This window comes from Eucalyptus grandis, chromosome 6 (assembly GCF_016545825.1).
Source record: "Eucalyptus grandis isolate ANBG69807.140 chromosome 6, ASM1654582v1, whole genome shotgun sequence".
Lineage (NCBI taxonomy): Eukaryota > Viridiplantae > Streptophyta > Magnoliopsida > Myrtales > Myrtaceae > Eucalyptus > Eucalyptus grandis.
In genome coordinates this window covers 56,922,203-56,980,457 of record NC_052617.1, presented here as the reverse complement: position 1 = coordinate 56,980,457, position 58,255 = coordinate 56,922,203, and the positions used below count along the sequence as shown (strand labels likewise).

Genomic DNA, 58,255 nt, shown 5'->3' with positions numbered 1-58,255 from the left:
GGAATCAAGGTCGATTGAGTGTTGGAAACAAAAGCATGAAGGGACCCTAGAATGATTTTTTGTTGCTATCCATGCTTCATTCTGCATCCAAGTGGAGTCGCGACGAATCTAGACCCCCCAAGAACAAAGATCATTGCCGTCGGAAGATTAGAGAAGAAGTGATGTGATTTCAATGGGGTTTATACATCCATGACTTTTGTCATCTTGATCATGGCCGTCGGAAGATAAAGGGAAGAAATGATGTGATTTTAATGGGGTGTACATCTACGACTTTATCATCTTGATGTGATCCACGTTTATCAAAAGACGGCACTTCTATAGGGGATTACAAACACTTCTTTACAAACACTTCTATCTATGTACTCCAAATATATAAAAAAAAAAAAACTTCGGGTTTGGGTATAATTAGTAATTACTTTGTGAAATAGTGCTAAATATATATTTCAAAAGAAAAAAGGTATTCGTTTCTTTAGTGGATAACAAACACGGACATCCTTTACCCAAAAAAAAAGACAAACACGGACATGATCCACGTGTAAACTAAAGCACAAATAATATGAGCAATGAGTAGATGTTTAATCGATGTAAATATTGTTTCATTTAGAGAAGGAAGAAGACATAATTCCCAAAAAAAAAGAAAAAGGAAAAAGAAATAATGAATACCTTTCCATATGTTTATACACGTTTCATAACAGTAAACAATAAAGTTTTTAACAAATCATAACACGATAGAAAAAGTTCCTTAGCATTAAACTTGTGAATCACGCTCTTGGTCGAGAGGAGTGCTTTGCGTAGACGACATTATTCACTAGCCACCCAACTTAAATATCTAATTAAGCTCTGTCACATCATTTATACTAGTAAAAAAAAAAATCATTAAGAATTATTTATATCCGTGACATTATATTAGTCAATAATATTAAAGACCACGCCATTGCACTGCTACTTTGTTTTTTTTTGGGTCTGGCATTGCACTACTTTAAGAGAATGATAGTGGCTCCTTAAATTACTTTTTTTTTTTTTTTTTCCGGAAGGGGGCTATTTTAGAGATGATTGTTTTAAGCTATCTTTCCTACAGACATATAACATCCATACGAGTGACTGATGCTTACTAAATGGGCTTTAATAATATGCGGAGACCCCGCCAACTCCAAAATGGACGACGGAAATGAAATAATTATATTTTGTGGATTGTTCTTACCTTTAGACATGACAGATATCTGGTGGAGACTTATTGATGTATTGGATCTTTGAGGTGGATCTTATTGTCAATAATGCCAGCTAAAACGTCACCATTTCTTATGAAAATAAATCTAGATGCATGCTAAAGTCCTAGAGAACAGTCCTATTCTTCCGTAAAAAGAAGGCGCACATTCCCTTTCCTGCAAAAGTATCAACCCTAGCTTAGGCTAGCCCTCACCAATCACCGGCACAAGCCATGGAAGGATAAAAAGAAAAAGAAAATTAAAAAATTTATTAAAAAAATTAATGTTAGTGCCCGCCATACACATAAGATGTTGGCAATTTCCAACCTAAATTGACCAGATAGACTCAATTGGTAAGACGTGAAAAGATTTAAGATCACATTGATTTAATTGAAATGTTTGGAATTAAATTGATATTAATACAATAAGTTTAGAATTTTTTTAATACTTTTTCCCTTTTCCATGTTGACAGATTTCAATGAGTAACAAAAAGAAATGATTATTTTTGCTCAAATAACTTCTTGGTAACTCATAGACACTTTTGTGAAATTATTAATATTTTATTATAGTTTGAAAATTACCATTTTTGTAGTGACTTACTGATTTCTATGTGGATTAATTATAAATGATTTTTACTTACTCAAGCTCCATTTATTCTGAGGAAAATGAATGATTTGAAAACTATTTTTCTGAAAATAATCACTTATACGGCTTGAAATAATTTTTCAATGAAAAATATATTCATCATCCGCAAAAATGTTTAAATATAAATGGTCGTTGATAATAAAAACAATTTTCAGTGACTAATTATTTTAAACAATATAAGTAATTATTTTTACAAAAGTGTTTTCCAAATAATTCATTTTCCTCAAAACAAGCGGAGCCTTGCTCTTAAATGAAATCACCAACCTAAATTAAACCAATTTAGCGACATTTCTCATTTTACATTATGAACTAGTTTTGGACCGACAACTTTCATTTTATTTAATTACAAAAGATTAATTGTTTCTTCGAAGTTAGCAACTTTTTCTATTGAATGATCAACCTTTACTTATTGGTTAGCAATCCATTATATTTACTAACTCTTTTCAAATGTTGCCACCTAAACTAGTGTAACTCATAGACTTTTCTCCATTTAAATGGAATTCAATTACCAACTTTCATTTGAGTTACATATCCATTTTAAAAAAAAAAAAAAAAAAATTGTATTGCTTACGAACGTTGTTTGCATCTCTTCATAATGCTTAATTTACTAATTCTTTTTAGAAATTACCATGTTTCTTTACCTTAAATGAACAACTTTTTTTTCTGGTTATCTTTTACCCTTTTTTATTTGCTTTTCTTCATAACACCTTATATTTACCGCCTCTTCTATGAAATTACTTGAATTTAAATGATTTACCAATTTTAAATGATCAACTAATTCTAAGCTGCTAACTCTCATTTAAGTTAGTCATCAATGTTTATCTAATTTTGTGTCTTCTACCAACTTTTGGAATTGGGTTACTTAATCAAATAAAGTTGGTAAGTCACTGACATATGAGGTTGATAATTTCATAAAATGGTCAGTAAATTTTAAGTTATTGGTAACAAAGGTACATAAAATATAAGAGAAGTTTTTTTTTTCTGTCAAGGTAAAAAAAAGTTGGTATTTTAGGAAAAAATTGATTATCTAGTTATTAATGCAATATTAGTTTATTATTTAGTCATAGAAAAGGGGGTTGGTAATAGCTTTCATTAGTGAGGAAAAAAGAGTTTTTTTTCTTTTTCTTTTTGTGGTTGGGCGCCCCGCCCGGGTGGGGTGGGGGTGTTGTCAAAGGGGAACAAAATGATAGCTAGCCGAAGAAACAAGGTAAAATCCTCAAGCAATAGCTTCCTCGAGGATCAGGATTAGGGAAGTCAGAAGTCAATCAATCTGTCTCCTCTTTACGTCTTTTTATAAATACCACAATGATTGGTTTGACCATGCAATAGATTACAAGATAAGGATGATCTTCATGGTAAAGAAAACTCATCAAGTGTTTTATATATATATAAAACACTTGATGCACGAACATCTATGATTTATTTATATGATATCATGATAATAAAATTTGGCAGCGTCCGTACTTTAAGGAATTTTCTTGGATGTTACCAAAGCCCGCTACTTTAGACCAGCACAAAACTCAATTCAGAATTTCTAATGAACAAAAGTGATATAATACAAGTGTTATGTCATCAATCACTTCGAAGAAAGTTTTTATCAAAGCTTCCTGAATGACTTAGTCTCTGTGTCCTTGTTTTGTTTCACGCATGATGCCGGATGGCACTCAAAATGACCCCTCGGTGTTTTGCCAGAACATTACATTAGTTCGTTATTCATTGACGAGGCATATGTAGTTCGGGGTCGGATGATTGATATCTGGCGAAGTTCAGTGATGAAGATGTGCCATGGATATGGGAAACCAAAACAGGAGTACCCAGAAGTAGAGTATCTCTCTTTTGGAGGCGGATTCTACTTGTGTCGTGGGCTGAAGCAAATGGGGTTGGGCCAGAACGGGCTCCTAGACCCAGTTTACTACGTTGAGATTCAAGCTCCGGAGCAAAATCTTGGAGGGATCTGCAGTGTTCTTCTTAGCCAGAACCGTGGTCATGCGTATGAAGAGATGCAAAAGGCCCGGAACTCCCACTCTGTGACATCGAGGCTGATCTACCTGTCATAGAGTCGTTTGGATTCTGCGGCACCCTCAGGGCTACCACCTCTGAGCAAGCTTTCCCCACAGTGCGTGTTCGACTACTGGGGCCTTCAGATCCAATGGAAGCTGGGTCTCAGGCTGCACAGCTTGTTTCTGACATTCGCAAGAGGAAGGGCATGAAAGGGTTGATGACCCCTCCCTCCGAGTACGAGGACAAGCTGTGATTTGCATTCTCCTGCAACTGTTAGAACCAACATGATCAACAAGGACGGGTGCATTGCTCTACACCTTAGTTTCATCAGTGCTTTATTTTTTCTTTGTGATGTCCCATCGGCATACGGTTAGAATTAGTTTTTTTCAAGTGTCTTTCCGGGTATCGAGTTACTCATTTTGATCCACTCTGCATTTCTTTTTGCTGTCATCTTCAGGGAAATTTGCATCTCCCAGGCTGCTTTTCAAGTTTCCAATTTTTTTCTCCCCCTTCCCTTCCTGATTTCTGTTTACCAAACATTGCCAAGAGCAGATTTTCATGTAAGTGCAGTCTGAAGCAATTCTTTTTACAAGTTTTGAAGTTGAGGATGATCCACGAGGAGAAAACGGAGAAACTGCAAACCGTGCTTGCCTGGGAACTTTTGTGCTCTGCTACTGTCGCGCAGTCCAGTAACGCGCTGGCATTTGAAGATGGATTGTTCTGTTTGCTTGACAGTAAACAATTTGCAGTGATTTTGCCAAGTGACATGCCCGGCTGCATCAATGCAGGGTCCTTCGGTCATTTCACAAAGAGACCAATGCAATTATGATAATCTTCTGCTCGGATCCTTTTCATGACGATTACTGATTAACATTTGATAAAGAGTATAGGAATTACACTGGTAACCTTTGGGATGCTGAATACTAATTTTCTAGCCAATTGATAGCTAAATCTCCTACAAATGGAATGGATTAAAGACCTTAAAAGTATTGGGTCCTGAAATGAGTACTGTCTACTGCAGAAGTAAAGCTTCAGACTGAAATGTACGCAAACATGAATGTAAAGCTATGAGCTGTCACTTTCAATAGACTCCGCAGTAATTGTATGTACTCTTGATCAGTCCTTCCCCTTCTTAAGAAAGCATGAACTAGTGAACATGGTTCTTCAGTTGGTTTCATCCTCTGATTCACGACGAGTTGTATCTATCTGCTATATATGTAAGTCATGACAGCCAGTCACCTAAAGCTGTCCACAGATGCGTATTCACAGTAGTTTTCGGTTGAAAATACTTCACTGAAAAGACAAGCAATCTGCAGCAAAAGCTGGAGATTGTTCCTTTAAAAATATGTTAAGTTTGAGCGAAGAACATCACAGGCATGCATGATTGATTGGCTTTGTGATATGTTACATGAGATATCTACCAACTCATTTTTACATTTATAAGCTCAACTAGGTCGACGGAAGTATGGTTCTATTGTACTTAAATACTCTGATATCTTCTTCATGTGTATTCAAAATGTTTGACGTCCTAGGCCTAAATCAGGCGCCATTTTTATTGGCTCTTTCACAGGTCAACGATCAAATGCATATGTTTTGCCTTGCATAATATGTTAAATGCAGAAGTGGCCAGTGAAGTTGTAAGCATGATTTTAGATTCATTTCTTTTTTCTAAAATCATGGTATGATTTATAGTTCAAGCAGAGCCTATTTCACCTTGAAATAATTCTTGAGGCTTGGCTGTATGGGGTAGGTGGTGCGCCAACAGCTGATGCACTGTCTTGGTCTTGAGCATTCACTATTATTATTGAAGTTAGATGGTGCATTAGAATTCGATAGAACCTTTTGTCCATCTATATTGGCTTTCATGTACCCAAGCAACAGGGAAGTACTTATATTTCGATTAGAATCTGAATTGCCTTTTTTTCAGGAAGGAATGTGCTCGATAAGAGGTGTTTGGTCAAGATCAAAAATTTCTTGGCAATCTTTGACAGAAACTGTCAAATTTTAGAGAATTAATATAGCAGGTACCTTCCCAAGTCCTGCATTCCAGCGACTGTTGTTTCTCATAAGGGCATTCTGTTTTTTCCTTTCTTTACACCAACAAAATTAAGTTATTGCTGACTGTATCAGTCTTTTGTTTCAAAGGCTTCACCTAATTACGCTGTTACATGGATAAATTATCATTTTAAATGTGAAAAACTTTTTAACTGTATTTCTCACCTGATTTGTGGCAATCTTAATGGTGCAGAATGGCTTTGATGGTAAGCTCGTTTTTAATTATGATTGTTCTATGGCATAGCACTAAATGTCAGTAACCTCTGCTGATGCATCTGTACGCGTAAGTAACTTCCTCATAGCATATGATCAGTCCTTTTTCTCCTTTGCATAATAAGTGTGTAGAAGAAAAACACGAATTATGTAATTCGTGTTTTTCTTCTACACTCGTGCTGATTTAGCTAAGTAGCATAGCCTGTTTCATAATGCACAGAAGTTTGGCCGTGTCATGGCAAATCTTTGACATGGCAAAACTTTTCGAGTCACGTGGCATACGCTTTCAGTGGTGACAGATCTGTTGGCAATTGAAATGATATCATTTTAGAATGTCAAGTTTCCACATTACAATTCTAAAATATTGCAAATCAAGAGCTGTCATTTTGTTGATGGGTTTTCTATTGGAGGAATTCAACTGGACATTTGCCGCCGTGGTGGAAATTCAACTCTTGATTTCTTCAAACATTTGTCATCTCTGCTGGATTACGCACCCGAACTTCTTTGATGATGAGATTTCAAGCAAGGTATTCATTGAACCTTGTTCGACAGTGACTTGAAATAGTTGAAGTCCTGTTTTTCCATTTTTACTCAATCGATTTGTCTTGTTTTGCAGAAATTCAAAGTTCGCACTTCATTGCACTCAGACGCCATCTGCTGTTAGACTAAGGATTCACATCTACAAATGATAGTTGAAGTACAGAACTCGCATGTTTCCTACATGTTTTTGTCTCTTTCTCATCATTTGGCTGTAAACAGAGCTGAGTGGGAATATTTTCAGCCAAGGATTCCAACAAAAAATGCGATTTGATTTGACACGACTTGTACTGGGTCACATGATTTTGGTATTGATGTTGTTCATGTCAGCTGGCCTCGCACTTTTGGTTTCATGTTTGATGTGGAGGCAAATTGTCATCATTCCTACTTTTTTCTTTTTGTATTGCTTTATCACCTTATGGAGCTTTAAGGCCGGATACTGAAATGACATTGCGAGGTGCCTTTTTAGCTTTTACTGCACCAGTTTAAACTACAAGGATATAGAAGTGGCAAAAGGTTCTTCTCTAGGAAACTTACTCTGGAGATGGTTTCATAGCGATCTGGTGCGGTGAATAATCCATTTCAAAGCTTTGAACTGGCCAGGGAGAGATCAGCAATCTTCAGTGACTTTAGGAATATGTTAGGTTGGAGTGAAGAGCATCACAAGCATGTAGGATTGATGGTCCGGCGGTACATTGCGTGAGATTGCTATTAACTCATCTAAACATTTATGAGTTCAACTAGATCGACAAGAGTATGGCTTTATTGTGCCTAAATACCTTCATATCTTCTTCACGTGTTTTCGACAATGTTTGTCGTCCTATGGTCTAATTATTGGCTTTGACACATGTCAACGATCACATGGATGCGTTTCCCCTCAATTAACACGTTAATAAATGTGAAAAGGGGCCGGTGAAGTCAAAAGTTGGAATCGTGATTTAATAAAGTCGATATCGATTTAATTTGTATCTCCTAAAATCATGGAATCGTTTAGAGTTCACTCGAAGCCTATTTGGCCTCGAAATATTTCTCATGGCTTGATTGAGTGGGGTAGGTGGTGCAATAACATCTGATGCACCCTCCTAGTCTTGACTCTTGAGCATTCACTATTATTTTTGAACTTAGATGGGTGTATTAAAAATTTGATAGAGACCCTTTTGTCCATCTATACTTGCCTTTCCTTGGCATGCATGTGCTCAATAATAGGAGGTGTTTGGTCAAAGATTGAACCCACTTGTACACCATTATAGGGCGCGCATGATAAAAATTTCATTTCTCTATTTCTCTGTTTCTCTGTTCCCCGAAACAGGTTTAAAACATAAATCCGTTTGGTAACGCAATTTGATTTTTTATTTCTAACATATTTCTATTCCAGAAATATATTTGAACAAGAAATCAAAAGCTAAAATTTTTAACTTCTCAATTTCTATAATCAATTTCTGGCTAGAAATCTATTTCTGTTCCAGAAATTTTATCATACGCACCCTGAACTTCCTAGAAATTTCGATCCAACCTTTGTACTTCAAAGTGATCTCGTGTCTGACTGCTCCTTCGACCATTAAGTAAAAAGCGATGGAAAGCTAGATGCGTTTGCCACTCAAGACTCAATTCCCTTGAAGAAATACCAATTTTAGGTTGAACTCCGATTTTATTTTGAACTTTTTCTTTACGTCTCATGAAATAGCATTAACTTTAGACCGGGTCTCAATTTTAATCCGAAGCTTTTTGTTTCATTAAAAAAAAAAAAAAAAAACAACTTTATATCGGTCCCAATTTTGACATGAGCCCTTTTTTTTGTCATAAAAAACATCAACTTTTTAGTTGCCATCCAAATCTGAACCCATCAAATTTCTATTTGATGTTGTCATTAAAGATCCAACATATCATCTCTCTCTCTCTCGACAAGGAATGACACGTCGGGTTTTTAATGACATCAATAAATGGAAACTTGATGAATATCAAATTTGAATACTAAGTAAAAGTTTGTGCTTTTTTATAAGATGAAAAAAAAAGTTGGGGTCAAGATTGGAACTCGGGATAAAGTTGATGTTTTCTATAAATAAATAAAAATTAAGGCATGAAATAGAATCCGACATAAAATTAGAGCTTTTAATGAAATAAAAAAGGCTAAAATTGAGATTTAACCTAGGTACTAGAAATTTTAAAAATTATGACAAAAGTATAATTAAGTCTTAAAATTTTCAAAAAGTATAATCAAGTCATAAAACCTTACAAAGAGTACAATCGAATTTTAAAATTTACAAAATGTACAATTAATAGAATGACTTAATTAGACCAATTTGATAAGTTTTAGAAATTGATAACATATTTTGAAAGTTTTAAGACTAAAATGCATTTTCGTGATAAATTTTAAAATTTGATTGCGATTCTTTAAAGTTTTAGGACTTTTAATAGATTTATCCCATACTTTTTAATAGAATCGGGGCCACCGATCTAATACTTCCATGCTTGGAAGTGACAGGCTGTTTCTATTTAACGGGTAGTTCTTGGAGTGACATAATGAGAATTGACAACAACGTACTATGGAAGTAGACAGATAAACTAAAATGAAGTTTTAGTTACCTTAAACTTAACAAAGTTAATTCACCACAGCACGTTTTATCTTCGTGGGTTCCTAATCTATTGCAGGCGAATCCATTAATAATCATGAGGATGATACAGGGGCATCTTTTGCAAAGACCTCTTTTCACACCACATGATTAGAAACCCTTTTAGTCAAACTAGACTTTTGCATCATCGCATTTATATCCACCGCCAATTTTCCACAGCATTGCAGACGGGTCCTTTCTTGCCTTAAAAACCATCCCTCTTTGCTGTATGCCTTTGCACTTTTCTTTTTCGCGAGGATCTGAGGAAGCACAATGGCAGCTACAAGCCAAAAACGGAGTGCTTTTGAACATTGTTCATCTTTCCATTTCTTCCCTCGTTGCCAAAATATACCCTATGATTTTCCACTTACCCTCCTGCTTTCTCCGACTATAGTGAAAGAAGTTATTCAATTGGGTAAAGCAATAGATGATTTTATTTTATTTTATTTTATTTTTTTGGTCGAAAGATGATTTAATTTAATAGCCAGAAAATAATAAGAGAGAAAGCGACGCATGCCGAGTGGAGTGGTTTGCATTTCTTTAGCTCATCATGACCAGTATATTTTAGTAGCTGTCTTAGCTTGAAGTTTCACCCGCAGACACAAATGAAAATTTTTAATTAGCAGATGACAAAGTTCGCTGCCTTTTCTCCGGACTCATCATGCACACAAGCTGAAGACAATAACATGACATATAATTTTTATTATCTTTGAGCTCTCATGATCTCTCGTCACAAATGCCTTTATCTGATTCAAGAAATCTGCTGACCCACTCCAAATTCAAGGAACTCTCGTTGGAGAAATCAAAGAACTCGTCCACGTCAAAATCGACGCTCGTCTTGGATTCTTCGCCTCCGTTAGATGAACTCTCCTCTCTCACTTCCACACTCACCCTTTCTGCTCCCCTCCTCCTCTGAGCTTCCTTGCCTTCTCTTTTGGGGGCTTCACTTTGCTTCTCCTTCTGCTTTATTTTCTTGCTCAAATGAGAGTTCCAGTAATTCTTTATCTCATTATCTGTTCGACCCGGTAATCTTCCAGCAATCAAGGACCACCTGAATTTTTTCGACCCAGAAAAAGGGGAAAAAATCAGACCACCCACGCCAGGCAAATTGCGAAACAAAATGAACGATTTATCAAGAAAGCAATCGACATAAGCTAAATGCGAACCTGTTCCCTAGAAGTTTGTGAAGCCGCAGTATCAAGTCCTCCTCTTGGTCAGTGATGTTGCCTCTCTTGATGTTGGGTCTTAGATAATTCAACCACCTCAACCTGCAACTCTTCCCGCATCTACTGAGACCTGGAAACGAGAGAAGACAACAAAGGAACCATATTTTTTTAAGATGTACACAGAATCGAAATGTTCTTTTTGCTCTCTCAAAGCCAACTAGAAAACCTGGATAAATGTATCGAAAAAGATCACCTGCGGTAGCTGCAATTGTCTTCCACCTTTTTGCACCATGAACTGCAATAACCTCAGCAAGCTTTCTATCTTCTTCAGGTGTCCATGCTCCTTTACTATATTCTTTTGCAGCTGATGATTTCTCCATATGAGAGAGAGAGAGAGAGAGAGAGAGAGAGAGAGAGAGAGAGAAGTTCAAAGGCCTTGGAGAGAGGATGGGTGTTCTGAACTGTTACTTGAGGAAGATCTCTCTATATCTGAGAGGGTTTTCCGTTACTGGGTCTCTGTGTCGCCTACCCTTCTTGGTGGAAGAGATAAGTAACGAAGTACCACTTGTATATATACACGCATTTAAAACACATCATATAACCCCAAAAAAAAAAAAAAAAAAAGATACTGCGAAAAGAAAAGTTTTAATGTTTATGAGACTTTATGATTGAGCAATCAAGAGTGCTATAAAGTTTGAACCCTACTCCTACCACCACCACCAAATACGTGCTAATCCAAAGGCTGCTAAAAAGAAAAGAAATTGTTTTTTAATCATTGAGTGCGGGTACAATGCTTTTAATTACATGCCAAAAAAAAAGTTAAATTTTAAAAAACTTCATATATCTATAGACTATTTTATGGACAACTGAACAGAATTAATATAGTGCAAAATCTACAAAATCTGCAAGAGACATGGTGGCTTTTATGTGAAACTTCATGTAAGTTTCACGGATTCTTGATATGTGATTGATTTGATCGAATGGGAAATTTTTTTTTAAATATGTATTTAGAAAAATAATAATCATAAAAGGAAGAAAAGAAAAGAAAAGAAAAGAAGAGAAGAAGATGGCATAACGGGGGCAAAAGTATAGACATCACATGGGAAAAAGTCATTACCTTCGAGGTTAGCTTTTGAGAGGTCCATGGAGTTACATAGAGGTCAAAGTTTATGACCATGAATATTTTCCTTTTGCGTGGCCAATTTATTATCAGTATTCAGGGCTCGAAATCTCATGCTAAAAGGGGTTATAACATAGGGCATGCACACATATAATAGTGACGATAATATATATCAGATTCTGCTGGCAACACTGCAACAGCTTTGTATAATTATAAGAGCTTTTCAGAGCCCCGAAAAAACAAACACATAAAAATATGTTTTCCACTTAGTGAAAGGCATGAAGAACTCTATCATTGGTGGAAAGATTTACTTCCTGGTTCAGTGACCCGTTTGAGGCATCTGGCACGTCTATACAGCAATAGTCTCGGACCACGTGACACTCTTCTAGATTAGTCAATTTCATATATTTAATTCAAATGATTAGATAGAACATGGACCGTGTATTTGCTTAAATTAAGAGACAAAGCTGTACTTATCAGCTTCCTATTATACTATACCTGGCTGTCAGTGACAGCGGCTCATTGATCTATGGACCCTTATGCGAATAATTCGTTGTGGAGCGTAATTTGTCTTCGATTTTGTGGATTCAATTGGTGGGTCGAACTCGTTGGTTAGAAAGTGGCAATAAAGCCAGAGACATGTCTAAATTAAGTGAAGCATTAGGTGAAAACAGGAAAAGTACTGCTGCTCTTCCACCGAGGAAAGCAAAGACAAACTAACTTACGAAATCGCTGTTGTAGTTGTTCCAAAATTGCATCTCCTTTGCGATTGCTTTGTCTAAAGAATTGGAGGGATCACCTAATCCATTTTGTTAATACACATATGTTGGTTCCTAGACATCGTCAAGTAAGATAATCATTTCTTCTATCACAAATGCAGCTTATCAAAATGAAATTATTATTATGAAGTGAGAAATTCAAGACATAACTTATTTCGTGGCGCTTTGAGAAAAAGAAAAAAAGAAAAACCCTAGTGAGAAAGAGTAAACGTAGTCAAGACGTCATTTGACAAAATTTAGTTTCAGGGTTGAACTTTTTTGGCATCGAAAGAGAGACGTGAGAAATGGGTGGAGTGAAGTGGCAGTCCCTACCAAGGATGTGTTGAAATAGCAGAAGATGGAAAGAGAGAAGGACAAGGTTGTGTGACTGATTGGTCTCACACATGAGGACGAAAACGGAAAAGAAAGTCGTGATTTGATGTGATCAATACTAATTTGAATATGTTAAAGTTGCGTGGGGGACATAAATCATATAGTATCTCTAAATGTTCTCTTTCTCCTAAAGTAACGGGGACGTGTATATACGTGATACTCTCCCAAAATGACCGGTCAAATTGTCTCTCTTTTTCTCGATTTTCTACACAGCACTAGAGCTGAAAACACATTCAGCTTACACTCATTATATTTTGGGTTTGCATTTTTGTTTCTTTTTTAAAATTTATTTTGTAAATCGACATTGGTACCTTGAATTTGAACCCATGCAGAAAGACGTGGTCATGACAGTTTGTGGGAATTTAACTTTCTCACGCCTAATGCTTGTAAAGAATCTACTTGAAAATAAAAAGATTGGTAATCACCACCGATTGTGTTAAGTCATGCATACATATAGCATTATTTGAGACATAATTTTTTTTTTTGTGGTGGGTTGGGGGGTATTAAAACATCTATAGTAATTTATTTGGTATTAGAATTATGTACATACTGAATAATATACTAGGTAGGTTAACTGATTTTCTAAGAGGGAATAACGAAGCATGACTCGCGTGTGCCGGGGCCCTTTGTCGAAGTCTTTGTGACATGATTGTGGGGGCAAAAGGGAACTATAACGAAAGTCAATGTCTGAACAGGACTATACGTCTTCGGTGAATCTTCTTGCATCGCGCCTCCTCAGGTTTCTGAACGGGCAAATGTCATGTTGCCTCTTGAAACATGTACGTATACTTTCATTGCAAATAGGAAGTTGGACCTATCGTTGTTAATATCAACGTTTTAGAATCACATCACCTTCAGAGTGCGATTTACATGTGCCGCACAATTAACATTGATATGAATAATTTTTTATTTTTTTTATATTTTTTTTCTTCCTCCACGATCGACATGGATCGCTTTCGCTAGAGGCCAGTGTGATTGAGCTGGCAAGTATCACTCAAGGTTGGCAAGGTTCTTGACGAGGGCCAATCTCGCCCAAGTTCAATCCTCCCCAACTGTCATTCATTGCCGGCCTTCGGCCATGACTGAGGCCTTGCAATTGGTAGATAAAGGAAAAAAAAAAAGAAAGAAAGAAAAGAAAGAGAAAAAAATATGAAAAAAAAAAAAAAGCCAATGTCAGTTGTATCGCATAAGGTGGCTAGTATTTATGCTGGCGATTTTCAACCAAAATTAATAGTAATAACTAAATTGGTAAATGACAAAAGATTTATAACTAAATTATCCAAATCAATATTTTTATGGTTGAATTGACATAGGTTGTGACTTTTTTTAGTAATTTTTCCAATTGTGAAGCTCTAGTCACGCGTGTGGAGAGGATAACTCGGGCATTGAATATGGCAACACCTGGACCAATATATACGTGTGTGTGTGTGTGTGTGTGTGTGTGTGTGGGGCAACACGATATTTTCCTGAAAACAGAATATGTGCTCCGTCCTTTTAGACACCGCTCACGTGTGAACTCCTAAAACTGTCGGTGCTCCCATGACCATCCGCCAATTCCCAATTGTAAAATGCAAAGAGACTTGATGATGAATTTAGCCGATTGGTGGTAGAAATTTGTGCCATGAGATTTACATTAAATGTCGTGGATTTTAAATCTCTGAGATAAAATGGGTGTACAACGTTTTTAGCTTGAAATGTGTAGGGATCTTAAACGAAATAGTATTAGCATTGAGAACCTCCACGGAAAGGTGAAGATATTCTTGCCTCTGCCACAACTTGACCTTAGCACCCCGATTTGGTATCTGCAATTCGAGCCTTTTTTCACTTGTGTTGTTGTTTCGTGTTGCGGGCTAACATCATTCTGAATACAACCCTTTCATGGGTTCAGCTTCTAGTTAGTTGGAAAGCATTTAAATCTGAAAGGGAGCATTCTATTGAGGAGATACATTAAGAAACAAGACAAGTTTCGACAGAAAACAGTCCTCCTAATTACTGGCACTCCTGTGAATTTTCGAGTATCCGATTTTCAAAAATCAATAACTATTGAATTACAAAGGAACAAATCTCGGTCGGTCATTAGTAAAAAATTTCGAAAAATTTGTGATGTACGACTTTTTTTTATGGAATTTATGACAAAATGGATCACATTATGACTCTTCTAGGAAAGTGTATTGGTTCCTCAGGAGACGATGGAAACTTCCTTAAAATTAGGGTAATTGACTATGACCCTGAGTAAAGAAAAGTTAGGATCCATTTCTCTCCTCTTTTTTCTTTTTTTCCTTATATTAGTTTGCATATATTTATAGTCCAAGAAAACTGGAAATTCTTTTTAGTAAGGGCTTTCTTATTTTGGGTCAATTTTTTAGTTAAGGTTAACTTGGTGCATAGTTAGATAACATGACAATATCAAGTGTCCACCAAGGCAGTGATTTTACTAGGGAAGTACCTAGATTTGATTAAAATGTATCGATTTGTAAATAAATGAAAACCGGAAAGATCGTTTTTTTGAAATTGAAGCTCAGTAATCTAATTAATTAGAAATCCGTGAAGATTGTTATACCACTACTTAAAGTTTACCCATTTGAGCTAAAGCATGTGGTTCGCACTGGACATCCTCTCAATTTACAAACCCTATTCTGTAGTCACGACAAAGATAATTATATGGCGATTGACTGAGGTATATTGTCCCGCGGCTCTCCTTTTGATGCATGTGGTATATATTTAAAATATGAAAATAAAGCAAAAAAGCATCTAGACTTTGGGCTAAAAAAAATTGCTTTGCTCTCTCCCTCTGTCTCTTTTTCATGATTCTATTTTGTCTCATTTTTAATCTCCGTACTTTGCTCTATTTTTATATTTTCTCTTTCGTTTCCACCCCCAACTTGGGGTTGTAGTTGAGTGATGTGATGGGTACGGGAGAAATCCACAGGGGCAAAAGCGAAAAAAAAAATTGCTCGTTGACTTCCTTACTATTTGACATCAAAACATTGACAAAACTCAAAATGATTGTCTGTGCTTTGTGCGGTGTTGGTATCCACAAAATATGCTTTGCTACCTCTCCTTCTCTCCAGTTAATTCTGCCTTCATCGTTACAATTTCGTTAATCGTCGTCTTTTCTTCCTTACAATGCAAAAAGGGTTTAGGTATAACATTTACCCATATCTTAATTTTGATAAATGAATTACTTCTGACTTGTGTTTTATATTCATTAAGGGATAATTGAAAAATGAGATTATCCAAGAATACACGTTAAATACTAAGATTACATATTGAATTTCCGATAGTAGATCCATAATCAAAAAAAAAATTAAGATTGTTTCCAAAGATACAGTAGAGATTAGACAATTAGCGTATAAGGTTTACCCAATGCAAAATGCAAAAGTGCATATTAGATCGATATGAACATTATGAGCCGTCCAGCATTAAAACCCGTCATTATTGATACCTTCTTCTCTTCTTTCCTAACCCAAGTCTGGACAAGAAAAAGATAAGTGGGGCCCTATAGAGAAGGTGGTCAGAAATTATTATAGAGTCCAACCATAATGACTGATTTATTATCTTCATGCATCAAGATATTAGATTACCTAGTAGAAAAAGTTCAAAATCATTACAAACCTTTCTCTTTTTCTTTTCTATTTTCATTTTTGGATTATTATACGATAGCTTTTATTAGAAACTACATCTCTTACGTCAATGACACCAAAGGAATATTACATGAAGCGAAATGTGATGTGGATGGAATAGTATGAAATAGAGCAATTTTGAGGTTCCTTATTAAATGAGACATCGAACAAAGCCACTTCGAAGAAATTATGAGAGTTACAAAGGAAATTTCGAGGTCACAATGGTTATGAATTGAGAAGGGGCATTGAACTTATGAAATCTCATCTCTCGTTGTTCCTCGATAGCTTAGTGGTAGAGCAATCGACTATTAAATGACTAATCGTAGGTTTGATTCCTACTAGGGAGATTTGACTCATTTCAACAAGCTTGATATTCTTTTGGTCTACTATTTAATATGAATCATCCAATTTGTTACCGGTACAACTGACCATGCAATTAACCTAGGGAAAGAAAATATAATGAGTATCATAATTTTTGTGTAGCGCTCACTTGCATGTCATAGCTTTTCCTTCCGATCACTTGAGTGCCACATAATTTTTTTATCGATCACTTAAATATCATATAAAAAATAAATAAATTCGCCACATCTAATACTTAGGTGAATGTTTTTTTAGAAGTTCCAAATTAAAGTTAAAGTAAACTTTTTTAGATATTTTAACACTTAAATGAATGCCATATAAAAATTATGACATTTATACCGTACTTATCTCGATTAACCAAATAGGTCAAAAGTTACAGGCTCACCTTTCTCATGCGCTATATTTACGTGGTTTGGAACGGCAATAGTCTCCCTTGCCGCCCCCAAAACTCTTACGAGGACTCGACGATATTATTCATGGCAAGTCAAGAGACCGGTGGTGTCCCTCCTTCTTTAAGCCCAAAAGCTTTTTTAATTAATTATCAACTACTTTTTTCAAAAGAGAAATCACTCACATGAATGAACTAAAAAATAAATTGTCCCGCATTCCTAAACCTATAAGTCTGACAATTCGTGAGTATCTAGCCTTTTCACACATTATTGCACATGTCTTCCACTTAGGCGAAATAAGTTCTATATAAAAGCTGATTAGAAAGAAGATAGTAGCCAAGTATTAACGAGTTAGCCTGTGCGCAAGTATAATGCTTTTTCCCAGTAGTGCTACGTGCAATGACTTGCTCAGGAGGTCTACCCATGTTGCATGTTTTTAATTTCTGCGAATTGGGCAGTGCACTCTTACAGCGTTAAGAATTTAAAAAGGAAAGAAGAGGAATAAAGATTCGACGTCCCTCGAGGGCTGAGCTGAATTGATCTGCGAAAAGGAAGTCCTGAATCGCCTTATGTCTCATCATGGGAGTGCGTCTCAAGTCTTCTGCACATTATCATGCAGACAAGAGTCCTTTTTAGCACTTTCATCACCATCTCTCTCCTTCTCTCTTTTTATCCCGATGCCTGACTGCCCGTGATATAAAAACGTCCCACGCCCGGAAAATCTCTTGTTCTCTTCTCTTTGCCTTTATCAGAATACCATTTATAAATATTTTCAAATTTCTCTCTCCCCTTTTTTTGCTCTTTCTCATCCAGATTTCTAAGAACAGGCAGAGGTCACGCGCTGAAAATAGTTGGAAAAGGAATGAGAAAGTGGCACTTTTGCTGATCAAGGCAGAACCAGATTAAACACGACGGATCAACATTTTTGAACTGCATCGACTTCAAACAGCAGTAGATTGAGCGTATGGAAATAAACAGTTATTGTTTATTAAATTCGCGAAGAGTTTCGTGGATACATGAGCATGATCCTTTCAGACCATTGTCGTCCTCCGACAGAAGAAACTCGCTTGGCCAGCCGAGATTTAGAGGGGTTCTCATGGAGAAATCGAAGAGATCATCCATATCAAAGCTGGCGATGGCTTTTAAGTGGTCTTCACTACTCTCTGATGATTTCTTCTCTTCTAATTCTCTTACCTGTTCCATCTCATCCCCTTCACTCGAAGCTTGACTAATTTGTTTCTCCTTTCGGTTATTAATTTTCTTGCTCAAATGAGAATTCCAATAGTTCTTGATCTCGTTATCTGTCCGTCCTGGCAATCTCCCTGCAATCAAAGACCACCTATACATGCAAGACAGAGAGAATTTAAGTTATCATCAATAGGTTTTCTTTTTGTAATTAAAAAAAAAAGGGTAGGGAAAGAAACAAAACCAAACCTATTTCCGAGGAGCTTGTGAAGCCTAAGTATCAAATCCTCTTCTTGGTCTGAAATGTTGCCTCTCTTTATGTTGGGCCTCAGATAATTCATCCATCTTAGTCTGCAACTCTTGCCACTCCTATTCAAGCCTGAAGAGGATGGAAAACTTTTCTCAACATCATGCTGAGAGAGAGAGAGAGAGAGAGAGAGGGAGGGAGGGAGGGAGGGAGGGCGGGAGGGAGGGAGGGAGCGAGAGAGTTACCTGCTTTAGCTGCAATGGCCTGCCATCTTCTAGCTCCGCTAACTGCAATGACCTCAGCTAATTTTCTGTCTTCCTCCGCAGTCCATGCTTCCTTGTTAATCTTCTTAATCCTACCCTCCATTTTTGAGAGAGAGAGAGAGAGAGGGAGGGAGGGAGGGAGGGAGGGAGGGAGAGGGTCGGGAGCCTGAGAAATCTCGCAGTGATGAAGTGAGTTTTGGCAACGTTGAATTCCTTTATTATAAAGAAAGAGGCGTCCTTATGGGCTCTATGATTGAGCAATGAAGGCACGTTATGAAAGGCTGCTATGTAAAGAAGCATTTTCCTAATTTTTAGTGCCCACCTCGGGATATAATTTCCAAGTTCTTTTAGCCAAAACTATGAAGCCAGACAAAGGCAAGAAGAATAATAGTTCGTCACACATTTCTGTTGAGGTCTAGGAGGGCCACCCCGATAGGAGTCTTAGGGGCAAGGCTCTCGCAATCTCTTTTTCTTATAACTAAGAGTGGTGACAAAAAGGTTGGATGTGCTAATTATAATGAACTCCTCTGCTGAATACTCGTTTAAGGGTGAACTAGGATAAGCCTTATTTATTTTTTTCACATTTACTCTCTATTTCGTTATGTTTGTACGTCTAATCCTAACAATTTCCACAGCGATATAATTCATTTAAGCTTATGTTGTCTAGTCAAGTAATTGCAATATTAGTACAAGAGTATCCATATAATCGATACTTTAAAATGACTCATTAACTTCTCATGTATTCAAAAAATCGCACCATTTTGTAATTACAAATTAGATAATCCTTTTTATCCCTTACAACCCTAGTTATAATAAATTCTTTGACCTTATATATATTTGAGAATATTAAGGACATTTATCTCGTTTTATTTCTGCTGGGTGTTAATTACACTATTAGTCACTCTCCCTCTTGATGCCAACAAATGATGTCCTGCCCGTGAATCTAAAAGTGGCAGGAAGCTCTCATGGAAATGATTTCAAAGTTGGCTGATCATTGCGGAAGGAAAGAAATATATGAGCTTTCACATGTAAACAAACACTGGTTTTGTTCAGGTAAATGCATTGATAATGGGTCTCTACCTAATCATTCTAGAATATAGATCAAATTGTCCAATGCGCGAATGCAAGTGACTTATGTACATACTACCAACAAATTAATAATTCCGACCTCTTTCATTAATTTTTGTACTGCCCAATCAACATGTGTTTCTTGACGAATCATGCGCACGGGAAAAAAGGGGCGAAAGCTGTAGGGAGCTTAGGTCACAAATCAATGATTTAATTAAGGGTTAGGTGAAAAGAGGGCTGTATTCTCTGTGAAACGTAGACCAGGAAACACATTCAAACTTGACAGGCGAATTCGCCACGTGGCCTCAAGTCAACAATCCTATTCTTCATGGATTCATTAGTTTGTAACGGCACGGCGTGTGGGATCTCCCTGCACTAAATAAGATAATTTTAATTAGTTCACTGATAAAATGTCACACTCTTTTCAATTAGAACAGTTCACTGAATCACATGCAAATATGCATGCATGGGTTGGGTACAAAGGGAAAGCGGGGGAGGGAGAATGATTAAGTGGAGTAATTAACAAAAGGAATTTGATAAGAGGACAAAGTTTGAGGACAAGATGTATGAGGACAAACGAAGAAAGCCAAAGATCTCGTCTAATTAAGATGTTACACTTTATATAGTACGCTGCTTTTTGCAAAGGGCTCTCCCCACTCGCAGTGGTGCTGAAGTAGACGCATGAAACATATAGATATGGAACTTTTCTTCTCTCCTTTTTATGAAAAATAACCTTTAAATTCATGGACCTGGTCTTAGATAACTATAGTAGCACATCGACTTTATGGACCATAGCGATGGCATTGAGGGGATTTTAAAAAAAGATGCTATTGCTGCTTGTTATTTTGCTAAAAAGTTGTGCATGATTACATGGGAGGTTCATCTTTTTTTAGGCCTTGAAAGGGATCAAAGAGGAGGCTCGTCTTGATCATGACCCACGTCCATGTATAAAGAAAGGTGAAAGTGACTTTGCGATCTCTAGTGAGGACCCAGCAAGAGATATGTCTTCTGTATACTAGTCATAAAATTCAGGAGAGGATGTCTTGTTTTTATGCAGAAGGGACAATTCTGCGAGATAAAGTGAGCTGCACGAATGATGCAGGAATCGTAATAGTTTCAATCACGAGATGGGTGTCGGAGACTTATACTCCTGATTATGAGAGCGGCTTACTCTCATTTTGTTTGATTATGACCCTCTCTATTATATGATATATAGTCGGAAACTACTGTTGCCGATAGGAGATTTGCACAAATAAATTTTGAGTCAAAAATTTCGGACGAGAAAATCGGTGCCAAATTTATTGAATATCATAAAAGTGGGAACAATCTCTAATTTGTTACTTATTTTACAGGTAACTCCGATTCTATCCTCCGCACACACATTGAAACTTGATATCTAAAAACTCCTCGGGGTGCTGAAACTCGAAATTTAATAGATGTTGACTGAGAAACAGGCATGAAAGCATAAATTTGACGAAACTTCAATAAATGTCTATGCAGACGATAAGGTTCGTCAGTGTAATCCGATGAGACTTTGGTGTATAACGACGAGAACGAGAGGGCAATAGAAGCGTGATCCGATGAGACTTCGACATATGCCTCTGAAGGCGATGAGGCTTGGAAGTTTGATCCGACGAAACCTCATAATGTGTGGACAATGCCGAAGGGGCGACGCTTGATCTGACCAGACTTCGTTGCTCTTCGTGTTTCGCGATCTCCATGTTCTTCAAGCTCCAAGATTTCCTTCTTGCTTTTCGAAAGTCGAGAGCTTTAGTATACGTGGAAAGCTTTGATGCTTCTTGGAATATCTTTTGAATCGTGTATTCTCTCTTATGAGCATCCCTATTTGTAAGGACCTGCGACGATGTTTAAAAAGGAAATCGTACTTCGAAAGATGCCAGAATCCTATCTCCATGTTTCATAAAGGAATATATCCTACAATGCCATCTTCCAATTATTTCTCTAAAAGTTTATCTCGCAAGATACCGACATATTTTCAAGGTTTAGTATATATATATATAGCAATGAGAATATATCGTGACGTCAACATCTTCTATAGATGAATTTTCGAAATCGAGCAATTGAATATCTACTCGATTAAATCAACTAGCAATGATGAGATACCGTTTTCTTTCGACATTGTCCATGAATGCACGACATGAAGTAGGGTTGGGAATGACTAGAGGAAATTTCAAAGTTTCTCATGGTGCAGTATGTAGCGTCCAAACATGAAATTGTTCTCCAGCCTATTTCCAAGGAAGTAAAGGATCAATCTGGTGGCCACAGCGTCGCAGCATTGCCTCAACTTCTTACGTTTGTCTTTCGCTAAACATAAAGCCAAATCAGGATGATCCTTTTAGGTCGTCCTACCGGTCAAAACACAATTCTGCCCATGACGCTATAAACAAACCCTCTTTAAAAAAAGATAATAAAATTCTCCACTTGCATCAAAAGCCTTATTGCGAGGGCAAGTGCATGTTAACTAAACTTTATTAAATTGGACCGCCCTATATTATTATTATTTTTTTAAAGTTAGATCTATTAGCCATTCAGATTATTAAAAATCATTGGCGGAGACGTGCTAACTGTTGTGAATATCATATCTAATACTTTAATCGAATCAATTAATGAAATGCCCCATCCCAGATTTATGTAGGGTCACAGGAATTAAAGGATGCGTTTTTTTCTTTTTTTTTTGTCCTCTCTGCAACTTTGTTCTTTATATTTTCCATTAATTTATCTCTGTCTTCCCCTTCTCTTCTTCTTCTACTTATTTTATTTCTCTCTCGCCTTAGCATCTATTTCTCAATTAATTAGCATAGTAATATCATAGCCTCAACTATCCACATCATGCAGGTTGACGATGAAGATTGAACATGTTCATGAGCATTTACAATTGCTTTCTTCAAATGCGCCACAAGATGGAGATGAACTGAATAATGGGGTTTTTTTTCATTAGCTCATTGGTTCGACGAATTCAAGATCAGAGAGCAGGTGAGCGCTACTATGTTACGATGGGCTTTGAAATATGTCTAGCTATTTTGCTGCTTCAAGAAATTTGTGATGGGGCAGATTTGAGTCCACGGAGGTGAACGAAAAATTACTCAAAATTTGCACTAGTTTACTGTAGAGCCACGTTAGTTCATTTGAGAAAAGATTAATATGAGATTATCCTAATATGAGTTTGCCTCGGCCTTCAAGATTTCATATGGACGGACAGCCCATGATCTTCAACGGAACTCTTTTTCTTGATTGGGCCATAGCAAAAGGTTTTTGTTTCAACGATGTGTCCCATGAAACCAAACACGATAAATTCATTGTCTAAGATGATGAAAGAATAAGATGTCCGTGAAATAGATTGTTTGATCTTATAACATAACCAAAAAAAAAAAAAAAAAAAAAGAATCGCAGATCTGGCTTGAGAAGTAAATGTGTGAGAGTATAATTTTGACGAATGTACTTACTTTGCAACCAAAACCCACAGGCTAGAATAGTATTATTGCTTAAGTTTGGGAAACTCATCCTTATTAGAGATATTGAATTCTCATTTAATAAAAAATTCTCCGCATAAAACAAAATTTTTCATTATTTAACAGCTAATTACATAATTAGATCCTTTATCTTACATTTTGTAAACAAAGAAAGAGACAATGGCAATAGACCGTTCTTGTTGGGCTTGGAGTCGGGCCTCATATCCTCAAAAGATCAATACCAGTGGTCTAGGCCTACTGGTGCTCACTTGTTAAGCCCCCGGGTCTTGGACTAATTCGATCTAAACAACATTGTATACTTTTCTAATACTCGAAACATACGGCTTGGGTCGGTACCCCTTCCGTTTTTTCTTTTTCTTTTTCTTTTTTTCCCTTTTGATAAAGTGGAGTGGAGTAAATAACCATGGAGAGATCACCATTCAACGTACCCGTCCACTCGTCAGTCTAACGGGCTAGGTCATTCATAGTAATCCTACCGTGGTGCCAGATAGGGTGATCGGTTTTGAAATGGGCCAAACTTATCTTGGAATCAGGAACTGCCACAAGGATAGTTCCACAAACTAAGAACCAAGAACTACCCGCTAATTTCTGAACTCACCTGGGACCAGCCCACTGGTTCCCTGATGGGTCTAGGAATCAATCGTGAGTATCTGCTCTACATTGCAAATTGGTAACAATGGGTGGAGTGTGGGCAAAACATCCTCAATGGTAAAGTTTTCTGAAGCGAAAGGGTAACGGCGTGTGACGGCAAAGACCAAGACCACCATGGGGATCTACTGGAGCACCGTAGCGCGTTGGAACGTGCAAGGAACTTTTCTGGATCTCGTCGGAATTGCTAATAAGGATTGGAGTTTACAGCAACAACGCATAGACGCTTTCTGAAGCTGGCAAAAGAAGTCTGGGCGCTAGTTCTTACTGGAAGTCATCGGACAACCTGCAAAAAAAAAGCTCAGGTGCGACAACGACGCGGTAATATCGGTGTGGAGGCATTGGGGACTATGGGACTGTCGGTAAAACTATCAAATGAAGGTTGAAAGGCGCTGGCCAACTTGGAAACTTGGTGGAGAAGATGATGACTCACTTGAGCGAGTTGGAATTGCTGGATTTTTGCTAGTGTAGTCAAGAGTGAAAAAGGGAAGGCCTGAAGGGTACTTTAATTAGGGTTTTGAAACATAAGAATTTAATATTATATATATAGAGAGAGAGAGAGTTTGGTTCAAATGGTATGAGTAGATGGATCTACACCTGAAACTAGGAACTAGAGGGATATCCACTAGCTCCAATTTAGTGAAATTGAGAACTGGACTAATTTCCACAAGAATCATCCAAAAATAGCCAATTCGAATGGTTCCCAAACAGGTCTGATTCTTTTGCTTGCCCCTAGTGCTAGAGGTCTGTTTGCTATTAATCAAAGTGAGATACATGCATTATTGCTACAAGTTTTGTAACAGGTCACTGACCTCGTATTTGCAAAATTCTGCCCTTACCATGAGGTCTGGGCCATTATTAGAGTGTTCCCTTATTCAATTGTGCTTTTATTAAATAATTTAAATTTTCAGAACCATTGTGATCGCCACTAAAAGAAATTTTCGATTTTTTCTTTCAATTTTTTATGTGAAATATTCGAACTTTCCGAATCATCTGTAATTTTTTATTACCTTTCAGAGTGGACTTTAAAAAAAACAAAGGATAACTAAAGATGCATATAATGTATTTTCTTTATTTTCCTTTGGCGCATTCAGAATATTTTTAATTTTGCCGGAGCAATATGATCTGTTGGCAAAGTCTTGTGGCACCTCTGCAGAAAAATCTGAGAAAGAAATTGAAGGATGGGCACAAAAACCGAGGAGTCATTGTACAGAACAGACGACGCAGGAGACTCTCAGAGCTGAGAATATAAAGACGAAGATAGACGAGAGAGGAGAGAGAGAGAGGCAGACAGGCAGAGAGAGAGAGAGAGAATGCTCGTAAATCCCCGTAATGCTTTCCCTTCTTCTTTCCAATTCGCAGAACAGACAAAACAGGGCTTCTTGACGACCCTGTGAAAGTTCTTTCTCTTTAGTCCTTCCCTGTGCAAAAAGTTTGAATTTTTCTCTTTTTCAAAGAGAGAGAAGAAAGGAAAAACACGAACCCCACTTCGAAGTTCGAGCTCAAAATCCCTTCAAAGATCCCAAGTTGCAAGAAACTAGAAAGGGGAGGAGATTTTCGCTCGTTTTGAAAGAGAGAGAGAGTACACAGAGAGAACTCTTTTGTCTTCGTGGGGGTTTTCAGGTCGTGTGGTTCGAGATAAAATAGTTTTTTTTCCCTCGAGTTTCCGAGAGAAAAAGATAGAAGGAGGGAGAAAAATGAGCAATTGGCTGGGGTTCTCTCTGACTCCGCACCTGAAAATCAACGAAGACATCTGCAGAGAAGGCCAAGCGGGTGGAGGAGGAGGAGGTGGCGGGGCAGGCGGTGGCGGTGGCGGTGGCTTTCCTCCTGATATTACCGTCATGCCACTGCGCTCCGATGGCTCCCTCTGCGTTCTTGATCCTCATTTCAGGCGTGCTCCTGGCAGTGAAGGTATTCTAAACTATTTGCATGTCTCATTTCCTACTGATCTCCAAAACCCTTTATAATGGAAATAAACATATAGGTTCTAACTGAGGTTTGTCCTGAAAAGGAGAAATAGGAATCGAATCTCTCTACGCATGTCAGGTCGTGCTTTCCATCTGTTTGGCCAAGTTCCACGAGATTCTCTTGTGTCCATTTTCCTGCTAACATAACTGGCAAAGTTGACATTTTATGGTGGTTGTTTCAGTCTTCCTTGTTTGCTCATGGGCTTGTTTGTTTGTTTGTGTAGATTGGAGCTACGAGAATGCCGATGATGGGGAAGATCATCGAGGCCCAAAGCTTGAAGACTTCTTGGGCTGTTGCTACTCAGGCTCTCCCCATGGCGATGATGAGCCCCAAAATCAGAACCACCAAGCCACAAGCTCAGCTGGTGCGGGGATCAATGTGAACGTAGCTCCGAGCTGCTTCAACACCGGCAACCACCCAGATCATCACCATCAGTGTTACATCGAGAGCTCGCATGCCCTAATGGTTCCATCTGCTCACCACAACAGCAACGACCACAGATGTGATGTCGATGATCGCATGTACCACCACCAAGAACATGTCCCGTTTGATGGTGGCGCGAGTGCAACTTGTTCAGTTTCTGGGTTCAAGTTATGGTTGCGTCAAGCGAACGGGACTGCTACAAGTAGTAGTGGCGGTCTCTCTCTCACCATGATGAGCCCTAGCTCTCATAGTGACAACAACATCAACAGCAACGCGGGTGTTGGCGCACCGATTTCTCAGGCACCACCAGTCGGTGATGGTAGCGTCGCCAAGAGGGCATCATCTGCGAGCAACAACAACAATAACAAGTGCGTCGTTCCTCGTAAGTCTATCGACACTTTTGGGCAAAGAACCTCTCAGTATCGAGGTGTCACCAGGTGAGCTACAAATTTTTCGAAAAAGCAGCAGTCTTTCTTCATTTTTGAGTGCTGCCGATGCCAATTTCACTCTTTTTTCCCCTCCGAAAAGATCACTTTTACGATTGCGTTTTAGTTTATTTATTCTATGCATCTGCAGTTTGCATTCCAGTTGTTGAATTAATCGAAGATTCGGGTTTTGTTTTTCAGTTTTTGGGTTTGTGTAATCGTTTATGCAGGCATAGGTGGACGGGGAGATATGAGGCTCATCTGTGGGATAACAGTTGCAGGAAAGAAGGGCAAACCAGAAAAGGGAGGCAAGGTAAGAGAAAAATTAATAGGAGTAATCATTTCACATCCTTATTATTCTTTTCTTTCCCAAGGTTTCTGCATCTCGAAGACTTTTCTAATGATGATGGTGTTATCAATGTACTTTCACTGTGCTTTGCTTGGGGCGATTCTACTTTCACCGAACCAACTTGGCAGTCTATCTAGGTAACTGCTCCTGACCCGTTGCTCTTATTTTTTGTGCTTGTCTCGTGTAATTAGAGAAAATTACTTAGATATTTTTTTTTTCTGAAGAATGAAAAGACGAATTTCCATCGATAATGCATACAAAACAAGCGCATTACCTTTGGAACCTACGGCGAGGGCCATATCCTTTGTAAAGAGTTTTAGTAAAAATTTAGCAACTCTAGTTCAATTCTTAAGTATGATTGATTTGATGTGCATTTTGAGTCTTTACTAATATTTCATAAATCGCGTCAATGATGTTTATCAGGTGGGTATGATAAGGAAGAAAAGGCAGCCAGGGCTTATGATTTAGCTGCACTGAAGTATTGGGGTCCAACTACCCACATAAACTTCCCGGTCAGTTTTTGTTGGATAATCCCTAGGAAACTGCTCTTCTGTAGCTGTAAAAACTATACAAGGAAAGGTAATTTTTAATGTGCATTAACTCTTCTCATTTTGTGAATTGCTCAGCTGAGCACTTATGAGAAAGAACTCGAGGAAATGAAGAACATGACTCGGCAAGAATTCATTGCCCACTTGAGAAGGTAATAATAGAATTAGGTCAATCTTACTTTTGGCCAAAAATAATTAGAAAAATGATTGATTAGCGCGGGTTTATATATAACATTTTTGTAAGTATTTATTTTAACAGGAAAAGCAGTGGATTTTCAAGAGGAGCATCTGTATACAGAGGAGTGACCAGGTATGGAGGCAGGACTTGTAAAGTGCATGTTATTTACTGCACTTTTGCAGCATCTTCTTTCTTTTCTTTTCTTTTGTTTTTCTTCTTTTTTATAAATTATCCTTTGCAATAATAGGCAAAACATAAAGGGTGCAATTTGCCATATGACATAAATCAATTGGTGCCATTATTGGAGAGGATCTCATCAATCTTTCAAACAATCTCTCTTTTCTTTTTCCCCTCTCCTCTTATCTGTCAAAAGTTGTCTTTCTTGATTGTCAGACACCATCAACATGGACGGTGGCAAGCTAGAATTGGAAGAGTTGCTGGTAACAAGGACTTGTACCTCGGCACATTCAGTTAAGTTCCCACCTTCCTGATTTTCTTATCTCAATGCGGGATTCTTGTCGGGAAAAGCATCAAAATTACTTGTACATTCTTTTAATGTTTAGGTAACTCATGTTCGATGCTCTTTAGTTATCTTTTTCTAGCATCAAAATTACTTGCACTCTAATTGCTTTTGATGTTTGGCCCAAGAATGAGACGTCAGTTGCCCTTTTATGAAATTCGTTTAACAATTATTCATGAGATGGCTGTTAAAAGCTTTTACCCACTCAAGAATTTAGGAAGTGCTATCTGGCTTTATTTGTCTCAAGTTTTGACTGTATCGGATAATCAATGTTTTAGTTACTACTGAATTTTATGTCTTTGTACATTATCAATCCGTTTACTTCCATTGTTCGACCTTTGTGTGCTGAATATGTTAAAAGCATGACGAGGATCTGACATGTCGAAATTATTCATTACTGTCCTTTTGATTGAAAATTTTGTATCATACCTAGTACGATCATTGCTCAATTATTTACATCGCACTTTCTTCTTTGTTTAATTTAGGTACCCAAGAGGAAGCCGCAGAAGCCTATGACATTGCAGCCATCAAATTTAGGGGAACGAATGCGGTCACAAACTTTGATATTAGCCGTTATGATGTGAAGAGAATTTGCTCGAGCTCCACTCTAATAGCAAGTGATCTCGCAAAACGCTCCCCAAAAGAGGCTACACCAGCCCTTTTCGATCACGACTACAACTCATGCGCCTCCTCATCGTCTCCGCAAGCACTTCTTGCAATAACCAATGGCGAGACGTCTGAGGATTTTACCAACATGGTGTGGAGTTCCAACATGCCCGAAAGTCAAGATCCTCCAACGATCGCAAACACTACCGATGGCGATGCCTTGATCATGGGCTCAAGTGATCATCAAGAATCGCCGATTGCAGTGGCGGGGAACAAGTGTTCGTACGGAAGCTCCGGTGATTACGGATGTGACAGCAGAGGCGGCAGGGGCGGCGAAGATTACTCTCATGCCTATTTCGCAATGCAGGATCAGAAATATGAAGACGGAAGCAACGGGAGCGATAATAACGGGGATAATAGGCTGGGAAACTTGAGCTCGGCTCATCAAGTTCCGATGTTTGCTTTGTGGAATGAGTAAAGGGGGGCTAATAAAAGACGCAGAAAATGGTTCGAATCAAGGAGGACATGGCGGAAGCTGGAAGGTAGAGAATGTCCAGAAGGATTTGTTTCCATTAGTAGGTTTGACTTTAAATGGTCAAGAATTTCATGCTATCTGCAATAGCTGCATTCACATGTCTCGTGTCAAATATCGAATTTGCCCACCAACATACCTTGACTTGGTGAAATAATATATAAGTGGATTCTCGTGTTTGTCCTCGACGATCTTTAAATGAATTTCCTCAGAGCAACGTACGCGCACTTATGGCCATCACAAGATCGATGACAATCTTTACTACTCGCGCATGCACAGCTACTCTATTTATTGGCTTGTACTTAAGTGCAGAAAAAGCTGTGGGCGTTGACCAGATAAAAAACAATTGAATTGGAGCTGGGATTTGCTCCTGTTCCCGCGTGCCAAGCGACAATTAAGACACTACGATTTCAACATGTAACGAGGATTAATCACGTCACTGAGTGATGTTTTCTGGACAAAACAATACTTAAAATATTGTGATGAATAGGGCATGCGCTTGGCCGAGTCGAGGAAAATCTCTCACAAGCAGTTTCCAGCAGATACAAACAGAGGCGCATGTCATAATTGTGGAGTTCGAGATGGAGAGGGGAGGGGGAGTAGTAATAGTCAGATGTGCACTGCGGTTGCTGAAGATGTGCCTTAAATTGCGTGCCCTCGTATAGCCGTAGCATCTTTATGTTTTCTGCTGCTTGGAGTCATTTCCCAGAGACGCACTTTTTCTACCTAAAAGACAAAGACACAGCGAGACGAGAAGTGTTTGTCCTCATCGGTTTTTCGATTATTTTTATAAGTAAAGCGAAGCTCCAGAGAGGAATTGGAATTCGATGCACGTCAAGATTATCACCGTGATTAAAATTGTATCGAAAACCTGTAAATGATCCTGGAGATTGTCTTTGCTATTGGCTCTAGCTAATGGTTGAATCATTTTCAGCTCTCCACTTTACGGAACGCCTTTCATCGTGTCTAATTTTTCATCGCTTTTCGTGAATTCTTAAAGAAGGGGAAGAAAGCATGAAAACTGAATAACCTCGTCCCAAACCTGCCTTATCAAATTTTTATCATTTACCAAACCCAACCTATGGATTTTGATGTAAGATCTCAAGCCCATCTCTTTAAAATTGTCAGGTACCTGTTTTAGTCAACAAATATCTTATTATAAGCACAAGATAAATAACGTCGAATTTGCATACACAACCAATTATTCAGAACTTATTCTAAATCTCCTGTTAGAAAACCTAAGGAATAAAAATAGTAGATTGAAAAAAACAAAGGAAGCTCAATAATTGTAAATATCTAAAATCTAACAATCCTGAAATGAGAAATCAAACTTTACTGTCAAGTAACTCTTTAGGGGTACGAGTGACAAAATTTCTAAAAGAGAAATTGATTTATAGCTAGAAACTGATTTCTCAATTTCTATTTCAGAATTTAAGAAGTTAAAAATTTTCTTTAAATCTATTTCTGGAATATAAATCTATTCCAAAAATTGAGAAATTAAATTGCGTTACCAAACGGATTTTTATTCCAAATTTGTTCTGAGGAACAAAGAAATAGAAAAATAGAGAAGTATAAATTTTATCATGCGTGCCCTAGATGTCTAAAAAGTAATTTGGTAAGCGATTTATTGAGTTCAGGTTTCAAGTTTACCTGTCAAGTAACATTCCAAACTCCGATAGGCTTATAATAATTGTGAACATTTGTTAGGTAACCTAGCTAAAGAGCATGAAGGAAATAAGATCATTTTTACAATTACAAATATTAGGCGTATCGAAAAATATGGCAAACGAGTGCTCAAGATGGAAGAATGCATATGATTGGGTGCACTTGTTTTACGGATGAAAACATTTTCCTAAGATAATTATGCAAGTTGTTTGAAATAATTAGTTAATAAAAATGTTCTTATTATTGACAACATATATTAATCATTATTGTGGATGATGAAAATATTTTTCATTCATACAAATTTAAAAGCAATATAAGCGATCATTTAAGGAATTTTTGTTATTTAAGTCATTCATATTTCATGAATTAAATGGAGCTTTTGCTATTGCTTTCCTTGGAATTTCGTTTTATGGACTTTTCATATCGATGAACTTCAATTCCAATACATTTATATTTCGACCATTCTCTCATCATGTGAATTTCGGATCCCCGTGAGCGGGCATAGGTCGATTTTTGTCAACAATCTCTTATGATAGGCCCGCAATATCAATTTTGTCGGACAGATTTATGAAATTTGACGGGGAAAACCAGGTAACGCAGAAGTGGGACTGTTGGCCTAGATCTGCCTGCTGAGTGCTATCCCAAAATAGAAAGTTGCCGACTCGAAGTGGGACTCTTGCTCGAGTATTGACTTTAAAAAGATTAATATCTCCTGGTTTAAAATTCTTGGATACTTCATTATCAATAAAATTTTATATTTCATTTATGCCATTCGTTTATTTTTAACCGGTAATCTTTTTAAAAAAAACTGATACAGCTTCAGGAAAGAGTTTGGCAAATTTCTGAAAAATAAAGACCAATAAAAGTTAAGGAAAAGTTGACTATTGAAAAGAAGCTTATTGAAAAAAAATCCCTTGTCGACTCTTTACAAAGCATTTATTTTAATGGTTGACATCGAAGTTAAAACACTCGTTTCTAGTTTTGAATAGTTTTTGTATTCATACTTTCTTTTTCATTTCCAGCATCACGATTTAAGGTTTACCTAATATGTAGTATCACAAGCTGAATTAATGTCAATATTTAAAATTGAATGAATCATTCTCTTTTTACTAAAACAAAATTTTATGAATAATTTAAAAGATAATTGTAACAACCAACTTTAAATTCCAAATGTCGCCTATCCAATCATGAATGAGCGGAAAGGTTTTTATACTGCTGGTACATTCAATAAAATTGTTAAGTATAGAGGATAGTTATACTTAAATCATTAAAAATTACATTTAAAAAGACTCAAATCAGTGGAATTTTTCAAATACACTCCGCAAGTATATGTAAGACTAACTGATGGCGTACGAAAATCTGAAATTGTTGCAGCAAGGACATTAAGAGATAGATTTAGGGCAGAACAGAAGGAGGAGGATCCAGTTACAAATCCACATCATCCAGAAAAGCAAACGTAACCTGGCACAGAGAGATCTGTCAAAGATGATAAATAATCACCCAGTACAAGACTAGTTAAATTTTTTGAAAGGACAAGATGCTCCATGCAGCGCAGGGACATTTCTCCATCACGCAGGAACCCTTTTCGAGAGCAGATACTTTTTTTGAGCTACAGTGTTAGGGTTCAGATCTAGGGCCTAGGGTTGGGGTTTCTGGATGACTATTTGTTGGTCTTGTTCCATCCGACGACCATCTTGATTAACAGCCGCTGGCGTTACTTGGAACGTGTTCTTTAGTTGCTTTTGATGGAGCCCTTTTGCTAAAATTTGCATGCACGAGACGTGCCCTCTCGCTTAATTTGACTCGTTCCCTTGACAGGCACTCAGAGAGAGAGAGAGAGTGAGTGAAGATGACGATTTTTTTGTGTACTCTCCTGATAATTGAAGAGTAATTACAAATCGCAGCATCGGTGGACCGAAATGCTTTCTCCATTCCCAAAACCACTTTGAAATAATTAGCTTGTAACTCCCAATTTCTGCTTTGTCAACCCCACTTTTACGGTGATAATGATGCCTCATGTGGTCAACCTTTTACACGGTTTTTAGAAACCCTAGAGACACCCGCATTATCCAGACACTTTTATCGCCTTCGCCTTGTGCTTGCACTGGCAAAATAGGGAATTGTATAATTCACGGATGAATGGGTTGAATTAGGGGTATGTTTCTGTATCTTAAATCTACTCTCTAACTTAAGTTTTGAAATTTGAAACTCAAATGAACTCTACGCATCATAACAACACTTCAAATTGTATAAAATCATGTCGATTATGCCACGTTGCGCTTGTTTCGTGGGTTCGAAAGAATACGAGTTTATTAAACTAAAAATGGGAGAGAGCATTATCACGATTACAGACAAATAGCTAAATCTTTTCTATAATTCCCATATCAGCTCTAGTGTAAAACTCCCCTTTCTATTCCCTTTCCATTTTCTCGCTTAAGTGCAGAGTTAGAAGTGGTGGTTGTAGCCTCCCGGGAAAAATTGTGAGGCCTTGAAAATGACCATAGATCTCTAATATTCTAATCTTATTCAAATATCTAGACCAAAGGAATTATTTGAATTGTAGGACAAACTTTTTGGTTTCCACCAAGAGGCAGTGGCGTGCTTGTTGAGAGATATCTGAATTTCAGGCTCAAAGAAGGCAAAAAAGAGCATAGGGGAGATCAATTTCCAAGGCAAAAATACCCCACATAGAAAAAAGTAACACGATCTTAATACCAATAATAATGTGGAAACTCTCTTTCTCTCTCTGGCCCATCCCCTTCCTTCATTCCCATCCTCTGTCTCTGCAATTCCAACAGCCCCTCTCTCATGCATTTAGATACCAGCAGAAAAGGACCAGAGGGGAGAATCACGATATTGCCACTACCATCCTTTTCACTGTCTCTTTTATTTATTGACACATGGAGTCTCTCTGATAATGACGCGACAAGACAAGGAAGAAAGGTCCCTTCCCCCTTTCTCTCTCTTTCTCCGTGGATGGGTAGATAGATAAAGATCCTTTCGGTGTTAATAGATGATGGAGAGGAATGTGAAATCGGGAAACGATGTCCCATGCTCTCGCTCTTTCATTTTGGCTTTCTTTCTTTCTCCTTTCCTTTTCATCTTTGCGTTTGTCCCCCCAAGTCGCCAAAGCTCAAGCTCTCAATTGTGTTGTGTAAATGTATGGATCTCCTATGTTCTTCTCGTGTACGAATCTCGAATGGGTTTCTATCACAGAATCAAATGATGGCCTACGTCATTCGGTACAAACTAGAAAAACTCAAATGAAAGGCCTGTTATTGTTGGGTCGTGGAGTTACATGGTCCAACATGTTAATTCCAAAAGCTCTAACGTTTTTGTTCATTTTGCATAGATGAGAACTAGATAAGGGCGTGAACCTACGTCTAACACTACTTGAAAAAAATCATGGAGCGTCGCAAGTGCAAACACTTGCCTAGGAAAGCTAATTTGAACACATTTGTACAACCACTCGATATGAAATCGATTGTTACCTAATCGATCGGTAAAGGGAAAGAAAGGAAATATGATTTCTAGTGTCTCGTAAAAACTTATTAAGTTGTAAACTACCACCGTCTCTTGCACTTAGCGATATCTCTTCTAAGGAATCTAGTTCCGAATTTGATGTCAATATAAAATCCTGTCATTAGCGGCCTTTTGATACAGTTATTTACACTTAAGGGAGAAAGAATTTTCGTCAACATTATGGAGTGATAATTCTAGTGCTCACTCCTGGCATTCTGAATACTTTGACCAGTGGCAGGTTATTATTGGGCCGTGACATGCATCTACAGCAGAAGTCAAAACTTGGGCCGACGAAGGAGGCCTGCAACTCATAGCCCAGTAAAACCCTTCTCGTACTCTCTTTGAGCTCCCTGTTTAGGCGATGATTTAAAGAGTTAAAAGCTTGGAAATAACAAGATCGAAAATCTTCTGTTACATGGAGTTGCCACGGTCGCGGGCTTATCAAGTTCATGTCGAGTGAGGTAGAATATTTTCTCTAGACCTATCAAATGGGTATAAAAAATGATCTTATTCAAATTGATCCATTTGCATGCAATACAAATTAGAAACTCATACCCAACTCGACTTGTATTGTTAAAATACTTCTATATTTAAATAAATCTAGAAAAATTGGGATTAAAAAAAGTGATAAATTTATTATATTTGTGTCAATTCAATCCTAAACTTATAATTGAGTTTTACATTTTCTCAAGGTCTACCAATTTAGTCAATCCGACAAATTTTGATCTAGAATCACTAACATGGACTCTAACCATTTCAGATCCAGGAGAGAGTTACGACCCCTACCTATGTCTAGCAAGGGCGTGGAGGCTCTCACCTAGACCGGGTGATATTGTTGTTATAAAAAGAAAAAAAAAGTAAAACAATTTATATATATATATATATATATATATATTATATAAAATTTGTTCCCATCAGCTTGGATCGTGTTACATATGACAATTGACATTTGTGTTAGCAAATTCCAACCAATTTGATTGGATGGACTATATTGACAAATTATCAAAATGTTTATGACTCAATTGGCAAAATTGAAAAGTTTAGAATTAAATTTGTACAAATGTAATAAGTTTTTTCTAAACTCTTAAACATTGCTATAGAAAAGTTATATTTGATAATATGCATGATGGATATTAGCATTTAATGGACAATTATATGGTATATACGCGGTTGAATTTTGCTTATTTATGTCCTTTTTTTACTTCTACATAGATTTCTTGTAAATAGAATGTTTCCCTATTGAGTGGGCTTGAGGGAGGACCAAATATTTTATGGCATGATCTCTTCATATCGCTGGACCCGGAGCAGCTCTGGCACACACATAATCGTGGGTTGTAGGAATGAGCTGTCCGTTATGTAAATGAAAATACTAAGAGGTAATTGAATAAAGAATGGACCGACGCACAAAACATAGGACAATGGCGTATGTCTGATTAATTTTTTAAAATTGAGGAATACGTGTGGATCTTTGCAGGGAAGGAAGGAAGGAAGTGAGATCCACTAAAATAGGGCAAAAGCCCTTTTGCTCTTTGCTGATGCGGATGGAAACGTGCGTGGATGGAATAAATTAAAATTTTCATTTTATAAGCATGAGAATTGCCGACATCACAAATGCAAAAATAAATAAATAATTTGGAGTTTGAAGTCGGAGATTTAACTCTTTCTTTTTTTTTTTGGTCAAAGCGGTCGGAGATTTAATTGGAGGGTAGCTGGCACGAACGTGTAAAAAGCGTTTTTTTGGGGGGTTAAAAAGGGGAAAAAAAGAGGAGACAGACTCTTTGATTTTAATTTCTCATTTAAGGATGCACGGGCAGAAGGAGGCAATTCTTTATGAAGTAGAGAATCGATCGTCCATAATTTACGATGTTCGAATCCGGTCTTATTACGATGTTGTTATCTATTCGGCTTGGCCCCTATGAAACAAAAGATCGTTTTTGGGATTATGGAGTCGTGATTTCTTGCACCAGTCATTGCAGATAAAGCGATTGAGTCACAATTATGTACGGGAGGTTAACTTTGATTGACTTTTGTGTGTTAAAAGACGCTCGACATAATTGAAAAAATGTTAAAGAAGTCCTAAATATTTTTATATTTATGCTAATTTAATCCTAAATATTTTCACTTTATATCAATTCAATCATTTCCGATTAATTTTGGCCAGATTTTGTTAATTGGACATCGGTTGGCTGACATGGCATAATCAATGTTAATGTAGATAATTTTTAATAATATTTTAATACTTTTTAATTATTTTCTTTTCTTTTTCTTCTCCTCCTCCTTCCTCTAGTTGGTCGGTCCAGCGACTAGCCAGAGGGAACAACTGGCGAGCCTCACCAACTCGAGTTGTCACCAATGGCTGCAAGGGCTACCTCACACTAGGCTGTCAAGGGTCAAGTCTCGCCGATCATGGGCAAGGCCAGCTCAATGCCACCCATGCCGCGAGGGCGGCCTCGCACTGGATCTAGCAAGGCTCGCCCTCACTGAATCTAATGAGGGTCAAGTCTCGCCGGCCATGGGTGAGGCTCGACCTCACTAGATCCAATGAGGTTGAGCCTCGCCTGGTCTCTAGCGGGGCTGCCCATGCCGCTAATGTGACCTCGCGCTGGGTAGCGAGGCTCACCCTCGTTGGTCTTGACCTTACTAGGCCTCATAGCCTCTAGCGAGGGCTTGAGCCTTGCTAGTGGTTGGCGAGGCTCGTTAGAGGCAGGCAAGGTCGACCTCGACCTCATTGACCATTAATTTTATGAACTTAAGCATGTGTCTTTTTTCGATAAAAAAAAAGGCATGTGTATTTTTGTCGCCAATAAAAATGGTTTTTGTTGACTAATTTTTCTAAATGAATGAAGATATATATTTGCAACTGAAAATTTTCAACAAAACAAATGCAGTAAAAAAAAGTCAAAATCTTATCCAAATAATTCTTATGACCAAAAAAAAAGAAATTGAAAAAGTCCACTCTTATCCATTTGAAAATCTTCTTTCAAGTTTCTTTTTGATTTGGAGATATCTCCGACACGTCATTATATGGATAAAGGGATAAAAATGTTCTAACAACTAACTGATCATGGTTAAATTTCAACTTCCTCTCATTTTCATCCTTTTTTATTTTGATAAGGACACGATTAAAAAAAAAAACTCGAAGCGAAATTACAAGCATTTGCTTCTTCTGACTAGGCGAATTTTTTGAATGGCGGGAGTGGGTTTGGCACGATGCAAAAGAAACGCCGTGTTGTGAATATGAATAAACAAAAAAGCGATGCCTATACTCTTTAAAGTCATACGTTCAAATTCATTCAATCTTTTATTCATTCATTGATTCCAAGACCTGTCCAATTTTAGTCTTATTTTCTATCAAAGTTCTAACAATTAAAAAACTTGCATTTGAAGAAGAAAATTCACATCTATCGACTACGATAAATCTTATGTACTTAAACACTAGATATTGCTATAAATATGCTTGATTTGTCTCATTTCAATTTAAAAGGTGCTTATCGACTATTCCCCAATAATTTAAGTAGATGTCTTATAATCCATAAAAAAAAGTAGAGGAAAAATTATTTACTAATCAATTTAGGATGAATTTCAAAGTTTGTGTGTACAAACTTGGAGGAATTCATGCTCTTTTGCATCTGGTAAGTATATTTGATCATAAATATTTTAATTTTCATGACAATAATTACACATAATAAGGGAATAACCCCGAAACACGGTAAACACACTTTAGTCGGGAAAATTGTCTAAAATTTTTTAAACGTATTGTATTTTTGCCAATTAAATCATAAACTTCTTAATCGTGTCAATTTAATGTTATACATTTTCACATTTTATTGATTGAGCAATTTGGCCAATTTGGTCGGGATTCTGTAAAATGCCTATTGTCTTAAGTGGCATAATTAGTGTTGATGCAGATAACTTTTAAATATATTTTAATTTTTTTGAATTTATCTTTTTCTTTGTATTTTTTTTACAACTCCGCCCAAGGGAGGGCATAGTGGCCCTTTTTGATCCTTGCCAGGCATAGGCAAGGGCCTCCGTGCCCTTGTTAGCTACAAGCAAGGTCGTTAGGGTCTCACTCAGATCTAGTTGAGGATTATAACGCCTCTTTGACCACAAGTGAGGGGCTCACGGCCAATGATGGTCGGCCAACAACCTCACCAACAGGAGTTGTAAAAAAATAAAGAATAAAAAGAATGAAAAGTTAGAAAAAATGTAAAATGTTATTAAAATTCATCTATGTCGTCATCGATTATGTCACGTCAATGATTTTTGACTATTATCTATGTCAACGATTTTTGACAAAATTAATTGGATAAACTCAATTAGTAAAATGCGAAAATATTTATAAAGCCAATTGGTACACTTAAAAAATTAAAGACCGAATTGATAAAAATGTAATAGATCTAAAGCTGTCTGGATGATTTTCTGCCTCTTCAGTTAGACGAGCACACCTGAGGTATGGTTAACAAAACGATCCCCGGCGGGTACAACAAACGATGGTCCCGGTGCGGAAACACCGTGGAATCCAAGAAGAAGCCGTTTCATACCTTTCGATCTGATGGTCAAATCGCGTTCCCAATGCTCGAGAGCTTTGACATGATCCATCCCGAGTGTCCCCCCTCTCTCTCTCTCTCTCTCTCATGTCTGTTCCCCTGCCTCTCGGTTCTGTTACTGTCCCTCTCTGGATTCGACCCCTCCCCAAAACAGGGTTTCGAGATTCCCTTTCCTAGGCGCCCCCAAAATTAGACACTAACATAATTCTCTTTCCTTTTGGCTGTCGGTTTTTCGGTGAAACCTCGCCCCTCGTCCTCCCCCACCCCAACCTCCATTATTGAGGTTGAAGAAGATCGGTGGAAGAACCCCGAGCAAGGCACCGGGCGGCCCCCTTTTTCCAAAGATCCTTTTCCCATTTTCCCCTGATAAACTCAGCAGTCCCTCGATCGATCCATCCATCCATCGGTCCATCCATCTCCCCACGAAAGATCGGATTTTTTCTTTGGGAATCAGCTTGCCGGCTCGACCCATCACGCCGTTCCGTTTGATGCTTCCCGAGGGCAGCGTTCCTGGATCGCCCCCCCCGCCCTCCCAAACCCTAATCCTCCGGTTTCCAGCCTCCGAATCGAGGGACTCTCCTTTCCTTTCCCTTCCTTTCCGAATTGGAGGCCGGGAACGCGGAGCTTCGGCGTCCGGAGGAAGAGGGTCGATCGATTCCGCGCGATCGCCCCTGAATCTCGTCTCGTTCGAGGAGAAAGGTGAGATTCTTGCGTTCCGGGCTTCGAGAGCTGAACGGGGGAGAAGATCGATGAAGTGGGGGCATTCTCGAAGCCATACGCGAGCGCGCGGCGTGAGACGGGCGAGCAGGAATCTGCATTTGCATTGAGGATCTCCCCCTAAAGCTGTTGGCTTTCAGTCGTTTGTGCTGGTGTTTGTCCCATGGAGTCGTTGTTGTCAGCTCGTTTTGTTCTGATTCTGGGGTTTGTGTTTGCAATCTGGGCCATTGTGGTTGAGTCTCAATCGCCAAATGCACCTCCGCCTGCTGTGATCCCTCCCACACCTCCTCCTCCTCCTCCTCCTCCTCCCCCCGCCTCCTTCTCCTCCGCCGCCGTCTCCATCCCCGTCGCCGCCATCGTCGCCGTCGCCGCCGCCGCCGCCGCCGCCGCCGCCGTCTCCATCAACTCCTCCTCCCCCTCCATCGCCTTCGCCACCGCAGGCTCTGCCGCCGCCCCGCCATTCAGGAAATAACGACGCCGCAGAGAAATCGGATCCGCATCGGAGGCATAATAACAGAAGCGGGAGGCCCCCGCCACCGCGTGAAGACAAGATCAATTCAGGCAAGAAGCTGGGGTTGTTATTTATTGGCATAGCTTCGATATTGCAGATTTTCGTCGCTGGGTTTTTGGTATTTAAGAGACGGCAGCTGATGAAAACCAAGGATAGATATGAAACGTTTCCATGAGAGTTCGACGTTGGTTCAATTGAAGAACAATGATGGAGATGTGTGGCTCATTGATGAGATTCGTTGGAGGACTAACAGGAGGAGTTCATTTTGTGAATGGCCAGAGGAACCATTGAGACGAGAGCTTGTGGATAGATAGCAACTGCAGATTGACTGTAGCATACATCCAGCATCGGAGTCCTTGAATTTTTTTCTTTATTCCTTGTATCTGTAATTGGTGATTGCCGCTTTCTTATGCTTTGTCTCGATATCTTCATTCTTCACATATGATCTTCTACCATTTTCTCCTTGCATGCATTATGTTGTGGCAGAGAGGTGAAGATTTGTTGCTAGCCCTGGTAGTCAATGCTTGACTCTGAATACCATCAGAGCCGGTATCATTTACACGGGAAAGCTAGAAAATTTATGGATAGGATGAGAATTTTGTTGGGCTACAGAGGTAAAGAGAAATAACATCACATTGCCATTCCCAATGATGTTATTGCTATCTATTGACGCTAATGGAGCTGTTTCTTCTCATTTGCTCATCGTCTGAGATTCAATTGTGCAGTTGCGGTTGACAATTTAGAAAGAGAAATTAGCTGGTCAGCAAGATTATGTTGCGCTGGATGTCATTACTGATTTGAATCTCCATCCTTAATTCGTATAATATTGCCTTCTTAGTTACCATCCTTGTTGCTCATGAAACTTATGGTAATTATTGTCGCTTAGCTAGCCCCATCTACAAAATTGTTGAGTAGAATGAAACATAGAAGTGATAGGTCGGCCATAGTAGGAATGTGGTAGAAATACAGCCTTTGCACTATTGCAGTAGTTCAGCCGTAAGATTTGTTTCTGAATTTTCAAATGATGCAGTTTCTTTTTCTTATTAGCTGTCAATTAGACAGGATTTGTCCATATTTCTGAGCACAACATTCGGTATATACTATAAGCCGTTATAGGGAAATCCTTCATCAATGCATTTAAACGCACTTTGGAGCTACTGCAAACTGCTTCATTGTCATTTCTGGGTAATTTCCTATGGCACTCCATTCTTGGTGGATAACCGTATCATTGACTGCTTTATGATCCTCCATTTGTGTGTGTGCACGCTGGGCGAGGTGCGCATGTGTGCTTTCGCAAGAAATTTGTTGTGTGGCGGGTTTACTGTATCAACTGTTTTAGCAACATTCGTCTTTGTCCCATCCCATTGTCTCCTTCACCTGTCATTGTGCTTCAGATGTATTGCTTAGTTGAGACACACTCTCCATGTAGATATACTCCCAACAGAAATGACGGTTAAGCACCACTGCTGTCTGTAAATGTCTTGTGGCATCAATATGTTTTTAAGATGTCAATGGCTCTGTTTCAATCTCCCAGCCAGTCATGTGGTTAACTGCATTTTTCCTTTTGGTCGGGAAGCGTGGCGTAGTCATCCGTTAGATTTTGTGTTCTTACTAGGCGGTAGAATATAGGTGGTATGATGGGAATGAACATTTTGCTCGCTTTGGTTGCCAGCTGCGTGTGTTTGCTGAATTGGGAAGTGATGAACTTGATTATGGTTAGCATCCAAAGGGATTTTCAAAAAGAAATACTGGGTTTGTCCTAGATTTGACTGTGAAGGCTTCAAATTCAAATTTCAGGGAGGGCGTGAAAAAAATATGCAGTTGCTTCTATCATTGGGTCGGTTGATTGTTTAATGAAGTACATTCACTGGGTTGACTTGAGAAGTTGCAGCCTTTTAGGCCATGTTTGCGTTGTAAAGGTGTATTCTTTTCCATTGTCCAACAGTCATGTCTTAGATTGGAGGCTGGCTTCAAGAAAAGAAAGATTAACAAATAAATAATAAAGCAGGTTACAGACTGTTCTTATAGGGACGGATATATCTTATGGTTTGTCTTCCGCGTCTAGGACCTAACTCACTTGGCATTATCTATTCGGTCTCCTAAATAATTCCTACGTGGAAAGACACGTCTCGAGAATTTGTTTACCAAGTCAAACTAGATTCTCACGCGTAAAGCGGCATCGCCGGCTTGATTATCTGGGGGCGCTGTGAAGCTTCCTTATAGAAAACAACTGGTAAATTTGTTAGACCGTAGTACAGAAAAACCGAAAATGAGAAACGGGGGATGGAGTGAACGAATCGACATCCTTATCGTGAAGTCTATCGACCACTTATTCCAACGACACTTCCTTTCCCACTCGAGCTTAGCTTGACTTGAACTTGATAGAGCTCTATTTGAGCTCCGACTTGATTTGGCATTGGAGCTACCCGAATTTGCCTCCAACTCTGAGAAGAATTGAGCACAGCTCAAGCATTCATTGTGTTCGGTTCCGGTATCTAATGGATAACATGATTCGTGTGCGTCTTTTTGGGAATGGATGATGAGGTTCGAGGCGATGGTCTTGTGGCATGCAACAACGTATTCTCAAAATTATTAATTGCTTTTCTCAGGGGAGACGTGCATTAATTACTATCCAAGGTGCAAGTAATAAGAACGCTTAACTCCTAAGTGATTACTTCGGTACATCATGTGGAATTAAATCCCACACATGACTGCCACATTATTTTGCAGATCTAGTAATACTTGGACAATATTGATGCCAGTCGAATGGACCAATTCTTGATCACATCAAATGGTAATTCCAAACAGCCAGCTATAGAAGATATTCTGTAAATCCATAGTAAAACCAGGTTCTAATGGAAAATGCTCCTACACCCACCGAATCTTGAGCATAGAATGGATGGAGGAGTTTTAGGCATCAGACTGGAAGATTTCTTGTGCTTATTTCAGTTTTCTTAAGTTTGAGTTGAGTTAAAAGTAGCTCGAGTATTAAAACTAGTCGAGCTCAAGATCTTTTTCTTTTCTAATCAAAAAAATACTTTCTACTTCATTAAGTACAGGCCCAATTACATAATAAAGGGGCTTTATTGCAAATAAGCTCCCAAAGAGCGGGAGGGGATTAGAATACCAAATTTTGTGGATGGGCTTTATATCTATAAGCCTTAATAACCTAGTCCGCAAGCTTATTTTTTTCTCTAGGGTAATGGGCTAATTTTAGATTTAGATATTGGGCTAGAAAGTGTCTTGCAGTCAGTGATGAGCGCGTGGACTTCTCAGGAGCAGAGAGAGTCGCATGTGTGAGAATCTATCAGACTTAGATTGTCTGACTCAAAAGTAGAGTTCGGTTAAGATTTTGATGAGAATTACTGGAGTGTTTGAAGACAGGCAAGGCTTTCACTCGAAGCATTGAAGTAGCTTTCACTGTCCATGCGAACCCATCAATCAATCCCCCCTCGAAGCCTCGACAAACACAAGCTATGGAACCTTTGGATGATCCGTCATGAAATTATCCGTCGATGTTTGGCTTCGGTACTCCTTTGCTCAGTGTTGTCATCTCATGGGTTAGTCACCCGGGTTTCATCTTCTCTCTGATTCTCGGCCATTCCACTCCGACAAGTTTTGATGCATAGCCATGGTGGAAGCTGCAATTAATGTAGGATTTGGGAGATGATGCTTAAATATAGAGGAATTTCTTGTTGTCTATATGTTCCAGAAAGCGACCGTGGCCTATTCAAAGGACAGGGTTGTTGGGGTAGTTTCTGATCTTCGACAACCATTCTTCAATTCAAGTATCTTCTTGATTCAAGATCCAGATGTTGGGTCCGGGGACCGATCACACTTTTTTCTAAGGGTGAGCATGGTCTGTGTGGGTAGCTCCCATCTTGCAACTAGGAATTGCCTACTAAAGACCGGTTCCAAAAAATTGGAATAAGAAACCACCCATTCGTTTCATGGATCCACTAGAAAACTAAACCGTTGGTCTAGTCCGGTTCTCAGATGGATCCATGGAACTGATCCTAGCAAATTTCATGCACTCCGTGCAACATTTTCTGACAAGTCAAAGTGAAGCGAAAAAAAAAAAGGAACTTTCCTATTCTTAATTGCAAGATTAATAAAAAGATTGGATTCATATCAAAAATTGAGAGTTGATGTTTTTGGTCCATGAGTGTTGAACTTGAGAGTTAAAGCCGTGAGTAAGAGATAGAGAAATGACTTACGTGAGGTAAGAACGAGACAAAACGAACATTTAGTTAATGGGTGTTGAGCTTTATATTAGGGATTTTAGGGTTTTCAGTTTTCTTAAATTTTTTTGGTCGGAATTTTTCTTAAAAATCTAATAATAATAATAATAATAATAATAATAATAATAATAATAATAATAATAATTGATCCGGTTTGGGTGGTGGGTGGACGATTCCACACCTAGAATTAAGAATTGGACCAATAATTGAAACCGAGAATCAGATCAGTTCATTTGAAAACCGCTAGTTCTGGTCCGGTTCAGGTGGGTCCTAGCTCTTTCGTACATCTCTACTTTTTTCGTCCATCAATATAGGAGGTATAAGTGTTCCGATAGTTTCGGGCTCCTTTTGGCAAATAGAGCATGTCGGCATAGGTACTATCTTCCTTTCTAATAGATTTTCTCCTCCTATGTAGGGCATTTTGACACACACTCGACATAAATAGTCTGATTTTTAGTAGAGGTGTTAGATTCCATACCTTTTCAGAGGGCCATGGTGGTTTGGCAGAGAGATGAGGCTGCTTTGCATTGTTCTTCGTCTCAATATCTCTAAACTTTGCATAGCCACTTTTGACTGAGTAGCATCTTGATTGATTGCATGTCCCTACATGCTTATTTGCTGCTGATGTTGTTGGGAGAACAGTAGCAAGAATATCATTCATAGTTTGCTTGTCGTACAAAGTATGCTGTTTATGTTCTTTCCATTCTGCTTCCTCTGCGTTGATTAGTTTCTCTGTTAACCTTGATTCATTTTGGCTTGCTAGACCCCCAAGTTTGCTTCTTAAGCCACCTATCCCCTTGTTGTCTTTTACCAAACTAACCGTCTCACGTCCTTTGAAATAGTGTCCCGACCCATAATTAATCTCTGTCATCCCCACGATGGGCAAGAGCTCTTTCCAAACATGCTAGAAGTCACTATAAGAGAAGTAAATCCCTTTCAGCACTCTACTCTATAGAGCATTTGGAGCTTGACTGAGTCTCTAAGCTTGTTTGTCCAGCATAGCTCTGTTGAAAGTTAGGAGATCCTGAGACCCCGCTCCTCCCATCTTTCCTTTGTTTAAATGTCTCCCATTTTTTAACAATGAAGGCCAGCTTGGGATGCATTTGTTTTCCGCCAAAATGATGCTATCTTCTGCTCAATGGCTCTATAGATGGACACTGAAATTTTTAAATTTGATATTGCAAATTGTGGTTAAAGCTTGCACCACTATTTTTATTAGAAATTGATAAATGCTATAGAAATCCTAAAACTTGTCACGAAAATGCAATTGAATCCTAAAATTTGCAAAAAGTGTAATCAAGTCCTAAAACTTGTTAAATTGTTTCAATCAAGTTCTAAAGTTAATACCGTTAGCATTTTTAAAGGAAAATGCTGATGTGGTGGTGCGACGTGGACTTTTAAATAATTTTCCTTTTTTCAGATGGCTTTTTAATTTTTTTATTCATTTTAAAAAAAAAATAGATTTTAAAACTATAAAGAAAAGTTGAAATTTATTTTTAAAAATTGTTTAAAAAAATAAAATAAAATCAACGGCTCCTCCCATGCGGCCCATCGCCGGAGGGGCCCGCGATGGTCGCCGACCCTAGGCAGGGGTGGTCGACCCTCGCCTAGCCCCAGGCAGGGTCGGTGACCGTCGCCCGCCCTGGGCGAGGCCTTGTCGGCCCTCGCTTGGAGCCAGCGAGGCTCGCCCAGATCTGGCGAGCCTCACCGGCCCCGAGCGAGGGCTAGCGAGCCTCGCCGGCCCCGGGTGAGGGCCGACGAGGCCTCACTCAAGGTGGTTGGCCCTCACTCGGGTCGGCGAGGCTCGCTAGCCCTCGCTTGGGGTTGGCAAGGCCTCGCCTTGTTCGGGCAGGGCCGGCCACCCCCGCCTGTGGCCCGACCATCGCCGGAGGGGTCGGCGATGGGCAGCGGCGGAGGAGCCGCTAATTTTATTTTTTTAAAACAATTTTAAAAAATAAATTTTAACTTTTCTTTTTAGTTTTTAAATCTAATTTTTTTAAAAAAATTGAATAAAAAATAATTAAAAAAATCCACGTGGAAAATGAAAAATTATTTAAAATGCCATGTCGCATTTTTAACGGAAAATGTTAATGGTGTTAATTTTAGGACTAAATTGAAAAAATTTGACAAATTTTAGAACTTGATTGCACTTTTTGCAAGTTTTAGGACTCAATTGCATTTTTTTAAACAAGTTTTAGGACTCCCTTATTAGAATTTCCTTTCCCGCCTTCAAAATAAACATTTCTTTCTAGCATTCAAGCTTTGCCATGATTTGAGTGAATGCTTTTTAGATTGGCCTAGTCTAATGAAATCTCCTAGTACTTCTCCGTTTTATTATTTTCTAGGACTCTCATTTCCTAATTTGTGTTCCTTCTCAAAGGTTGTGAAAATCGAGCACTGAGGTAGATTCCTAACTTATTCCAATTGATGGCTTGCCCTATGACAAAACAATTTTGATATAGGATAGAAGGTGAATTCTAACATTACCAAATCTTTCTCTCAAGAAAAAAGATAGTCATCTGCAAACAATATATGGGTTAATGTAGGGCAATGACTATTTTAATTTGATACATACAAAGCTACCATCTTTAACTACTTTCTACGCAAGGAAGGAATGTACATTGGCCACAATTATGAACAAAATATGGGGATATGGATCATCTTGATGAACTCCTCTTGAAGGTTTGAAGTATGAACGAGGTTCTCCATTGAATTTAATATTAAGAGAGACCAAGGTAGCACACTGCATACCCATGAAACCCATCTCTCACGAAATCCCCTTTTTAACATATAAGCTTCCAAGAAATCTCATTTATTTAGTTATAGGCCTTTTTTATTTTCAATTTTAAAATAACCTAAAATTTCTCCATTGGCCTTTGCCGTTGAGTTGGTGTAGTAACTCTTGAATGACTAAGATGTTATCTTGAATCTGCTTGCCACTCACAAATGCACTTTACTCCACATTTATTTTGCAATTACCTCAGAAATAATTTTGTAACCAAAGTTGCACTGGGCAATGGGTCGAAATTGGTCTAACTTCTCTAGATTAGGGATTTTTAAGATAAGGGTAATATGGGTTCAAATTTGGTCGAGAATGCTAGTGTCAAAGAAAGATCTCACCATATTGAAGACATAATGTTGAATGATTTCCTAGTGATCGTGATGGAATTGTCCACTAAGACCATCCGGTCCTAGTGCCTTTACCCTCCTAATTGGAAAGTTTCTCTCTTTACCTCCTACATTTTCACATTTTACAGCATGCCAAAACCAAGCTGGGGCATCGATCTAACACTAGCTGAAAGTCGCTGGAACCCACCTAGCTGTATGATGACCTAAAGAAGTCCATTTTGATCTGCTTCAATCATGTAGGGTCTTGGCTCCACTCCTCTGCTATAGTTTTCAACATAGAGATCATGTTTCTCTGGTGCCTTCGAATTGTGGTTGCATGAAAAAACAATGTTTTTATTACGTCATTTCAGTCGGTTTATTCTAAAGTGCATACCGTGTTACATTTCTTCTTGTTTCCACGTATCTTCAATTTAGATATTCAATTACTGTTCTCTATCCGGATTACGATGCAAAGTTTGCTCATTTATGATCTCTTAGCTCCCTTTTCAGGGAATTGATTTGGCTCTGAGCACTGGAAAACTTTTCCCTGCTCCACTTCTTTAGGGCCTCTGTTACCTTCTGCAATTTTTTTCAACAAATGCTTATTTTGCCATTCTTGGATGTTCCGTACCAAACTTACAAGTTCGCAGCACTCTTCATCTTCGAGCCAATATATTTCAAATTTGAATGCTCTTTTCCTTTTACAGGTTCATGTAATTTAGTTTCAAAGTCTTTTCTTTTTCCTAATCCCTGTTCATCTGTATATTATTTTCTCAACATATATCTATGATCGTGCCAACTATAATAAATAGAGACTAATGCCGATGGCAAGGGTTACAAAGAACAATTTAATCTACATTACAATGGTGGCAACGAACATGTAAGTAGGTACTCAAACAAATTCATGTTCAAGTATTCGAGAGAAATCTTTGACAAAAGTAGAGAAGTACCCAATAAAGGCTGACTGCACGTCTGTAATTTGGTATTGGCATCTACTACTTCTTACATATGAATATGCCATCTGCGACGCAAAAATTGACACGTACGTCTTTATAAGTACGATCAGCAAGGTTTGCTCAAGACAAGGTCCGCATTACCGATGAAATGTCTTAGATAGGATGACCGATGCACCTAACTAAGTGATTGTGCATGATCACCTAACTTGGTGGCAAAAGAAAAGCAGATCGTATAACTTATTTTTATCCCCAGCGAGTCAAACGGAACATGTGAAATGCTTTTAGAGGCAAGATGATAAAGACGGAGCACGATGGGCCTCAGTTGGACCCAGGTAGTACAAGCAATCGTTGGGACTACCAGTACCAGATGACCACTGCGCATCATGTTCGATCATACATGGTGCAAATAATGCACTGCATTCTGAGTATTGTTGGGCCCATGAATGATGTCCGAAAGAGAACCAGCAGGAGCAAAAAGTAGGTGGTGCTTTGATTACAGAAAGTGGACAAAGTCCCTCAAGGAGCATTTTCTAATGTTGCTTCCAGTCAAAGAAACAAGCCTTGCAAATCTGAGACATGTTTTGCTCATAGGGGAAAGAGAAAGTGCAATGAAAGCAAAATAAAATTAAAAGTGGGAACAAAACTTCAAGTCCTCCTCCTGATATGGGACCCTACCTCTTTTCTGCAGAGGAATTGAATTCATCACCTACTGTTGCGTTCCTTCGCTCCAAGTCACCCCATCAGTGAGCCCCGAGCAACTTGCATAGAGCAGTCTAATTGAAGGAAAAAAGAAAAGATAGAAGAGCATTCATTTCCCGAAGAAGTGGTGTAATGGCTTGTGGGGTTGGTCTTCCTTCTCTGGCTTCATTGGCTCAGCTGATTTGTAATCAGGACCCAGAACAAATGAGTGACTTTCCCTGTGGTCCTGTGATTGTGAAGAGAATTGGATCGAGCCCTGATACTGATCGTGAGCTTGAGAGTAATTTGATTCAGCACCTGAAGCTTCTGGGAAGAAAGACCTCTCATAGTCCACTTCACCGAGCTTCCCATGGATAAAATACCTATTCGCAAGACTAGTAAAATTCATCGAACAGCAGTTGGAGAAATGATTTCAAAAGAATTTTTTTTAAAAATCTTTTTTGCATAAACCAGTCGGTTTTCAACAGGAGCCTGACGGTTTTGCAAAAGCATTCGAAAATGACGTATCGTCAGAATGCTCAATCAAACTTCATATATGTTGCAAAGATTCGAACGGGATGACTTTTGGCAATTGAGCACGAACCGACAAGGCCTACCTGCCATCTTTATGGTTCTGAGAATAAGAATTCAGCACGTAGTTGTGCTGAAGGTGGTGGCTGCTTGCTTCATACGGATGAGGGAATGGACCCGCATCTGGAGCAGGCCTAGCGGAGGAGGAGGAAGAAGTAGTAGTCATGAAGGGATGGAGTGTTGGGTGGTGGTATTCGTGTTCACCGCTAGCCGAGATAATGCATGAAGAAGTCGGTGGACAAGCGGCGGCGCCGATCGACAAGGCTGGCGGCGGTTGCTGTTGTTCCACATGCTTTCTTGAACGGTGCTTGCCTCGGTGCATGTGCTTCTCGCAGTACTTGGAGTCAGGGTAGGCCTCCTTGGAGCACCTCCATTTCTTCCCATCTGTTCTTCTGCACCTCCCTGGCTCAGGGTCTGCTTTCCTGCCATAACCCGCCTGGAACTCACCCCACCCACCCACTGGCCCCAAAAAGAAAAAAGAAAAAGAAAAAAAGGATCTTACTCTCTTTCTTCATCAAGAACATATATTCATATCGGTAAAAATTGAGAATAATACATTTGTTTTTGCTCTTGGACATGGATAGAGCTTACCCTGATGAGGAGGGAATGGGCCAAAGGAGAGTGAGGAGGAGTTGGACTCCAGGCTCCTTCTAACACTGAAGATGAGCTCAGATGGGACTTGGAGTCCTGACACCATGTATTTGTAGACAAGGGCTTGTGTCTCTAGCTCTTGCCACTGTGCCTCTGTGAATGGATAATACCTGTTCATCATTCTTCCACTTCCACTCCCACTCATCCTCTCTGGGTTCAGCTGACTAAAAATCCTCAGCGACACCAAACATAGGGAGGGACTTCTTTTTGCTCCCCTTCTTTGGGATTGACCACTTTGATAGCAGTACTGACTCAATGCTAATCAGTCATTACAGGGTCGGCATAGTTTGTACAAACTTATGCATGAATCGTGCAAAGAGACTCATGATATGTGTTATATGCTGTGTCCTCTCTCTCTCTCTCTTTCTTTCTCTCTCAACCTCTGAATTCTTGGTGGGTCCTGTTATGTTCTGCTACTTCTGCCATTTCTTTGCCTCCCCCCGTCAGTGCTATTTTTTTTGGCTCTGATATATTAATTTTACAGGACATATGAAGTCAGTGCGTGCTAGCGAGGACATGAGAAGGGTGCAAAAGAAATTAAAGGTTGGGGGGAGGGCTATTGTGTATTTCTCCTGCACTGTTTCCCCATCATGGTCCTTGAAGTGGGTGCCTGGCCCCTCATGGATGATGACATTTTTTCTGTTAAGGTTTAAATTGAGGAGAAAAAAAAAATTGATGTGAATCCAAACAATTTTTTGCCACCCAAGGTTAGTCTTCAGTTTTTAAACTCTCCCTCTTCCTCAATAGCCAGGTCAATTTAATTATTGGGATGTGGGTCGTATTTATGATTAGATAGGAAGATGTGTCTTTTTGTGATCATAAGAAATTTTGATAGAATAAAATGGTAGTGTATATTCGATAATCTGAAATTCTGTTTTGCTGAAAAGTGTCGATCAAAAACCTTTCGAAATATGGATCGATATGAATATTGACAATAAATGCGAAGAGCCCTTTGTTGTTTCTTGGACAGAAAACATAATTTACAAGAAAATTAAAAGTACGAAATTGAAGAAAATCATATTCAACCATACAAAAGGGTATTGAAATGTAAAGATAAATTGGAAGTCAAAATGAATAACTACTGTACATTACATGATTGATGGTACCTTGCGCGAGTGGCAAGTCTAATTTCTATAACTATTTCCTATAATTAACAACAAAGAAAACAATTGTATCTACCATGACTACTAGAATTCAACAACTTGTATTTGCAAACGGTTGATCAACACCTACCACTTCAATGGTTGTTCTCTCTCCGCTTTTCATGTGCAGTATCATCTGTTATTTTGAAATCTCTTATTCTCCTTTACTTAGACAATTGCCATAATCCAGATTTCTTAGCCTTTATCATTAATGACTTTCGAGATATAAGGCATCTACTACCTAATGGTTGTGTTGATTTCACTTCATAGTTATGCCGATGAGGTTAAGCAAATTGTGTCTGAGATTATCGTTTTCATCAATCAAAAAGCTATTTTGCATCCGGTTCATTTTAAGTCGTGGCTCTCTGTTGATTAAATCAACCGTCATTTATTGACACCTAATGCTTCAGGACTTTGTCTTTCCGTGTTACCTCTTCCGTTGGCTAAGGCTACTCACTTTGTCAACTAACTATACTTAACGACCGAAAGCCTTCAGCACTCGGCAAGTTTTATACCTATAGCATTTCGCTCGGTCTTTTTCAGCCCAAGTCGAAAGTCAAAGACTAAATGGCGGTTGCTAATATATCAGATGTTCTAAATACTGCATTTTTATAAATGCAGAAGTTATCTTACAATTCATAAATTACCCATCAATAATTGTTAAAAATGGAGAAACTCCGAGAGATGAAGACTTCTAATAAAATATTTACCAGCAATACACTCTTGTTCTGATCTGCTCCTTCTACAGCTGTTGTACATGTAATGTTATTGTTTCATTTATTGTTATAGTGTCATTAACAATAACTAAGCCCAATTTTTACCAATACATTGAGAAGTTCGCAATACTCTCCTTAGCCTAATGCATTCTTAAGTTGTATCCATCTCTTGCTTTCTGTTCCTAACTTTTTCTCTTGACATTTAGAGATTGAGATCAGACTTTAGTCTAGATACTGGCATTCAAATTCACCTTGAATCTCTCCATCAATTTCCTAAAACTACAAATGAATTTGTTAATATTCGAAAAGGGCCTTTTTGCTTTACCAAATAGGACACAACCTGGACTTGAATGTGAATTAGCTCTTCTGAAGTGGAGACTGATCATCAAGCCATGATTGCCCTAAATTGGGCTTGGCCCAACCTGATCATTGGGCCCAGGATCAGCCCATCAGCCCAATTATCAGTTTCAGTCTCCCAGCATGAACCGTCATCGTGGAGAGTCGGAGATTTTTATGGTCGCAGAACGTCTCTCTTCCGCACCGCCGAGAGCCGCTCCCGCCGCCCCCACGCGCCGCCGCGCTGCGCTCACATGTGATCGCCTAGAAACACCACCCCATACCACCGGCGCCTAATTCCCCAGAACCGCACCATGTCCTCGCACGAGCAAGCCATAGTCTCTCTCCTCTCCAACTTCGCCCTCTCCTTCGACGGCGCCGTCCTCGGCCTGACCCTCGCTTACGCCGCCGTCCGCACGATCGTCAAGTTGACCTCCAGCTCCTCCGCCCTCCGCAAGCTCCAAGACGCCCCCTCGGTCCGCGTCTCCGACCTCCGGTCCGTGCTCTCCCTCGAAGGCGGTTCCGATTCGGAGCCCGATTCGTCGAGCCGGTCGGGAAGGGAGGATCTCGTGATCGTGCGCGGTCTCGTGGAGGCGAAATCGGCTGTCGAAGGAGGGACGTGGAAGAGCTTGAGGCAGAATGTGTTGGTCTCGCAGGACTCCGGCGATAGGGCGGTGATCGTGCAGAGGACTCAAACGGTAAGTGTGTGTGCACGCGCTGTTTTGGATTATTTTGCTCGAGTATGTAACGTAATTGAAAGTGGACTTTGTCTGAAAATTCGTGGTAGCGTTAAAACATGATGATGCGTACAAGGGGTAAATGTATGTCTCATGTTCGGAAATTCTATCTGTGTGTTAAGTCATGTCTCGTATTGCCAACTGATCTTTCGACTTCTCTTTCAATGCCACAAGACTGCGAAAAGGAAGCAAATTGATCGTTGAGGTATCAAAGAAGTCCTTTGTGAATTTGGTGTAATTAGTTTGGAAATGTCATAGTTGCTGCTGCTTCTTTTTCAAGAAGGGTCTCGATATAAGTGGATATTGAACAATGGAGGCTGTAGGGAGGCTAAATCAATGACTTGGCTACATCATCTGGTATAAGTGCATTTGCTGGTATAGCCGTGTCACTGCAATTTTTCATTTGTGATATGAAGTAAACCTGACATTTTGGAAGTTGGGATTTTTCAAGCATATAGCAGATAGTCTTGGCTTAGCTAGTGAATTCCTTCTTCTGTAAGTGCGATGCAATTTATGATAAAGTGGACTCTTATGTAATTTCGGTCATGATGAAAGGAGGAAAAGATGAGGACTTTAACTGAGTAAGCTGTTGGAGTAAAGGACACATGCACCACTTTCATTTCTCTTTTTGAGATACTATATGGGGAATTACAATGGATTGGAGATGGATGCACTGGTGTCTTTGGGCCTTGTACCAGTCTGGTTGGGAAGACACCACCGGAAAAAGTTGATTTAGTGCGCATACCTAGAGAAAAATGCTAGAAGCAAGGGGAAGATCAATATTAGGAAGTATAGTAGGTTGCAGAGTCTCCCTCCTGTTCTGTGTCCTCTCGTATTTGAGGAAGTTTTACATGCACCAGGTGCCTATACCCTTCTCTCCCCTAATTGTGAATTCCAGTCGAGTGGGTCCACATATCCTGTTATCTGTTCTAGGGATCTTACTTATACAATAATTTCTCTTTTGTGTTTTTCTTTTTTCGTAGAACTATAACATCAGTGAAAGGACAGGACTTAGTTTTGTGAAATCCGCATGATGGAGCCATTATAACTGCATTTTATGCATTAAATTGTTGTAATTACTCCTGACAATTATGATTTTTCTGGAATGGATTTGTTCCTGTTTACCTCAGTCTCCCATGATCATTTGATAAGCTTGATCTTCTATTTTCCATTATGAAGTGCATATACAATGAGTGGAAGGGCTTTTTTGGATGGACTTCAGATCTACGCGCTATCTTGTCACGATCCTTGCGAGAACGAAAATCCTCATCATTAAGAACGGTAAGTAGAATTGTTCCAGAGGTTGCTTCTTGTATTTACTCTATAGTTTTGCTGGAAAACTGCTGTTAAAGCTTACATTACTTGTTGTTCGAGTGGGTTTACTTTACACATCGTTTGTCTTCAGCTAGGAACCATGGACCTCCTTCTAGGGTAGTATCACATTTTATTTTTGCCCTTGACACTGGAAATGTCTGGGAGACTATTCATACAACCGTGATTGTAGACGTGTCAAAATTGGTGTTGCCATGGTACATCACATGGTTTTCATGTCCTCAATAACGGGAGTTGCACTATAGAGTCTATATTTTATTCCAAATTAAAAGGCAGGTAGAGTTCTATCCTTTTAGAACAACTGAGTTTCTTGAGAGCTGGTTAAAGTTGATGTTCTTTATCATGGTACAGGGAGGTTACTGATGTCCTTAAATACATGTGCAGTTAGTGAAGCTAAAGATATTGAGAAATATAAGACAACTTTACAAGGCTTAGTTTTTCTGTCTTGAGCATTTAGTTATTATGCTTCGGTTCTTGCACTGTGCACTGGATATTTGAGATTTTAGAAGTCAGAGGTTCCCATTTTTTGGCCGACAGAACTGAAGATTCCTCAAGAAAAATTTGTATACATTCATCTTAGTGAGATTGTCTTTATAAAATAATTTCTGTAACACTTTTTCCTGTTCTCGATGGTCTTAACTATGTACAATGAGAAACTTGGCTTTGATGTTTTAGGACAGAGCAGTCAAAGTTGGCTTTCTGCTTTAGTCATTGGACTTGCTCACATATGTTAGTATGACTGCAGGTTCCTTTTGTACTCATTGATGGCAGTCAGTGGCCAGCAGTGGATTATGTTGTTGTAAACATGGATGGTTCAAAGCATCATCTACCTCTTACCACAGTATATCACCAACTGCAGCCGATTAATGCTTCTCCTTATACATTCCTTCAGGCACTTTTTGGTCATGAATACCCTGTAAGTTTGCCACATATAATGACATATACTTCTTGATGCACATGGTTGACTGCGATGTTTGTTGCACCTTGAAGACCTTTATGATAATCTAGACCTTGCTGTTCCTTAAATTTTGGACTTTTGATGCATTCACTTTGATACAAGTGTCTGACCCAATGCTCTTCTTCCTCTGTTTTTCAAGGTTGGACTGCTTGATGAGGAGAAAATTCTTCCAATAGGAAAGGATGTCAGTGCTGTTGGCCTTTGCTTTTTGAAAAATGGAATTCTGGAGATCAAGTCATGCAAAGATCTTCCATATTTCCTGTGAGTGTTCCTCTCATTGTGATGGATTAGTCTTGATGTTTGCTTGAGGAGATTCTTTTGCTATTTGTGGACTTATTACCCATGTGCACTATTTTCTTTTGAAATAGATTGACCCGTGTGTAGAAATTTATTCACTCTAATTATGGTCAAGGTTTCTAGAAGGATGTGAGTATGTAGTGAATTTCCCGTTTGGAAGTCTTGCTGGTAGCATTTTGCATAACATGGAGAGTTCAACAGTCGTATGATTTCATAAATTTTTGCGTGATCTGTACAAGCACCTATTAACCAGTATTTCTCCACTTACCTGTCAAAAGAAATCGTGGCGGCACCTCTCCTTTTGATGCTTGTCATTTGTTTGAGTGTGAAATGTTTTGTAAACGAACAGTCTGCTTCATGTGACTCAAGTTGTTAAGAATCAACCATTTCATATTTTCCTCTAGTGTAGTTGACATAATTATGTTTGAGGGTCTACTTTTCAGATTTTGTGCTGGCAGCCCTTCCTTGACGGTGTCAATTACTATTGAATTGTCTGTGATTTGATATTTTTCAGTACCGAGATGACAAAAGATCAGATGGTGATTGATCTTGCCTTCCGGACAAAGATACTCTTCTGGAGTAGTATATTTCTTGGATCGGCATCAATCGGTATCCTTGGATTTGCTTTTGTAAGGTTAGTAGCTATGAACCAAGTAATTTGTAATCCATATTCTATATCTTGTCGACTTCAAGACACGATAATCTTTGACTTTATTGGACTTATGCTGAATATTCTTTGCTCAGAAATTGGAACAGATGGAAAGAGTGGAGGCAGCATAGACGGGATGAGCAGCAGAGCCATGCTGCAGTCGATGAGGCCACCGCTCACATTGCAGAGGATGAATTGGGAGATGCACCAGATGGACAGCTATGCGTAATTTGTCTAATGAGGAGGAGGAGATCCGCTTTTGTTCCATGCGGTCATCTTGTGTGTTGTCAGCGATGTGCATTATCCGTGGAACGGGAGGTTTCCCCAAAATGCCCCGTTTGTAGGCAGACGATCTCCAATTCAGTCCGGATCTATGATTCTTGAGTATAATATTGATTCTGTTTCTGTTAGTCAAAGGATGGGAAGACGAAATTGTTAGCGTTTCTTCTTTAAAATATTCTCGGAAAGAGAGCATACCCATCCATGGACAGACCATAAAAAAATGTCGATTGTTTCCTGTGTAAATTAGTAACGATGCTCCGAAGGTCTCCCCTACCATGAGTACGGTGTTGTTCTGTAAATTGAGCCTTGTTGATTCTTTGTACATTTACCAGCAGGCAAGTCAGGAGGATGCAATCCATGCTACTGATTGGACATGAATACTGTTGGCAAGCATTCATGAGGCTGATCTCATACTCATCGCATGGAGATTGTTGCACTTGGCTCCTTCTTTCTTCTTTTCCAGCGCCTTCATTTTCTTTTTCAAGGGGGAAAAATATTAGATAGACGAATTGCCTTCTCTTTCTCTGCCTGTGAAGACTGAAGAGCTAAAACTCATCAAGTAACTTGGAGGGCAACTTCTTTCAATTTTTATACGATCATAAAAAGAAGAAAAAAAATTTCTTCTAATTTAGATATCTCGTCTTTTGCTTCAACGGATTGGTTTAGTTCTTAACATTGCTAAAAGGCTCAAATGATACGTTCAAACAAGCAATGTAAAGAAAGAATTTTTGTTGCTGGCAAAAGCAAAATTGGCATTAGTAACCACTCAAAAAGCATTACCATTAACTCGACTGGCAAACTCTTGTGGCAAACAGGCATCTGATGTTTGCTAAACCCCTTTCTGAAAAATTTCCAGCTAACTTCCATGGCTCTCTCATGGATAAACTCAGACCCTCGCTGTCAAGTATGAACAAATGGCTGAAAATGTCACCCTCTCACTGACATGTAGACTAATCCAAATGCATGGAAGTTGGTGTATTGCGGTTGTCAGATTAAGAATGAGCTTTACCATTCTGATCATAGGTAATATTCACAAAGAACATTCAATCCGAATCAAGATGATGTATGACGGTGCCATAATCTAGCAGAAG

At 38.8% G+C, this 58,255-nt stretch overlaps 6 protein-coding genes across 6 annotated transcripts; 3 read left to right on the top strand and 3 right to left on the bottom strand.

Annotated features, from left to right (window-relative positions):
* Positions 1-9,938: 9,938 nt before the first annotated feature.
* Positions 9,939-10,961, bottom strand: LOC104450998 (transcription factor MYB23). The gene is made up of 3 exons (XM_010065739.3): positions 10,685-10,961; positions 10,432-10,561; positions 9,939-10,316 (listed from the first exon to the last, which is right to left on the bottom strand). Exons 1-3 carry the CDS (start codon positions 10,809-10,811, stop codon positions 9,983-9,985), a joined length of 591 nt encoding a protein of 196 aa, XP_010064041.1. The 5' UTR covers positions 10,812-10,961; the 3' UTR covers positions 9,939-9,982.
* A 6,996-nt stretch (positions 10,962-17,957) lies between these two features.
* On the bottom strand, positions 17,958-18,933 carry LOC104450997 (transcription factor MYB1). The gene is made up of 3 exons (XM_010065738.3): positions 18,752-18,933; positions 18,509-18,638; positions 17,958-18,413 (listed from the first exon to the last, which is right to left on the bottom strand). The coding sequence occupies exons 1-3, from the start codon at positions 18,870-18,872 to the stop codon at positions 18,053-18,055; spliced, it is 612 nt and encodes a 203-aa protein (XP_010064040.1). The 5' UTR covers positions 18,873-18,933; the 3' UTR covers positions 17,958-18,052.
* A 6,354-nt stretch (positions 18,934-25,287) lies between these two features.
* On the top strand, positions 25,288-29,691 carry LOC104452389 (AP2-like ethylene-responsive transcription factor AIL1). The gene is made up of 9 exons (XM_010066852.3): positions 25,288-25,887; positions 26,168-26,804; positions 27,023-27,105; positions 27,270-27,278; positions 27,565-27,653; positions 27,768-27,841; positions 27,949-27,999; positions 28,261-28,337; positions 28,873-29,691. Exons 1-9 carry the CDS (start codon positions 25,674-25,676, stop codon positions 29,469-29,471), a joined length of 1,833 nt encoding a protein of 610 aa, XP_010065154.2. The 5' UTR covers positions 25,288-25,673; the 3' UTR covers positions 29,472-29,691.
* A 9,602-nt stretch (positions 29,692-39,293) lies between these two features.
* Positions 39,294-41,187, top strand: LOC104450996 (leucine-rich repeat extensin-like protein 3). Its single transcript, XM_010065737.3, is given in 2 exon segments — positions 39,294-40,285; positions 40,287-41,187. Coding segments are annotated over 2 exon segments (522 nt in total). The 5' UTR covers positions 39,294-40,142; the 3' UTR covers positions 40,666-41,187.
* Positions 41,188-49,275: 8,088 nt separating this feature from the next.
* LOC104450995 (growth-regulating factor 5) lies at positions 49,276-51,095 on the bottom strand. Its single transcript, XM_010065736.3, has 3 exons — positions 50,656-51,095; positions 50,091-50,523; positions 49,276-49,856 (listed from the first exon to the last, which is right to left on the bottom strand). The coding sequence occupies exons 1-3, from the start codon at positions 50,858-50,860 to the stop codon at positions 49,604-49,606; spliced, it is 891 nt and encodes a 296-aa protein (XP_010064038.2). The 5' UTR covers positions 50,861-51,095; the 3' UTR covers positions 49,276-49,603.
* Positions 51,096-53,075: 1,980 nt separating this feature from the next.
* Positions 53,076-57,586, top strand: LOC104450994 (E3 ubiquitin-protein ligase SPL2). Its single transcript, XM_010065735.2, has 6 exons — positions 53,076-53,607; positions 54,826-54,927; positions 55,724-55,894; positions 56,076-56,197; positions 56,748-56,867; positions 56,978-57,586. Exons 1-6 carry the CDS (start codon positions 53,224-53,226, stop codon positions 57,264-57,266), a joined length of 1,188 nt encoding a protein of 395 aa, XP_010064037.2. The 5' UTR covers positions 53,076-53,223; the 3' UTR covers positions 57,267-57,586.
* Positions 57,587-58,255: the final 669 nt, after the last annotated feature.

Excerpts from the sequence above, each read along its gene's own strand:
- LOC104450998 (XM_010065739.3), bottom strand. The coding sequence starts at position 10,811 with ATGGAGAAATCATCAGCTGCAAAAGAATATAGTAAAGGAGCATGGACA. Across the intron at positions 10,562-10,684 it reads GACAATTGCAGCTACCGCAG|GTCTCAGTAGATGCGGGAAG; the intron begins GTGATCTTTTTC and ends TCTCGTTTCCAG. Across the intron at positions 10,317-10,431 it reads CACAAACTTCTAGGGAACAG|GTGGTCCTTGATTGCTGGAA; the intron begins GTTCGCATTTAG and ends GAAAAAATTCAG.
- LOC104450997 (XM_010065738.3), bottom strand. The coding sequence starts at position 18,872 with ATGGAGGGTAGGATTAAGAAGATTAACAAGGAAGCATGGACTGCGGAG. Across the intron at positions 18,639-18,751 it reads GGCCATTGCAGCTAAAGCAG|GCTTGAATAGGAGTGGCAAG; the intron begins GTAACTCTCTCG and ends CATCCTCTTCAG. Across the intron at positions 18,414-18,508 it reads CACAAGCTCCTCGGAAATAG|GTGGTCTTTGATTGCAGGGA; the intron begins GTTTGGTTTTGT and ends TTGCATGTATAG.
- LOC104452389 (XM_010066852.3), top strand. The coding sequence starts at position 25,674 with ATGAGCAATTGGCTGGGGTTCTCTCTGACTCCGCACCTGAAAATCAAC. Across the intron at positions 26,805-27,022 it reads CAGTATCGAGGTGTCACCAG|GCATAGGTGGACGGGGAGAT; the intron begins GTGAGCTACAAA and ends TCGTTTATGCAG. Across the intron at positions 28,000-28,260 it reads GTATACAGAGGAGTGACCAG|ACACCATCAACATGGACGGT; the intron begins GTATGGAGGCAG and ends CTTGATTGTCAG.
- LOC104450995 (XM_010065736.3), bottom strand. The coding sequence starts at position 50,860 with ATGAGTGGGAGTGGAAGTGGAAGAATGATGAACAGGTATTATCCATTC. Across the intron at positions 50,524-50,655 it reads CCCATTCCCTCCTCATCAGG|TGGGTGGGTGGGGTGAGTTC; the intron begins GTAAGCTCTATC and ends TTTTGGGGCCAG. Across the intron at positions 49,857-50,090 it reads CAGAACCATAAAGATGGCAG|GTATTTTATCCATGGGAAGC; the intron begins GTAGGCCTTGTC and ends TCTTGCGAATAG.
- LOC104450994 (XM_010065735.2), top strand. The coding sequence starts at position 53,224 with ATGTCCTCGCACGAGCAAGCCATAGTCTCTCTCCTCTCCAACTTCGCC. Across the intron at positions 56,198-56,747 it reads AAAGATCTTCCATATTTCCT|TACCGAGATGACAAAAGATC; the intron begins GTGAGTGTTCCT and ends GATATTTTTCAG. Across the intron at positions 56,868-56,977 it reads CTTGGATTTGCTTTTGTAAG|AAATTGGAACAGATGGAAAG; the intron begins GTTAGTAGCTAT and ends TTCTTTGCTCAG.